The sequence below is a fragment of the Schistocerca cancellata genome, chromosome 2 (assembly GCF_023864275.1).
Source record: "Schistocerca cancellata isolate TAMUIC-IGC-003103 chromosome 2, iqSchCanc2.1, whole genome shotgun sequence".
Taxonomy (NCBI): Eukaryota; Metazoa; Arthropoda; class Insecta; order Orthoptera; family Acrididae; genus Schistocerca; species Schistocerca cancellata.
The window spans coordinates 453,877,985-453,950,073 of record NC_064627.1 but is presented as its reverse complement, the minus strand read 5'-3'; positions in this window follow the sequence as shown (position 1 = coordinate 453,950,073).

The following is a 72,089-nucleotide window of genomic DNA, read 5'->3' as shown; positions in this document are numbered from 1 at the left end:
CGTGCTCTAGAAGGTGTAAGTCAACTACCCTGGCCAGCAAGATCTCCGGATCTGTCCCCCATTGAGCATGTTTGGGACTGGATGAAGCGTCGTCTCACGCGGTCTGCACGTCCAGCACGAACGCTGGTCCAACTGAGGCGCCAGGTGGAAATGGCATGGCAAGCCGTTCCACAGGACTACATCCAGCATCTCTACGATCGTCTCCATGGGAGAATAGCAGCCTGCATTGCTGCGAAAGGTGGAAATACACTGTACTAGTGCCGACATTGTGCATGCTCTGTTGCCTGTGTCTATGTGCCTGTGGGTCTGTCAGTGTGGTCATGTGATGTATCTGACCCCAGGAATGTGTCAATAAAGTTTCCCCTTCCTGGGCCAATGAATTCACGGTGTTCTTATTTCAATTTCCAGGAGTGTACTTTTCTTTTTTACTTCTCAATGACATCTAAACACAGATCTTTAAAAGTATGAGGGTTCTGTGGAACCGGTCATAAATACTAAAACAGCTCTGGAATTCGTCATCTGTACGAGGCCTTTTCGGAAACTTGCGTAAGATCTTGTTCTGTACTACAGACCTCCGATGAAATGATGAAGCTTCCAACTATACCGGTTCTTCAGGAAGTGCCAATACAACTGTTTTATCTCTTTGTTCTCATAAATGAAAAGAAATGGGGGAATATCGAAAAAACTGAAAACAGTTCGTCACTGCGACAGAAAAATCCAACACAACTACAAGGACAGTACTTCTATACTCACAGATCGCAAGCGCTGTGTATCCTAGAACTCAGTGCGTGCCATCAAGATAATGGCTGGGCCATGAAGTCTGCCTTGATAGGTCAGTCGATTAGAATATTGTCCAAGAAAGGCCACAGTGCAACTTCTACTCGATACACGCCACACAGTGAAAATAAAAATTCCTACAACGAAGAATCACTATATTTAAGTCCAGTGTGACAGACTTACACTAATGGGAACAAATATTCGTATGACATAGTTGGCTGGAAAATGTGAGGGGTAGGTTCAGTGGCCTAACTGGTAAGAGATTTCTTCCACCACACATGGTGGTTGTTATCTAAGTGGTGTGTGACAGACTCGTCTGAACTAAAGAGCATCTGTTAAGTGCAGGTGAGTGTAGTGGATAAATGTATAATGTAGCGTCGTTATTGTGATGTATGACGAGCAGGGTGAGTGCCGGCACATGCCTATTCCTCTCGAATAGCACCGAGGGCAGCCCAGCTTAAGGGGGGTAGGACGTCAAACGGGCCGTCTTGGAGCAGGAGAGACACCACAGGACATTTCATTTTCCACTGTCTATACTTTTACGAATAAATTCATAAAAGTTTGTCAGCATGACCAGAACGGATTCGGGATTCACAATCATAGCAGTGGAAGTTCAAAAAATTAAAAAATAATTTTTTTTACATGTGAAAGTTCATCATTTTTTCACTTCTATTGGCTGCGTTTGTTGCAATAGGTACACGTTTCTTCATAAGTAAGAGAGATTCTTCGATGAATTTTGCGCAGCATACAAACCATTCTTACAAGTGTATGAAACTCTAGAAATTATTTAATTTGTGAAAAAATGAATGTGCTGTTACATTTTAAATTTCATGTTTAGAAAAAACTCAGATTTTATAGTTAATTACCTCAATTTTTACGACAGTTCTTAATAGATTTGGAAAATTCTAGAGTTTCATACACGTGTAAGTGTTATTTGTATGCTGTGCAAAATTCATCGAAAAATCTCCCTTACTTATGAAGAAAAGTGTACCTACAGCAACAAATGCAGCCAATGGTAAGTGAACAAAAGGTGAAATACAAATGTAAAAATATAAATTATTTTCTTATATTTTTTAACTTCCACCACTATAAGTGTAAATCCTGAATCCTTTCTGGTCATTCTGACAAAGTTTTATGAATTTTTTTTAAGTATGGACAGTGGAAATTAAAAATTCTTGTGGTGTCTCTCCTGCTCCAAGTCGTCCCGACTGACGTCCTACCCCCGTTAAACTCACTGTTCCCACGGATGGTGTCATATGCCCTCACTGGATAAGACGCTGAGCAGTGGTTTGGAATTTAATCAATAACGTGGGTGAAAAATCTTGTGGTGAAGACCGGTTAAATCATCATCACCTATCGTCCCCTTCCTGGCCAGCTAGTCACAGAGAAAATTTCTTCCATCATCATAATTCGAACCGACTACTTTTGTGTCGAGCCACACAACACCGGAGTGCTGTAGTGACCTCAGCTAAAGGGGCGGATTTCTAAAGCAAAGCTACCGTTAGAGAAGCTTCGTGTCGCTCCGTAAAATATTAATGAACGCACGAGTTGGCACAACAGAGTCACTGTAATCAGTATTTTCGTTTCGAATGCCATACCAGCAAAACATTTTGTTTTGTGACGAACGCGACAACAGTGAATTCCGCCGTCAGCAAACGAAGCAATATTGACGCCAGTAGTGACAAAAAGGACGCTAATAAAACGAATGTGCAGAGTCGGGGTACGTGAACTTCACTTCCTCCGCATTCTGCGCACGTCCCTTCGGCTTCCGCTCTTTTCGGGGAAGTGAATAAACTGCGGAGGTACTTTTGGCAGCGAGAACACTGACGACCGCAGTTCATCTCCGTGTAATACCTGTAGGGAGAGCGCCAGACAGGTTGGCAGGCAACCGAGCAGCAGCAGCAGGTAGGGAGAGAGAGAGAGAGTGAGGCGCGGGGGAGGTGGGGAAGGGGGTCGCCTTTTCGCGCAGGGCTTCCGGGCGGAACGCGGGCCGCTCCGCCGCTCGGTAATCAGGTTGGCCGCCTTGGTCCGGAAATTACCGCAGGTGGAAGTGGAGCGGTGGTGCGCTGCGCGGCGCTGCGGAGGCAATTTTTGCGGCTGTGGCGGAATGCACGCTCGGTCGGTCGCCACTGGGAAGCGGGCGGGGTGAGGCGGGGTGGGGCGCGCCGAGCCTGTTCGCTTCCTGCGCCGCTCCGCTCCCATCCATCCATCTACCCGTCGAACACGCCCACACACTCGTCGAGCCCCGTCGTAGCCTGTTGCTAAACATACCGCGGTGCTTCGCGTGGAAATCACGTCGGCAGGAAACTTTGCTCACGTTGTACTGCTCTAGAGTACCAAAACGGAGGCGACATGCTGTAGGGAAATCTGAAATTTGTTTGTTGGAGTTGTGCTGTTATGAATACTTTGAATTATTTGTTTTGTATTGTTGCCAGTCGTATTTTTAGGGTTCCGTATCTCAGTCAGTCGAAACGGAACCTCTATTGGCGTAAGCTGTCGCCAGCACATCGGTCGGCAAAGATGAAGCGCGAAGATTGATTAATAGGCGGTGGATCAAATGCAGCTACTGTGAGAGAGGCCAGAGACACACGCACAAGCAACACGCCACCGACGCCCCCTCGACAACATGTATTTAGGCCGCCATCGCTGACTGGAGGGCCTCACTCACTCAATCATCCAGTTAGGCGTCTGTCAGTTTACTGGCACAGCAGGTTAAGTTAGTCACAGGCTAGAACAGAACTCAGCGACCAGATTAGTGACTATAGTGGGACTAGTTTATCTCAACCAGAATTGTACATTACATCAGTCTGCAAGGGCACTATTACTGATGAGCCTGTACCACAACACATAGACTCTATTCAAGTTAAGTAAAGTATCCAGTCCACTCTTCAATAAAGAACCATATTAATCCACATTTACATTTGTGTTGTAGATAGAAGATACCAGGCACCCGTGACAATATCCTCTCCCTTGCTTCCTTGCAGTACAAGACTTTATAGAATCCTTATAGGATCACTTTGCCTATCTGTCCGACTCTTAAAAATACCTTTTATCAGGATTGGGTAGAGGTATCAAGCTGAAGTTCGTGTCACAGTCTAAGGTCGACGGTCCAATGGCGCAGATAAAAACGTAAGCTTCAGGTTCAATGTAGTCTAAAGATCGGTCATTCATGCCACACACCTCTCAGGGGGCACCACCTTGAATTAGCACTGTCCGTGCAGTGTGAAGCTGTGGGCTATGCCAACTGTGGGAACCTATGGTCGGTTTTTGGCTGATGGACCAGACTAAGTGTGTCCCACAACGACGTTAATACCACATCCATTCCTTGTCCTCTCCCAACTCCTCAATACCCAACCCAAGTTGTGATGCGATCTGTGCTGAGGGGTGCCTCGCACATGGGAAGATGTGTCATGAATGGAGCCTCAGGGATACTGGGCGACCTCCCTGAGTAATTAGCCTTGCACAGTGTGGGGTTTCCATGGTGCGGACCGATTAGATCCCCAGCTCTCGTGGCACCAAAATGGACACAAAAGGAAAGGGGCAAGTTGAGACCTCAAAGACACAAACATCGGAGCAGGAACCGATGGAAAACATCCCCTCAGCTGAATAGGGGGACAGGCCTCTTCAAGAAGTGGGAATGGTTACTAAGAAGTTCTACCACATTAAGATCAAAGATTTGTCTGGGGCTCAGAGGAGGAAACTTGTTAGAGAACGAAAGCTAAAGGAAGGAAAAGAGTGGCTTGCTAAACAAAAGTGGAGGGAACTAAAAGGGCTTGAGTCCAAGACCTCCGAGAAGAGACTGTCCCAGGGTGAAGGGGGTGTACAAACACCTTCTACATTGTGGGCAGGCAGTAAGAGAACAAAGGAGAAATCTAACACTCCCACTTCTCAGTATAAGAGCATCCAGAAAAAGCTCAGTCAAGAAGTAGCCAATAGTACTGCCGTTTCGGTTTTTAGGATGGGGGTTATGGTGCAAGCCTATCCACTGGTCAAGATCACACTGCAGCAGGAGGATCTCGTGCAAATGGCTCTCTTTGAGAAGATTGGGTTGGGGGTCGCTAGTCCAGGACCAAAATTCAGGAGAGTCTATTGAATCACTGTACTCTTATCCTTGTCTGTGAAGGGGTGGGTACAGTGGACTGGCTTAAGGAAAAGGTATCCCTAATATCACTGTGGGAGGAAGCGAAGCTGTTGGTAAAGACAGTGGTTGAGCTCTCCAAGACTGCATAGATATTAATCTGGGTGCCAAAACCCCTTAAGGATACCTCTCCAGAGGCTCTCACTGAGAAAATAGGGTCTCAAAACCCGAAAGTCTCTACAGAGGATTGGAAGGTAATCAACCGGAAGGTTGTACCAAATGGCCAAACCCTTGTGGTGAAAGTCAGAGAGAAGCCCTTGGAGGCAATGTGGGAGCAGGACCTCAGACTATTCTTTGGGTACTCACAGGTTACCGTCAGGGTAATCAAAGACATCACAAGCGACAATGGCAGCAAGATATACACTGAATGTGCTGCAGATAAATCAGCAACAAAGTAAATCGGCCACTGCTGCCCTGAGTCATCTTCTGGGAAGACAAGAAGTGGACGTGGCCCGATTCATACACCCAGTTTATATAAAGGGGATGTATTGGGACTTGGCGACACTGGAGATAAGCTGGTTTATGCAAGAAATATAAGAAACTCCTGAAAGTGCATTTATGTAAAAAATGGAATCCTCTTCATGCCGATGGCGGACTTGGCTTCTAGGGACTTAATGACCATCAGGATGTAGCAATGTGTGGAATGTAACACTAGGGAGTTTGTAATGGCCTTGGCATACCTTCCTTATGAGGGCAGTGTTCCTCCTTCTGAAGGATTAAGGAGGCTGATGGAAGCCTGTGCACTACAGAGCAACCAAATATTGGTTGGATGAGATGCTAATGCCCACAACGTTGTGGGAGGCAGCACTGACACCAACATTAGAGGTGAGTACCTTCTTGAATTCCTTCTAGCTAATAACTTAGAGGTCCTCAATAGGGGCAAGGAACCTACATTTAGGAATATAAGAAGAGAAGAAATAATTGACGCAATATTTGGTTCCACTTTGACGTGTAGTTACCTCAAACAGTGGCTTTTGGCTTGAGAGCCATCCTCGTCAGACCACATGTATATTACGTTGTTGTTGTTGTGGTCTTCAGTCCTGAGACTGGTTTGATGCAGCTCTCCATGCTACTCTATCTTGCGCAAGCTTCTTCATCTCCCAGTACCTACTGCAACCTACATCCTTCTGAATCTGCTTAGTGTATTCATCTCTTGGTCTCCCTCTACGTTTTTTACCCTCCACGCTGCCCTCCAATACTAAATTGGTGATCCCTTGATGCCTCAGAACATGTCCTACCAACCGATCCCTTCTTCTGGTCAAGTTGTGCCACAAACTTCTCCCCAATCCTATTCAATACTTTCTCATTAGTTATGTGATCTACCCATCTAATCTTCAGCATTCTTCTGTAGCACCACATTTCGAAAGCTTCTATTCTCTTCTTGTCCAAACTATTTATCGTCCATGTTTCACTTCCATACATGGCTACACTCCATACAAATACTTTCAGAAATGACTTCCTGACACTTAAATCTATACTCGATGTTAACAAATTTCTCTTCTTCAGAAACGCTTTCCTTGCCATTGCCAGTCTACATTTTATATCCTCTCTACTTCGCCCATCATCAGTTATTTTGCTCCCCAAATAGCAAAACTCCTTTACTACTTTAAGTGTCTCATTTCCTAATCTAATTCCCTCAGCATCACCCGACTTAGTTCCACTACATTCCATTATCCTCGTTTTGCTCTTGTTGATGTTCATCTTATATCCTCCCTTCATGACACCATCCATTCCGTTCAACTGCTCTTCCAAGTCCTTTGCTGTCTCTGACAGAATTACAAAGTCATCGGCGAACCTCAAAGTATATTACGTACGTGGTTGAAATTAGCAGTAGACAGACCATGTCTTAATAGGAATCCCAGAAAAACGGAGTGGGAGGCGTGTAGGAGGGACCTCGACTCAAGCCTACTGGAAGTCGGTACTTTGATATGTGATCCAGTAGAGTTTGAGGAGGTAGCAGAGGCATTGACTTCTGCCATCATGTCCTCATACCATGGCAATTGCTCAGTCACCAAGAAGTGCATGAATAGGAATGTATCTTGGTGGAACAACAACCTGAAATCACATAGGAAACTGACTCTTTAACCTTGCAAGAAGGAAAGAACAATAGGCAGATATCTGGAGGCCCTTGTCAAACACAGTCTTGCAAATAAGTAAGCAAAGGTGGCGTCCTGGAAGGTATTCTGTGAGGAGGTAAAGGGTACAGCTGTTCAGGCCAGACTTCATCAAATCCTCACTACGATACCAACTAATCCAGGAGGAACTTTAAGGAAAGAGGATGGGGAGTATACAAGTACAGCACATTAAACGCTGGAACCACTTCTCAAGACTCATTTTCCTCAATGTACTCTGACAGATAACATAGACCAGGACGATCCCTGTGAGATATCGGTTTTCAGGTATTCGAAGGGAGAACTGGGAATCTGTCAGAGAATGTTTTGACCACAGTAAAATTCAATGCGTGGTGAGAACATTCCAACCTTTCAAGTCACCTGGCTCAGATGGAATTTTTCCAGCGCTCATGCAACAAGCAGGAGTGAACTTAATAATATTCCTATGCAGGTTATTTTGACTTAGCCTAGCAGCAGGAATCATTCCTATCGTCTGGACGGCAGTGAAAGTTGTCTTCATTCCAAAGCCTGGGAGAATTGATCACACCAAGTCCAAGGATATGAGAACAGTCAGCCTGTCCTCCTTTCTTCTTAAGACGTTAGTAAAACTGGTCTACGTGCATGTTTGATGGAGAAGACGTTAACTAGGGTCCCTCTACACATAAACCAACATGCACACCAACCAGAAAAATCGTAAGAAACAGCACTCCACCAACTTGTTGGGAAGGTGGAGAAAACATTACACTTTCAGGAAATAGCCCTTTGCATCTTCTTGGACATCGAAGGGTAGTTTAGCAACACAACCTTCTAATCCATGTTAAGGTAGCAGAGGTGCATGGCTTGGAGGACACCATTTGTAGGTGGATTAGAGCCATGCTTAGTGGTAGAAAGGTAGATGCCACCATGATGCAAGTAAAAATGGTAATCAGTACCACCAGAGGCTGTCCACAAGGAGGGGTCCTGTCCCTCTACTGTGGAAGCTTGTGGTGAATCAACTCATCCTATGTAGAATTAAACTCTAGACAGTACTTTTGCCAGGGATACGCAGACGATCTTGTCATAGTAATACTTGATAAATTTTCAAGTACAGTCAGAGATATGGCACTAGGAGCATTGAACATTGTGCAGTATTGGTGCAGGAAACAGGATCTCAGCATCAGTCCTAAGAAGACTGTTGTAGTACCAATTACAAGGAAGCTCATCCAACACATATTTTGGAATCTCAAGCTTCTCAATGAAACTCTACCAGCGAAGGGGATAGAGAGATATTTAGGGGTAACCCTGGATGAGAAACTGTTGTGGACCCATCACGTAAGGAGGACCTGTTCCAAGACGAAAAGTACTCTATGAGTACCAGGAGAGTTTGCGGTAAGAACTGGGGCTTAACCCCCAAGAGTATGTACTGGATATACGCCATGGTAGTAAGACCTATGATCACTTATGGCGCTATAGTGTGGTGGAAAAAGGTAGAACAGCAGGTAACTGCTAAAGAGCTTTATAAGGTGCAGAGATTGGCCTGCTTAGCCATTACAGGTGGAATTAGCAGCACACCCACTGCTGGGATAGAAATCATGCTGGACAAGCACCCGTGACACCTGTGGGTAAAGATGGAGGCAGCAGCTGAAGCACACAGGTTAAAGACTGGCAAAACCTGGACTCACTGGGGTATCCAGGATCTCACACTAAAATACACAAAGAGGTACACATAAGTATGGTAGGGGAAATACCAGCAGACAATATAATAACTCCCAGCTGCTTCAACAAGTCTTTCAATGTAGAAATTGGAAGAACAAATTTCGACACTGTACAGTGGACATAGTCTGGTTCACTGACGGTTCGAAAACAGACCAAGGTGTTGGGGCCAGGGCACATGGAGTGCAGCCAAGCCTGGAGAGTGCAATCTCTCTAGGGAAGATGGCCACTGTGTTTCAAGCAGAAATATCTGCTATCAGGGTGTGCGTGGAGGAGATTTTCTGGAGGTACTACAGAGGTCGTAGCATTTTCATTCATTCAGACAGCCAAGCAGCCCCGGAAACACTGGCAGCCTCTGCAACAAGATCAAAGATTGTGGCAGAATGCCCCAGAGTCCTTGTGGAGGTAGGGAAAAGCAATAGGGTAAATCAACTGTGGGTTCCTGATCACTCAGGGATTACAGGTAATGACCAAGCCGATAGGTTGGCCAGGCTTGGGGCAATGGCCATTTATTGGACCGGAACCTGTCCTGACAATCACCAAGGCGATGATCAAAATAAAACTACGAGACTGGACAAGGAGACAGCATGCAGAATATTTGGATATGATCCAAAAGTAAAACCATGGCAAGGTATTAATGCCGAATCCATGTTCCAAGAGAAGTCTCTCAAACCTCGGCTTGAACAGGAGAGAAATGTAACTCATGCTTGTACTATTGAAAGGCCATGGGGATTTCAAAAAACACCTACATATACTGGGGATAATAGAAGAAGACCCCAAATGTGGGATGTGTGGTGTGTGCGCGGAAACCGCATCACATTTGATCTTCTGATGCGAGGCACTGGAGATTGAAAGAAACGGAATACACGGATCAATCAGACCTGAAGAAATTGTGTCCAGCAAAGCACTGGTAAAGGATTTCCTTGCACTGCTCAAGGGCATTGGTTGGCTTTACTAGAGACACAGGGAACGACACAGCACAATAAACTCTGTTTCGGTGCGGGCAGCAGCGGGCTTCACCAGTATCGTTTTTGCTTCCCTGATAAAATCAAATCAAATCAATGCCACACATTTTGACACTGGAAAACTCACTCATCAAAACTTATATGTTACTTCTCGTAGACCTAGAAACATGATAATTGTCAAGTCCTTAAAACTACAACCAAAGGAAAAAAATCCTAACGTTGTGAATTTGCAATTACACACCTGGAAATTGAAATAAGAACACCGTGAATTCATTGTCCCAGGAAGGGGAAACTTTATTGACACATTCCTGGGGTCAGATACATCACATGATCACACTGACAGAACCACAGGCACATAGACACAGGCAACAGAGCATGCGCAATGTCGGCACTAGTACAGTGTATATCCACCTTTCGCAGCAATGCAGGCTGCTATTCTCCCAAGGAGACGATCGTAGAGATGCTGGATGTAGTCCTGTGGAACGGCTTGCCATGCCATTTCCACCTGGCGCCTCAGTTGGACCAGCGTTCGTGCTGGACGTGCAGACCGCGTGAGACGACGCTTCATCCAGTCCCAAACATGCTCAATGGGGGACAGATCCGGAGATCTTGCTGGCCAGGGTAGTTGACTTACACCTTCTAGAGCACGTTGGGTGGTACGGGATACATGCGGACGTGCATTGTCCTGTTGGAACAGCAAGTTCCCTTGCCGGTCTAGGAATGGTAGAACGATGGGTTCGATGACGGTTTGGATGTACCGTGCACTATTCAGTGTCCCCTCGACGATCACCAGTGGTGTACGGCCAGTGTAGGAGATCGCTCCCCACACCATGATGCCGGGTGTTGGCCCTGTGTGCCTCGGTCGTATGCAGTCCTGATTGTGGCGCTCACCTGCACGGCGCCAAACACGCATACGACCATCATTGGCACCAAGCCAGAAGCGACTCTCATCGCTGAAGACGACACGTCTCCATTCGTCCCTCCATTCACGCCTGTCGCCACACCACTGGAGGCGGGCTGCACGATGTTGGGGCGTGAGCGGAAGACGGCCTAACGGTGTGCGGGACCGTAGCCCAGCTTCATGGAGACGGTTGCGAATGGTCCTCGCCGATACCCCAGCAGCAACAGTGTCCCTAATTTGCTGGGAAGTGGCGGCGCGGTCCCCTACGGCACTGCGTAGTATCCTACGGTCTTGGCGTGCATCCGTGCGTCGCTGCGGTCCGGTCCCAGGTCGACGGGCACGTGCACCTTCCGCCGACCACTGGCGACAACATCGATGTACTGTGGAGACCTCACGCCCCACGTGTTGAGCAATTCGGCGGTACGTCCACCCGGCCTCCCGCATGCCCACTATACGCCCTCGCTCAAAGTCCGTCAACTGCACATACGGTTCACGTCCACGCTGTCGCAGCATGCTACCAGTGTTGAAGACTGCGATGGAGCTCCGTAAGTCGTGTGAAGTTAGCACCCTTTTTTTCAGAAATATATATTTTTTTCAGAGTTCTTGATAGATATGAAATAGTTCTACAGTTCTTTGTACAAAATTTCAATAGTTCTGCAGAATTTAGCGAAGAAAACAACAATACTCGAAAAAATTTTCGTACCCAAATCATTCTTTGTCAATTTCCGCAAAATGTAAATAAGCACGACAGTTCTGAGCACAGTTCTGAATAGAGCTCCAAGAGTTCTATCGAAAATCCTAGTAACATTTTTTTGTGCAGCTAATAGTTTACGAGATAATTGCAATTTAAGGAGAAAATTCTTTCACTTACTGTGAAGTTGGCACCCTTTTTTTCAGAAATTTATATTTTTTTCAGAGTTCTTGACAGATATGCCATAGTTCTAGAGTTCTTTGTACAAAATTTCAATAGTTCTGTAGAATTTAGCGAAGAAAACAACAATATTCGAAAACATTTTCGTATCGAAAACATTCATTGTCAATTTTCGCAAAAATTAAACTCGTACAACAGTTCTGAGGACGGTTCTGAACAGAACCCCAAGAGCTCTATCGAAAATCCCAATAACATTTTTCTATGGCTATAATAGTTTATGAGATAAATTGATTTAATGTGGGACACACTTTCTCTACAGAAAATATAAATATATTCGTACAACAGTTCTGATGACAGTTCTGGACACCACGTGAAGAGTTCTATCGAAAATCCTGGTAGTATTTTTTTGTGCAGGTAATAGTTTAAGAGGAAATTGCAACATAATTAAGAACTCTATAAGAGCTCCCACTGTGAAGCTGGCACCCTTTTTTACAGAAATATATATTTTTTTCAGAGTTCTTGATAGATAATCCATAGTTCTAGAGTTCTTTGTACAAAATTTCAATAGTTCTGCAGAATTTAGCGAAGAAAACAACAGTACTCCTAAAAATTGTGGTATCGAAACGATTTTTTGTCGATTTTTGCAAAAAGTAAATTCGTACAACAGTTCTGAGGACAGTTCTCAACAGAGCCCCAATAGTTCTATCGAAAATACAAATAACATTTTTTTGTGCAGCTAATAGTTTGCGAGATAATTGCAATTTAAGGAGAAAGTCTTTTCACTTACTGTGAAGTTGGCACCCTTTTTTTCAGAAATGTACATTTTTTTCAGAGTTCTTGATAAATATGCCATAGTTCTAGAGTTCTTTGTACAAAATTTCAATAGTTCTGCAGAATTTAGCGAAGAAAACAACAATACTCGAAAAAATTTTCGTATAGCAAACATTATTTGTTAATTTTCGCGATAAGTAAATTCGTACAACAGTTCTGAGGACAGTTCTGAACAGAACCCCAATAGGTCTACCGAATATCCTAATAACAGTTTTTTGTGCAGCTAATAGGTTACGAGATAATTGCAATTTAAGGAGGAAACCTCTTCACTTACTGTGAATTTGGCACCCTTTTTTTCAGAAATGTACATTTTTTTCAGAGTTCTTGATAAATATGCCATAGTTCTAGAGTTCTTTGTACAAAATTTCAATAGTTCTGCAGAATTTAGCGAAGAAAACAACAATACTCGAAAAAATTTTCGTATAGCAAACATTATTTGTTAATTTTCGCGATAAGTAAATTCGTACAACAGTTCTGAGGACAGTTCTGAACAGAACCCCAATAGGTCTACCGAATATCCTAATAACAGTTTTTTGTGCAGCTAATAGGTTACGAGATAATTGCAATTTAAGGAGGAAACCTCTTCACTTACTGTGAATTTGGCACCCTTTTTTTCAGAAATGTACATTTTTTTCAGAGTTCTTGATAGAAATGCCATAGTTCTAGAGTTCTTTGTACAAAATTTGAGTAGTCCTGCAGAATTTTGCGAAGAAAACAACAAAATTCGAATAAATTTTCGTATCGAAAACATTCTTTGTCAATTTTCGAAAAAAATAAATTCGTACAACAGTTCTGAACAGAACACCAAGAGCTCTATCGAAATTCCTAATAACATCTCTTTGTGGCGGTGATAGTTTATACGGTAACTGTTTTGATGGAAGACCTACTGTATCCACAGAAAAAAATTAAATCTTGCAACAGTTTTGATGAACAGTTCTGGATAACACCCCAAGACTTCTATCGATAATCATAATAACATTTTTTGTGGTTATAATAGTTTGTAAGGTAATTGATTAATTGTGGGGCTCACTTACTCTAAAAAAAATTATGTCTATTCGTATGTTCTGATGACAGCTCTGGATAGCAATGTAAGAGTTCTATCGAAAATACTGGTAACATATTCTGTGCAAGTGTATTGATTACATAGTGTATTGTTTAGTGTATCCTGAAGAAGAGTTGTTGACGGACCTGTACATCACAGCCTGTAGTTTTTACTGGTACTTTGAAATTTAATAATGCAAGACTGTCAATAGATTCAGGAATGAAACTTTTATCAAAGAATTGGTATATTGTGAGCTCCAGGTGAAAAAAATTGTAAATCTGTGCAGTGAATATTGATGTTTTCTTACATACTGAATTACACGTAAATGTTATTTTAGGTTCACTGTACTTAACGCTATTCCAAATAAAAGATAAAAAACATATTTTATTCTTTGAATTATTACATTGTTGAAACAGCAAACCAGTAATATTTACGTTTCATGTTTTGATTATTTAAAAAAAATGTATTTTAAGAGTAAATTTTTTCTCCTAATGATTTAAGAACATAATATGAGATACTGCAGCTTAAAATACTTAATCCATTGTTGAATAATGTGATTCAGTGTGTATGCAAGCACTATATTATTATTCATCCATAGCTTTGTTTATGTAGCTTTAATAGTGGATGAGATACCGGTAACAGTATCTCGGTATGCAAACACGTTGATTACAGAAAACTGAAACTAAAGATTTGTATCTTTTGTATCTTTGTATCTGCTTATCACTAGGCCGCTAATTTAGTCTAGTACTGAGTGATAAAGGAGCTCAGAGTGTTTAAATGACATTGTTTCTCAAGTATTGTACATTAATATAGCGGTGTATTGGTGTCCATCAAGTAAGTTGCATAGTAACCACGCCAACCGCACTCCACCAGAGCTCATTGTACCTCTGGTGCGCTTCTCGACAGGTGTGACACCACCTGGTTAGTGGCGTGTGTGAATGTATCTGCCCTCTCAGCCATCTGTTTTGCACTGACGAGCCTTCTCTCTTTGAATCATCTAAGCGTGCACATTCCACGCTTCCACCTACAGTTACTACAATCAGTCTTAAGAAGGTGTACCGGTATTTGTACAGTGCTGAACATTTAGACTTTTTGTATTTAGTAGAATATATATCCGGATTTTCGGTTATCCGGATTACTTCCGGTCCCACATAGTCCGGATAAAAGAGCTTCTTGTGTACCGCACTGCACAAAGTAACATTGTTAATGTCTCACATAATTTCAAAATAAAGGTGAGAATTTACGATCCGTCCTCATAGCTGTACTTCTAGCAGTACCTCATCTCCTGCTTTCCCAATTTCGCAGAAGTTGTCCTACGAAAATTGCAGAAGTAGCACTCCTGGTAGAAAGGATACTGTGACGATGTTCCTTCGTCACAGCCTGGGGTTAGAGACCCGGCCCAGTACACAGTTTTTATCTGCCAGTAAGTTTTACATTGGCGCACACCCACTGCAGAGTGAACACACAATCTATTTCATAATCTATTGGCACCATAAAAATGTTATTAGGATTTTTAAAAGAACTCTTTCGGTGCTATCCAGAAAGGGTTGTGCCAATTTATTGTAATGTAGACCAAGTGGATCTCTCGTAAATGATATTATCTCATTAATTGTTATCCCCACAAAAAATGTTATTACAGTTTTCGGTAGAACTCTTAGGGTCCTATTAAGAAATGCCATCAGACCTTTTTTACGAATTTATTACTTTTACATGACAAAAGTGAGTCTCACATTAATTATCTCATATAATGTCATCGTCACGAAAAATGTTGTTATAGTTTTTGGTAGAACTCTGTAGGTGATATTTACAACTGTCATCAGAACTATTCTACGAATTTTGTTTTCATAGAGAAAGTATGAGATTAAAACAATTATCGTATAAACTATTATCGCCACAAAATTGTTTTTATCAGTTTCAATACAACTCTTCTGGTGCTATCGAGAAATGCCAATAGAACTGTTATACAAATTTATTTTTTCCAAACTGACAAATAACTTTTTACTATACCAAAATTTTGCCCAGTTATTGCTTTCTACCCGAAATTCTGCAGAACTATTCGTGTTTTGAGCAGGGAAATCTAGAACTATTGCATACATATAAAGAACTATTAAAAAATGTATATTTCTTGTAAAAGGGGTGCCAACTTCACGGGAAATGCTCATAAGCATTCCTTATTAAATGCAGTTACTACGTAAACAATACACTTGCACAGAATATGTTACCAGTATTTTCGATAGAACTCTTACATTGCTATCCAGAGCTGTCATCAAAACATACGAATAGACATAATTTTTTTTAGAGTAAGTGAGCCCCACAATTAATCAATTATCTTACAAACTATTATAACCACAAAAAATGTTATTATGATTATCGATAGATGTCTTGGGGTGTTATCCAGAACTGTTCATCAAAACTGTTGCAAGATTTAATTTTTTTCTGTGGATACAGTAGGTCTTCCATCAAAACAGTTACCGTATAAACTATCACCGCCACAAAGAGATGTTATTAGGATTTTAGATAGAGCTCTTGGTGTTCTGTTCAGAACTGTTGTACGAATTCATTTTTTTCGAAAATTGACAAAGAATGTTTTCGATACGAAAATTTATTCGAATTTTGTTGTTTTCTTCGCAAAATTCTGCAGGACTATTCAAATTTTGTACAAAGAACTCTAGAACTATGGCATTTCTATCAAGAACTCTGAAAAAAATGTACATTTCTGAAAAAAAGGGTGCCAACTTCACAGTAAGTGAAAAGACTTTCTCCTTAAATTGCAATTATCTCGCAAACTATTAGCTGCACAAAAAAATGTTATTGGTATTATCGATAGAACTATTGGGGCTCTGTTGAGAACTGTCCTCAGAACTGTTGTACGAATTTACTTTTTGCAAAAATCGACAAAAAATCGTTTCGATACCACAATTTTTAGGAGTACTGTTGTTTTCTTCGCCAAATTCTGCAGAACTATTGAAATTTTGTACAAAGAACTCTAGAACTATGGCTTATCTATCAAGAACTCTGAAAAAAATATATATTTCTGTAAAAAAGGGTGCCAGCTTCACAGTGGGAGCTCTTATAGAGTTCTTAATTATGTTGCAATTTCCTCTTATACTATTACCTGCACAAAAAAATACTACCAGGATTTTCGATAGAACTCTTCACGTGGTGTCCAGAACTGTCATCAGAACTGTTGTACGAATATATTTATATTTTCTGTAGAGAAAGTGTGTCCCACATTAAATCAATTTATCTCACAAACTATTATAGCCATAGAAAAATGTTATTGGCATTTTCGATAGAGCTCTTGGGGTTCTGTTCAGAACCGTCTTCAGAACTGTTGTACGAGTTTAATTTTTGCGAAAATTGACAATGAATGTTTTCGATACGAAAATGTTTTCGAATATTGTTGTTTTCTCCGCTAAATTCTACAGAACTATTGAAATTTTGTACAAAGAACTCTAGAACTATGGCATATCTGTCAAGAACTCTGAAAAAAATATAAATTTCTGGAAAAAAGGGTGCCAACTTCACAGTAAGTGAAAAGATTTTCTCCTTACATTGCAATTATGTCGTAAACTATTAGCTGCACAAAAAAAAGTTACTGGGATTTTCGATAGAACTCTTGGAGCTCTATTCAGAATTGTGCTCAGAACTGTCGTACTTATTTACATTTTGCGGAAATTGACAAAAAATGATTTCGAAGCGAAAATTTTTTCGAGTATCGTTGTTTTCTTCGCTAAATTCTGCAGAACTATTGAAATTTTGTACAAAGAACTCTAGAACTATTTCATATCTATCAAGAACTCTGAAAAAAATATACATTTCTGAAAAAAAGGGTGCCAACTTCACAGTAAGTGAAAAGATTTTCTCCTTAAATTGCAATTATCTCGTAAACTATTAGCTGCACAAAAAAATGTTACTGGGATTTTCGATAGAACTCTTGGAGCTCTATTCAGAACTGTGCTCAGAACTGTCGTACTTATTTACATTTTGCGGAAATTGACAAAGAATGTTTTCGATACGAAAATTTTTTCGAATATTGTTGTTTTCTTCGCTAAATTCTGCAGAACTATTGAAATTTTGTACAATGAACTCTAGAACTATTTCATATCTGTCAAGAACTCTGAAAAAAATATACATTTCTGAAAAAAAGGGTGCTAACTTCACACGACTAGCTCCGTATGCCACGGCAAACTGGCTGACACTGACGGCGGCGGTGCACAAATGCTGCGCAGCTAGCGCCATTCGACGGCCAACACCGCGGTTCCTGGTGTGTCCGCTGTGCCGTGCGTGTGATCATTGCTTGTACAGCCCTCTCGCAGTGTCCGGAGCAAGTATGGTGGGTCTGACACACCGGTGTCAATGTGTTCTTTTTTCCATTTCCAGGAGTGTATATCACACGAAAATAATTTTTTTTCGTCTGTTATCTGGCAGTCTATTCGTCCGTCTGTTAAGCCCCCTTTTTCTCCGAAACGTGCAGACGTATCAAATAGAAACTGATGTCACATATTAAGAAGATCTACAGTCTATTGGTGATGAAATGAATGTAACATTCTAAGACAATGCAACCAAAAGATACGGCCACTCATGTCACATACTTTGTTACTTGAAAATACACTCATCAAAACGTGTAGAGTACGTCCCATTGATGTTGAATCATGAAATTTGGCAAGAAGTAAGGTTTCACAGTGCAAGGAAAAAAGTCAGAATATTCTTAATTTATAATTACATCACATGAAAAGAAAGTATTTCTCTTGTCATTTTTTACCTGATTTAAAACTTCAAATTAAAACATTCTCGACAGTGTTGTCAAAAATTGTCGAGATTTCGATTACTGGAATGGATGAATTGTCCATATACATAATTAAGTTTTTATAGATCGCTCAGTGTGCGATCCCTACTCGCACATGACCAATTTTTTACCGCCTGTTGAATCAGTACGTTTGTACTCTTAACAATTACATTTTAATCATCATCATGGGCTTTTTAACTGCATGTAAATGAAAACAAAATTATTGAAGCTATCTAAAATTAAGTATTTGTTAGTTGACAAACTACGACTAACGTATTTTAACAATGAGCACTAACAGTCTCGACCGCAAAAAACTTTTATTTTGATGCAACCGATTTTGGTCAGTTTTTGACCATCTTAAGACGTCATACTGAAATATGAACGTAGAATGGATTTATAGGGATGTCTGAAAACAGTAGTAGCATAAAGTACATCATCTACAACAAATATGATGTGAAGAAATTACACCCGTGAATGTAGACGGTGGCGGTGAATGGAGCGACTGTTATAACTCCACTATCGCCAACTATTAAGGAGAGCAATGCAACTGTTGCTTAAATACGCGATGCTACGCCCACTGCACACCGAATTACGACAGCGACAGGTAGTCAGGCAAACAATAAGTGAAATAGTTATTATAATGAGATACATACAGAATGGCTGTACGAAAGATAATAATAGATGAAGAAATAGATGCATTACATAATATGAATAACTGCTATAAGCAGCATTTCCATTTCTGATATGAAAGAGATAACGAATCATCATCGGTTGTGGGAACACAGATAGCAATCAGTGGGGATTTATCGCAAACTTTTAGATTTTACGGCAGCAAAGATGTTCTTTAAACGACGCTAATAGTTCCCATGGAGACGGCGTGATCATATCGATATGCGCCATCCAGCAGAAGAGGTACTGAGAACTCGACTGCCGCTGGATGTGAAATACTTACTGGCATGCAGGCCGACATGTACAGATGCGTGCCAGGTATTGCATATTGCTCCCAGATCGTAGCGCCACTGAAGACACTGTTTGAGCAGCACCGTTATTTACCATCGAAACGGCGTGGAGGTGTCGATGTGCGCATTTCCACAGATGACGATTGCAAACTTGCGAAAACGACTAGTTTTTATAAAATACTGGCTTACAAGTAAAATAAGCAATGTATTTTCACGCACTCAATACTTGTGAGAAGACTGCATGTGGGTGAAGGGGAGCTAGCGGCGCCCACCCTGTTGTTGTTGGAAACTATGATCAAGCAAAAGACTGTGACACAAAATTATGACACTGTACCCTTCGATAGCATTTACAACTTTCATTAAGTAGTAATTAGATTACTCCTTAACTTGAATCATAAAATTTAAGTATGTTCCCACCTGCTAAGTGAGCAAGAGGAATTACAAGGGGAAGTCATAGAGGTCTAATTATCAGTACAACAAAAGTAACTTACTTAATTAATTTTTGTTTGTCTGCAGTCTTGAGGGCGCTCGAGCAAAATAATTTGCCCTGCACAGAAAGACTTTCGCATCCTCAGCGCTCGGTGCATCCAATCCTCGGTTCTGAAGGGACAGTTGCTTCGTTTCGCTGTCGCCTGCTGATCCGCATGCTTCGTCTGTTATGGACAAAACATTCCTTCTCAGCCCGGATACACTGTGAGAATGGAGCCGTGTTCACACCGACTGCACTGCAACCTTTCTGAAACGGTTTTAAAAAAGGTATCTGGTAAAAACAAACTCATTCCCTCGCATCACAAAGTCTCATTCGGTAGCTTTCTGATGAACTGCCTATCATTTCTTTAATGGTCAGAATTACTGTAGTATTCCCATATTTTTGTATGAAATCTAGTGATCGCTAAAATTTTGAATTTGGCGGATTTTAGATCCTATATCGCTGCATACAAAATATAGAAAACACATTGAATTTTTCTTTAAATTTGAGAAAAGATTTATATCTACCTTGCAACTCGAGAAAATGGGTTGTATATTGTGCAGTCACTGCCGATCACGCGCACTAGGGAAAGAGTGAAAGTGAAATGTTCATAATGCCCTTCATATCTCATAACTAGCTCGAGATACCGAAACGATATTTTGGCAAATGATACAACACAAAGCGAAGAGTTTTCGGCCACTAATTAATGCTTCAAACTTTTTTATCTTCTGATATATATTAGTAACTACTGATTTTGAAGGTCATCGATAGATGTTGAGCCGGCTGGAGTGGCCGAGCGGTTCTAGGCGCTACAGTCTGGAACCGCGCGACCACTACGGTCGCAGGTTCGAATCCTGCCTCGGGCATGCATGTGTGTGATGTCCTTAGGTGAATTAGGTTTAAGTAGTTTCTAAGTTCTAGGGGACTGATGACCTCAGAAGTTAAGTCCCATAGTGCTCAGAGCCATTTGAACCATTTGATAGATGTTGAAATGGGGTTGAGTATGGGATTGTAGTAACATAAGTGAAGGAACCACAAATTTATTTTTATGTAGAGCATGAGCTTTTCGTAAGCTATTGACCTGAATTCTCCTCAGTTATTTGTTTAATAACACACTGCTTCAGGATTCTGTCACAAATGCAACTGCATTAGCTTGCTAGTGAGGTGAAATAGTGTAAACTCCACTGTGTTTTTGCAAAGGAAGAAAATTTTGATATGGTGTAATAGCAATGGAAACAATATCGGTGACTGTGCTGCTAAAGCAGAGTTGCTAAACACAGTCTTCCAAAATTCCGTCAACAAAGAAGGCGAAGTAAATATTCCAAAATTCGAATCAGGAACAGCTGCCAACAATAGTAACTTAGAAGCAGATATCCTCGTAGAAGTGAAGCAACTTAAATTACTTAATAAAAGCAAGTCCTCCGGTATACCAATCAGTTTCCTTTCAGAGTATGCTGACACAATAGCTCTGTACTTAACAATCATATACAATCACTCACTCGAAGAAAGATCTGTGCAAAAGACTGGAAACTTTCACGGGTCGCACCAATATTTAAGAAATTGAATAGCAGTAATCCACTAAATTACAGGCCCATGTCATTAATGTCGATATGCAGCAGGATGTTAGTACATACGTTGTGGCCGAACATTATGAATTACTTCGAAGAGAACGGTCTAGTGACATGAAAGTCAACACAGATTTAGAGCCGCGCGGGATTAACCGAGCGGTCTGCCGCGCAGCAGTCATGGACTGTGCGGCTGGTCCCGGCGGAGGTTCCAGTCCTCCCTCTGGCATGGGTGTGTGTGTTTGTCCTTAGGATAATTTAGGTAAAGTAGTGTGTTGGCTTATGAACTGATGACCTTAGCAGTTAAGTCCCATAAGATTTCACACACACACACACACCACACACACACACACACAGATTTAGAAAACATCTTCTTTAATCATACGAAGTTTTGAGTGCAACTGACAAGCGATTTCAAATTGATTCCCCATTTCTAGATTTCCAGAAGGCATTTGTCACTGTACCTCAGTAGTGGCTTGCAATCAGATTGCTTGCTTATGGAATATCGTCTCAGTTATGCAAGTGGATCCGTGATTTCCTGTCAGAGAGATCACAGTTCATAGTAACTGTCGGAAAGTCATAGAGTAAAACAGAAGTGAAAGGTAGTGTTATGGGCCCTCTGCGTACCCTATGTATATAAACGATTTAGGAGACAATCTGAGCAGCCGTCTTAGATTGTTTGCAGATGATGTTGTCGTTTATCGTCTAGTAAAGTCATCTGAAGATCAAATCAAATTGCAAAACGATTTAGAAAAGATATCTGTATCGTGCGAAAATTGGTAACGGACCGTAAGTAATGAAAAGTGTAAGGTCATCCACATGAGTGCTAAAAGGAATCTGTTAAACGTTGTTAACACGATAAATCAATCAAATATACAGGGTGCAAATTCAACCAAACACATAGGAATTACAATTACGAACAACTTAATTTGGAAGTAACACACAAAAAATGTTGTAGGGAAGGCTGACCAAAGGCTGCGTTTTATTGGCAGAACACTTAGAAAATGTAACCGATCTATTAAAGAGAATGTCTACACTACGTTTGTCTGTCCTCTTTTTGAATGCTATTGTACCGTCTGGGATCCTTACCAAATAGGGTTAACAGTGTACGTCGAAAAAGTTCAAATAAGAGCAGCACGTTTTGTATTATCGACAGATAGGGAAGTGTCACGGACATGATACAGGATTTGGGATGGACATCATTAAAACAAATGTGTTTCTCGCTGCGGCGGGATCTTCTCACCAAATTTCAATTGCAAACTTCCTCCTCCGAATGCAAAAATATTTTATCGACGCCGACCTACTTATGGAGAAACGATCATCACAATAAAATACGGAAAACCAGACCACGCACAGAAATATATAGGTGTTCGTTTATTTAGCGCTCTGTTCGAGAATCGAATAAAAGGGATTTATTGTGAAGGTGGTTAGATAAACCCTCTGCTGGGCACTGAAGTGTGATTTTCAGAGTATACATGTAGATGTAGATGAGGAAGGAAAGAAGGTTTAGAAGTGAGTCGAAAATAAATCTCTGCTTCTGTTGCAATTTTTGCGCAGTCCTGTAACCCATTGTGCTTTAATAATAAACGGGTAATTTTTTAGAATTATTACTAGTCTTGGCATGACCTGATAAAACAATCGTTTATAGACTCGCTAACAGTAGCCTTGACGCACGGGGAGCTGGGCGTTTGTGTAAAGGCTTATGATATAGAACAACGCTCCTTTACTACAATTTGCCGTCGTCAAGGAGCCCCCACCAAGACTATTGTAACATTTCCTACCATCCTGTCAGCGCAGCTAGGGGCCAAGTATTACTGTACGCACTGTACACACTGAAATCCCTGAGCTACAGTACTATAACTCGCTGCTAGGGCAGTTACAAGTAAATGGCAAGGCCCATCTCCCGTTAATCAATGGGCTACACCATTTTCACAGGCGCATCTAGTGGCGTGCTGTGATACTGCGACGCGAGTATTTCACTGTGTTGCAGACATTTACCTGCAGACAAACTGAAAATTATTTACTTTTATTTTTTTATAATTGACAGAACTTAATGACTACCTTTCGTACTAACATGATCACTAGGGAAAAACACAAAAACTATTTGCCAACGGAGATTACGTGACTGTCTTGTGACATAATAAATTCAACTGTATAAAAAATTCTGGCAACTAACGGTGGACATAAAAATGATTCTAGCGTTCAGTAACTAACTCCTCTCTCTCTCTCTCTCTCTCTCTCTCTCTTGTCACAACAATGTTAAATGCTTAGAGATGGCATCACAAAGTTGAAGCAGACACAGAGCCCATAGCTGTATGAAAATTATGGCGACTGTGCGCTAACAAATTGTAAGACAGCATCTCTGGATACATTAGCAGTGAAAATCATGACGGTATATTCCGAGGATTATTTTTACTTATTTAATACAGCGGAAAGTAAGAACAGGTTGTGAGTAAGTATTCTGCTCACACCATCATGTACTGTAAGTGGACTTACGCTGCTAACAACAAAAACAGCTAACTAGCATGTAATTAGCTGGTTCACGCTAGCTGTCTCATTTCTGGGGTGAGACAGATTCTGTGAAAACGTTTGCCGCGTTGTGCAAGTGAAATATGTTTGACGACCTCAGAAGAATAGCCATAAGCTGTAGGAATGAGGGCTAATATACAGTAAGAACGAAAGTCAAGAGATCACGTGAGTGCATCAAAATAAGTGCAACCGGTAGGCTGTTTTTCTTCTTAATTAGAAGCCACAAGAGTGGAAGACCAAGGACGAAGTGTTCATATTAAAAAAAGGTGTAAGGCCGGCATGCAGTCTTTCTCCCCTACTTTGACTAGTAATCTAAGAACGTCCTGGTTCAAAGCTTCGAGCATTTTGAATAAAAAGACTTCCCGCATAAGAAGTCACCCTCATTCTGCCAAAGGCCTTGTCAAAGGCCTTGTCAAAGAGGGTGGAGGAGTGGACAGAGATTTAGGGCAATCTCTTGGAGGTCGGAAACTGCCCCTAAATGGCGGAAGAATCAGCAATGATCAACTACATGAGAACGCAGAAGACACACAATGTGTATCCAAAGGACGCGTGGCCTGTAACTGAAAAAGTGTTATAATGATATCACTACTGGCAAATGATTCTCCATTCGGATCTCCATGAGAGAACTTCCAATGAGACCATGAGAAAAAGACTGAACAACCAACAAAGGGTAACGCTTTACTAGACGGGGAGTGGAAAGGCAGAAGTTTGAACGTGGTAGGGAAACAAGAAAATCTGTAAAGGAAAATGCTAAGCTACAGTCTAAACAGAGTGTGGGCCAGTGAAGTGAAATGGGAGGAAGACATTTCTGGTCAGACGATTAGACGGTAACGTCAACAGCGCAGAAAATGGTAAAACGGAAGTAGGATTCGTTATGAACAGAAAAGTAGGGCACGGAGTGAGGTTCTGTAAGCAGCTCATGGATAATGTTCTGCTCATCCGAATCAACAGTAAACCAACACCGACAACAATATTTCAGGTATTCATGCCAACGTCGCAAGCAGAAGATGAAGAAACAGAGAAGTATATGAGGATATTGAAAGAATAATTAAGTACTTAAAGCGAGATGAAAATCTAATAGTCTTGAATGCGGCTGTGGGGGAAGCAGCAGAAGAAAGAGTTACGGTAGAATGTGGGTTTGGTAGTAGAGATGAGATGGGAGAAAGGCTAATTAAGTTCTGAAATAAATTTCGCATGGTAGTAGCGAATAATCTGTTCAAGAATCACAAGAGGAGGAGATATACTTGGAAAAGGCCGAGACGTACAGGAAGATTCCAATTAGGCTACATCATGGTCAGGCAGAGATTCTGAAATCATATATTGGATTTTAAGGCGTACCCAGGAGCAGATATAGATTCAGATCAGGATTTAGTATCGATGAAGAGTAGGCCGAAGTTTAATGGATTAGTCAGAAAGAATCACTGTGCAGAGAAATGGGATGCGGAAATACTAAGGAATGAATTGAACACTTGGAGTTCACTGAGGCTATATATACTTCGAGAACGAATGTCTCAGTGGACAGTTCAGTTGAAGCGGGATGGACGTCTCTGAAAAGATCATTCACAGAAGTTGAAAAGAAAAACGTAGGTACAAGAAAGGTAACTGCGAAGAAATCATGGGTAGCAGAAGAAATGCTTCAGCTGATCGACTAAAAAAGGAAGTAATAAAATGTACAGGAAACAGAAATACAAGTCACTTAAGAAGAAATTCCTAGGAAGTGCAGAGAAGCTAACGCGAAATAGCTACGTGAAAAACGTTAAAAAAAAACAAAAAAGAAACTAGTATCAGAAAGACTGACTCAGTATACAGAAAATTCGGAACATTCTTCGCTGAAATTGAAAGGAAGGACGGTAACATTACGAGTGCAATGGAAATTCCACTGTTAAATGCAGAGGGGAGAGCAGATAGGCGTAAACAGTACATCGAAGCCCACCGTGAGGGGGACGACTTGTCTGATGACGTGACAGAAGTAGAAACAGGAGACGACAGAGAAGAAATACGGAATCCTATATTAGAGTCAGAATTTAAAAGGGGTTTTGTTGACTTTAGAATCAATGACATAGAAGGGACAGATACACTCCTGGAAATGGAAAAAAGAACACATTGACACCGGTGTGTCAGACCCACCATACTTGCTCCGGACACTGCGAGAGGGCTGTACAAGCAATGATCACACGCACGGCACAGCGGACACACCAGGAACCGCGGTGTTGGCCGTCGAATGGCGCTAGCTGCGCAGCATTTGTGCACCGCCGCCGTCAGTGTCAGCCAGTTTGCCGTGGCATACGGAGCTCCATCGCAGTCTTTAACACTGGTAGCATGCCGCGACAGAGTGGACGTGAACCGTATGTGCAGTTGACGGACTTTGAGCGAGGGCGTATAGTGGGCATGCGGGAGGCCGGGTGGACGTACCGCCGAATTGCTCAACACGTGGGGCGTGAGGTCTCCACAGTACATCGATGTTGTCGCCAGTGGTCGGCGGAAGGTGCACGTGCCCGTCGACCTGGGACCGGACCGCAGCGACGTACGGATGCACGCCAAGACCGTAGGATCTTACGCAGTGCCGTAGGGGACCGCACCGCCACTTCCCAGCAAATTAGCGACACTGTTGCTCCTGGGGTATCGGCGAGGACCATTCGCAACCGTCTCCATGAAGCTGGGCTACGGTCCCGCACACCGTTAGGCCGTCTTCCGCTCACGCCCCAACATCGTGCAGCCCGCCTCCAGTGGTGTCGCGACAGGCGTGAATGGAGGGACGAATGGAGACGTGTCGTCTTCAGCGATGAGAGTCGCTTCTGCCTTGGTGCCAATGATGGTCGTATGCGTGTTTGGCGCCGTGCAGGTGGGCACCACAATCAGGACTGCATACGACCGAGGCACACAGGGCCAACACCCGGCATCGTGGTGTGGGGAGCGATCTCCTACACTGGCCGTACACCACTGGTGATCGTCGAGGGGACACTGAATAGTGCACGGTACATCCAAACCGTCATCGAACCCATCGTTCTACCATTCCTAGACCGGCAAGGGAACTTGCTGTTCCAACAGGACAATGCACGTCCGCATGTATCCCGTGCCACCCAACGTGCTCTAGAAGGTGTAAGTCAACTACCCTGGCCAGCAAGATCTCCGGATCTGTCCCCCATTGAACATGTTTGGGACTGGATGAAGCGTCGTCTCACGCGGTCTGCACGTCCAGCACGAACGCTGGTCCAACTGAGGCGCCAAGTGGAAATGGCATGGCAAGCCGTTCCACAGGACTACATCCAGCATCTCTACGATCGTCTCCATGGGAGAATAGCAGCCTGCATTGCTGCGAAAGGTGGATATACACTGTACTAGTGCCGACATTGTGCATGCTCTGTTGCCTGTGTCTATGTGCCTGTGGTTCTGTCAGTGTGATCATGTGATGTATCTGACCCCAGGAATGTGTCAATAAAGTTTCCCCTTCCTGGGACAATGAATTCACGGTGTTCTTATTTCAATTTCCAGGAGTGTACATTCAATCAGAATTTCTAAAGTGATTGGTGTAGGTGGAAGCAGAACAACTATTCACGTTAGTATGTAGAATCTATTAGACTGGCGATCCAGACAATTCCTAAGATAACAGGAAGCGGCAAGTGGGAGAATTATCGTATTAGTACCTCATGCACCCAGTTGTCTCACGAAAATGGAAAAGAAAATTGAGGGTCCGTTACACGACGATGAATTTGGCTTTAGGGAAGGTAAAGGTGCCACAAAGGCAGTTCTGTTGAGGTTGATAATGGAAACCAGATTGAAGAAAATTAAAACACTTTGACACGATTTGTCGACCTTGGATAAGCGTTCGATAGTGCAAAATCTTGCAAGATGTTAGAAATTCTGAGAAAAATGGGGGGATAGGGAAAGACGGGTAATATACATTCTACATCTACATCTACATCTACATCCATACTCCGCAAACCACCTGACGGTGTGTGGCGGAGGGTACTTGAGTACCTCTATCGGTTCTCCCTTCTATTCCAGTCTCGTATTGTTCGTGGAAAGAAGGATTGTCGGTATGCCTTTGTGTGGGCTCTAATCTCTCTGATTTTATCCTCATGGTCTCTTCGCGAGATATACGTAGGAGGGAGCAATATACTGCTCGACTCTTCGGTGAATGTATGTTCTCGAAACTTTGACAAAAGCCCGTACCGAGCTACTGAGCGTCTCTCCTGCAGAGTCTTCCACTGGAGTTTATCTATCATCTCCGTAACGCTTTCGCGATTACTAAATGATCCTGTAACGAAGCGCGCTGCTCTCCGTTGGATCTTCTCTATATCTTCTATCAACCCTATCTGGTACGGATCACACACTGCTGAGCAGTATTCAAGCAGTGGGTGAACAAGCGTACTGTAACCTACTTCCTTTGTTTTCGGATTGCATTTCCTTAGGATTCTTCCAATGAATCTCAGTCTGGCATCTGCTTTACCGACGATCAACATTATATGATCATTCCATTTTAAATCACTCCTAATGCGTACTCCCAGATAATTTATGGTATTAACTGCTTCCAGTTGCTGATCTGCTATTTTGTAGCTTAATGATAAAGGATCTATCTTTCTGTGTATTCGCAGCACATTACACTTGTCTACATTGAGATTCAATTGCCATTCCCTGCACCATGCGTCAATTTGCTGCAGATCCTCCTGCATTTCAGTACAATTTTCCATTGTTACAACCTCTCGATACACCACAGCATCATCTGCAAAAAGCCTCAGTGAACTTCCGATGTCATCCACCAGGTCATTTATGTACATTGTGAATAGCAACGGTCCTATGACACTCCCCTGCGGCACACCTGATATCACTCTTACTTCGGAAGACTTCTCTCCATTGAGAATGACATGCTGCGTCCTGTTATCTAGGAACTCCTCAATCCAATCACACAATTGGTCTGATAGTCCATATGCTCTTACTTTGTTCATTAAACGACTGTGGGGAACTGTATCGAACGCCTTGCGGAAGTCAAGAAACACGGCATCTACCTGTCAACCCGTGTCTATGGCCCTCTGAGTCTCGTGGACGAATAGCGTGAGCTGGGTTTCACATGACCGTCTTTTTCGAAACGCATGCTGATTCCTACAGAGTAGATTTCTAGTCTCCAGAAAAGTCATTATACTCGAACACAATACGTGTTCCAAAATTCTACAACTGATCGACGTTAGAGATATAGGTCTATAGTTCTGCACATCTGTTCGACGTCCCTTCTTGAAAACGGGGATGACCTGTGCCATTTTCCAATCCTTTGGAACGCTACGCTCTTCTAGAGACCTACGGTACACCGCTGCAAGAAGGGGGGCAAGTTCCTTCGCGTACTCTATGTAAAATTGAACTGGTATCCCATCAGGTCCAGAGGCCTTTCCTCTTTTGAGCGATTTTAATTGTTTCTCTATCCCTCTGTCGTCTATTCAACAGCCATGAGGAAACCATAAGAGTGTAAGATCAAGAACGAAGTACTCGGATTAAGAAGAATGTAAGACATGCATGCAGTCTTTCAACCCTACTGTACAATCTACATATCGATGACGCAATGACGGAAATAAAAGAACTGTTCAAGAGTGGGATTAAAATTTAGAGCGTAAGAATATAGAACTTCGATTCGCTGATGACGTTGATATCTTCAGTGAAAGTGAAGAACACTTACAGGATGTATTGAACAGAATGAACAGTCTGATGAGTACAGAATATGGATTTAGAGTAAATCAAAGAAATACGAAAATAATGAGAAGTATCATAAATGAAAACAGCGACAAATTTAACATCAGAAATTAGGATCAAGAAATAATCAAAGTTAAGGAATTCTGCTACCTAGGCAGCAAAATAACCCATGATGGACAGAACAAGAAGGACATAAAAAGTAGACTAGCAGTAGTAAAGATGGCAATTAGACAGGAGAAGCCTACTGGTGTCGAATATAGGTCTTAATTTGAGGATGTACTTTTGGAATAAAGCTTTATACAAGACTGAAGGAAATTAAAACACTTTTACACGATCTGTCGTCCTAGAATAAGCCAGCTGGCTGTCAGTGAAACATGGAATGTGGGAAACGCAGAACAGAAGAGAATCGGGTCATTTTAGATGTGGTGTTAAAAATCTGATGGAGTGTCAAGAAATAAGGAGGGTCTTCGCATAATCAGCGAGAGAAGGAATATATGGAAAATACTGACAAGAAGAAGTAACAGGACGATTGGACACCTGTGAAGACATCAGGGAATAAATTCCATAGCACTAGAGGGTAAAAGCTGTAGAGGAAGACGTAGATTGGTATGCATCCAGCAAATAATTGAGGACGTAGGGTGCCATTCTGAGACGGAAAGGTTGGTACAGAACAGGGATTCGAATTCGTCTTCGGTACGAACCTTTTTCCTGCAAGTGCGTTCCAACATGACATGCCTCAGTGAGTTACTTTTTCGTGAACTACGACCCATGTGGTCGCAGCGTCGCGACAAATTCTCTGACGTCACATGCACGTGTGAGGTCTGGTGGACTTTTATGCAGATGACGCGATAATGGTTGCGACAAAGAGAATTTCCATTACGGGTTAGTAACAAAAGGGTTGATTTCACATTTAATAAAGTCCGTAGTTTTCGTCGGGAGTTGAAGAAAATAGCTGGCTGCAAGCGGTTGGGACCGGTTCTGACGTCGTTTAGATGTCAAAAGTATTTTGGTTCCATCGAAGCAATCGTCTAATCTGCCCGTTCGTTCATCAACAAATCACACAACTGAAATCGGTAAGTGAAAGAAGTTTATACGTGAATATGAATTGTTTAAGTGGCTTGTGGATGGCATCTCAGATATCGGACGTGAATTCACTAACTGTAGTTTTTGGAGCACTGAACAACATTTCCAGCTGCTGAGACTAAATAGTATTAATTAAGAAGCACTTAAAAGTTTTGTCTTTGCAGCTACAGTCTTTCTCATATCAGTATCTGATTTAAAAATCAGTTCTAAAATGCGTAGCAGAAGATAGCTAAATTGCTCATGAAATAGCGTAGAAAATTCTCGAAATGATTGGAGTAAATATTACTGAATTCCACGTCACCTGGATTACATGGTCCTGATACACAGCATCTGACAGAAAAAGTGAGGCACCTGGAAGACGTGGTTACATATCAACGTAACTTCGTAGACGTACAAATCATCAGCGAGAATGTAAACGATTAGCGTTGCAATTCTCTGTGCCAGGTAGACCGGTCACAGAATGTATTGGCGTTGTTCGTGTTTAGCGTCATTATCACGCCTCGTAGGGCGAGTAAGTGGCGTGAACGGCTTCACATACTGAGTGACCACCACGTTTTCGTGTGAGATTGTGTTGTCAGCACCTGACAGAATTTGGATGGGGCTGCATTGTGGATGTCCATCTGGCCAACTGGTTGAATCCTGCAAATCCAAATTTGTGGAGTGTCGGAATGTGATAGTGACACGGTTTCTGACTGCTTGGGAACGTGAAGGCAGGTAGACTGGTCGTCAAGTTTCTGATCGACCACGTCTCATCACCACAAAGGAAGATCGCCGCATTGTGCTCCTAGCACATTGCAGTCCATTCACAAATGCGTCTACCATCCGAGAACAAGTAAAGGACTTCCTGCAGTATTCTGTGTCATCCTGAACTAGAGAATTACCATCTCATGCGTAGGCTGCTGTTAACACTACAAGACAAACGGCTACGTTTGGAATGGTGTAGTGACCGGGAGGCATCAGCTGCTAACGAAAGGCGTCGCATTCTTGTCAGCGATGATTTGCGTTTCTGCACTACCCAGATGACTATCAACGAGGAATGTGGCGGCAACGTCTGGAGGGGTCCAGTTCTTCCAGTGTTTAGAAAAGGCACAGCAGTGTTACCCCTAGTGTCATGGTGCGATGGGCCACAGGGGGTGACTTCGGGTCACAGTTGGTGACAATTGAGGGAACTCCAACAACACAAGGGTTAGTCAAGCATATCCTGCACCCTTATATGTTGTCTCCTATGTGACAATATCGTGCCGCTATTCTTCAACAGGACACACATGGCAAGTGTCTCTATGAACGGTTTGCGTTATATTGAGATACTCACGTGACCCGCAAGATCCCCAGATCTTTCTCATGAAGAATCTGTCCTGGACGATCTCGAATGTCATCTCCATCGTACTACCAATAACCATCTTATGAAGCACCAGGGTCAGACTGCCTTAGAAGAGGATACAACTACTTTACGACACCCTTCCCAACCGATTCAATGAATGCATCCAAATATGGCTCTAATCCGTTATCTCTCGAAAAGCGTGAAATATTCTCTCAGCTGGTGACGTTTCATTTCTTTTTCTCCTCTCCTGCTGAGTTCTTCCATTATCTGTCAGACAGTCTACTTACAGTCCAGTTTCTAACCATTCATCATCCTTTCTCATATTCGTCTTTTGGTTCCACCACCCAACTTATTCTCTGCGCTAATAAGCAGAAAATGTTGAGCTCACAGCGTTCTATGAGGAGCTCTTTCATCGCCGGCTTTCCACAGTAAACTGAGTCACGCCTTCATGATGAGGATCACACTCACAAATGCACGAGAGCTGGTATGAAAGCGTGACATGCTATCGTATGCAGGCCTCGTGGAAACGTAGCTTGACCCCAGAAGTCACTGTTGTCTGTAGCCATCCAGGCTGTTCAATACAGACCCGTCTACTCTGTGCTCAGCTGACAAAGCATGACAGCCCGCAGGTGTTGTGTGTGTGTTTGTGTGTGAGTGTGTGTGCGAACGTTTGTTTGTGTGCACGGCCTTGGTGCGCGGCGACCCCAGGGCTGCCAGCATGCGGGCAGCCGTGGCAGTTCATAAGTCACGCCTTTTGTAAACACCGTCCGGGGAGCCATCGATCATTTCCGTCCGATCGAACGTCATATCAGAACAACATTTTCGTAAAATTATTAAAAAATACATCCCGGAGGCGTTATTGACCAGATGTCTTGTCCTAAATGTCTGGAATGCCAATAACGTATATCCTTCGTCAAAGCTCCGGCCCTACTGTCATACACAAATTGAATGGCGATGAGTGTCTGGCAAAGCTTGTGACAATTAGACGATTGCTATGCTGGTGTATTCTGTGGCAACTAGGTCATTGGCATGCTGGTGCATTAAGTCATTTTATGTGAGAGTCACTTGTTTGTGAGGTTACCTCTGGTGGCCGTTTCCACTATAAGCCAGGGAAACTGCCCGAGTGCCCACAGTGATGAGGGACCTCTAGCGCCCGAAGGAAAGAAACTAAAGAGAAATCGCGAAACAAATAATTTGGAGAAACTAGAAAAATCGAATAGTCAAGATAAGTCTTCCCCTACATTAAAATATCGAAGCTGGTTTTAGATATTATTCTAACGTAAAAATAAGCGGATGGTTTAGTCAACTGTAGATAGGAGGCAGTGCTGTGTTCAGTGAGTCTATGTACGCGAAAACGAAAGTAGATGAAACTTGCCAGGTTAAAGATCTCAGAAATATTATGTGTAATTCAATTTGAAATATTTTAAATTAATTGATACGTTCAGTGAAGTTATTAATTGCACATAATATAGGCAGCTAAGATTGGTAGTGACAGGAAACAAGTAGATATCAGTCTGAAGTTAAACACTATCTTTCGACTTCTGTTGACTCAGTTACTCCCGTCAGCCACTGCTGCGAGGGTCTTTTGAAAGTGAACGACTAATACTTGTTGTATTAGGTCAGATCAAGGGTGCCCATACGATTTGTAGGATGGCCTAAACCTGGGGTTGTGGAGAATTTTTAATATTTTGGTAACGAATAGCGACATGGAAGTAACCGTAAGAAAGTTCCAATTCCGACTCAGTTAAAAACATTCGCAATATCGACCTTTAAACCACTTTCACCTAGACCTAAGATGAATGGGGAAGTGTAGAGGGAAGGACTGACCCTCGGATCAGGGAGTACAATAAAGCGTAATAAGTCACGTACAAACGACACTCAGTGGTACAAATAAGTTATCACCGAAATGAAATGCATTGTTATAAACAAAGGCATTTATATGACTCTGTAAGCTTTTCCGGCGTAATAAGTCTTGAAAGTCAGTTAGGGCTTGCCGTCGGATATTAAAATCAACTCGATTCAATATTTCAGCGATCCAGGTGTTCGCCATTTTCAGAAGAATGCTGCTCCTGCTGCTGAGTCCCGCTCTCAGCGGGTCAATAAAATGTGGAGTCAATATAATGTGGACCCGTCGTACTGAGATTGAGCATACGCACTGCCCTGGCACAAGGACGAATGCTGAACCACTTAATGGTACCTAAGACGAAACAAACGTTTCAAATCGCGTCTTATTCTGTTTGTAAAGGTAAATTAGTTTTCTGACAAAAATAGTTAATATCTGCAATTCACCTTTAATCGTTAGAAATTCTTACAAAAATGTATTAAAATGCATTACGTTATGTGCTTGGAAAACGTGTGTTTCAAGACTCCACAGTGATACAATCAGTTTGTCAAACAATATCTGCACGAGCGAAAACAAAAGAGGTCACTTAATACGGAAACTTCCTAGGAAAAAGTACGATTTGCAGTGTTCCTACTTTCCTGTAATTATGAGATTTCTGTAATTCAAGCTTCTCCAACACAAATTGCAGTAGAAAGCCGGCCGGGGTGTCCGAGAGGTTTTAGGCGCTACAGTCTGGAACTACGGGACCGCTACGGTCGTAGGTTCGAATCCCGCCTCGGGCATGGATGTGTGTGATGTCCTTAGATTAGTTAGGTTTAAGTAGTTCTATGTTCTAGGGGACTGATGACCTCAGCAGTTAAGTCCCACAGTGCTCAGAGCCATTTGAACAATTTTTTACAGTAGAAAATCTTGATAAACAGTCTGAATGACTGGTTAGTGAAACCAAATTAGCTTGAATACAACTGCAATGTCAATATTTTCCATGTGCTTTAAATATAAACGCCTGTGAAAATTTATGTTATGTGCCCACAGAAAGGAGGTCCAGTGAAGTAGGGGACACAACCCGTCGGCTTTGCCCAATGACGTCAGAATTGGCCAGATAGCATTTATTACACGGATGAAAGAGCTGACAAGACTGTTCAGAAATACGAGAGACGAAAAATATAGTTGATAGATACAAGGAAAGTAGTATTTTCACGTTAATGATATCGCGTGTTCGTATCGTATTATTTCTGTGGAAAATGAAGGGGAAAAATGGATGGAAATATTGGTAGCATAGAATACCTCACGTCACATATATATGGGTTGTACCTCGAACTTCATTCAAACTGTATTGGTTAACTGCAGTACGCTGTAGAAATTTAGAAGTTTAGCGTACGTTAATTTCTTCGTTTTCGTTAGCGTTAAGATCCTGTTGTTTAGTTGAACTATATAGGTCAACTGAAGCAAGGGATACAAATTTTACATGTGTTGTTTCTTTCGACTCCGCTACCACTAATAGTCTGTTCTTACGTAGATAGTAGTACTACCGATGGCAGAAGGAGCTACGTATATAATATTTGTGTCCCATACTTCCTATGGCCTATATATATGTGCACTGCTAACGAAAACGTAGAAACGGACGTACGTTACATTAGCAACCGGTACCTCAGTTGAACTACGCAAAGAGGCAATAAGACTAACCATATACAATTTGTATCCCGTACTTCACTATGAGGTACAGTTTTTTTTTCGCCTTCGATACTAATCGTATCCACTGAAAGTTATAGTTATGATCACACCAACGACAATAGTATCCCATTCTTTAGCTGAGCTATATTGCTATACACAACATTTGTATCCTGCTCTCCAGTTGATATATGTAGGTAAATCTCATCAATGATACATATGTCGTTCTTTTCGAATAGGTAGTGTCAGTGTAAAGGTCAACTGAAGGACGGGATACAAACTTTAGTTGTGTCGGGCGTTTCGCCTTTAATATTGCTAGTACAGATTCGAAAAAAGTCGTACTGATACTAGTGCTGGGAAACGAAAGAAGAACGACAGCTGCGAAATTTCTTTTACGTACTGGAGTACACGAAAACATTCATAATGGTGTAATACAACGCACGAAGAATATTTTGAGCAATATGTAGCGATCTCTTTTAAAATCACATTCAGTTATTTTAATGTACAATGACAGCGCTTATCCGGAACACAGAACTGTTTATTATCTATGGCAGAAAGTGAAGACATTATTATCTATGAGAAATGTATGACGTCATTGGTCAAAGCCGACGGGTTGTATCCTCTGCTTCACTAGACCCGAGAAAGGTATAAACGATCTGATGCCTATGTTCTGGATTCCAAGGATTGGCAGAACTTGTTTGTTAATGGCTTACCTCCTCACTTGTATCGTTGCTCCGCCCGCCACAGAATTTCACAGTTTCTTTATGATATTGCTGGCTGGAGACGGACACATTGCTGTTTCATGTTGGTCGCCAGTCGTCTCGTCTCAAACTGTTGCTTAGCAACGGCCTGGGCCGCTGCAGCGACACCTCTATTGTTGAGGCCTGCGTCACGTCGTGATATGTCGCTTACTCTAAGAGAATATGCAGAAAATAATCACTGTGCAGTTGCGGAAACTATCCAGCGATAATAGTAGTGGCTTAACTAGGTTGAGACGACCAGAGCAATGTTACCAAGAGCAAAGTAGCACTGGTATTTAAAAAATTGTCCAGGTGCGGGTAGGACTCGCCGACTGAGGGCTCCTAACAAATTTAATTATGTATGTAGACAGATCATCCATTCCGAGAAATCTCGACCATTTCTGCCTGTTAACGACACTGATACCGCCAAGATATCGGTCCAAGATATACCAAGCCTTTCGAGAATGTTTAAACTTCGATAATGTATACTATGTGATCAAAAGTATCCGGACACTCCAAGAAACATACTTTTTTTCATATTAGATTCATTGTGCTGCCACCTACTGCCAGGTACTCCATATCATCGACCTCAGTAGTCATTAGACATCGTGAGAGAGCAGAACTGGGCGCTCCGCCGAACTCATGGACTTCGAACGTGCTCAGATGACTGGGTGTCACTTGTGTCATACATCTGTATGCGGGATTTCCACACTTCTAAACATCCCTAGGTCCACTGTCTCCGATATGATAGTGAAGTGGAAACGTAAAGGGACGCGTGCAGCACAAAAGCATACGGGCCGACCTCGTCTGTTGACCGACAGAGACCGCCGACATTTGAAAAGGGTCGTAATGTGTAATAGGCAGACATCCATCCAGACCATCATACACGAATTCCAGTCTGCATCAGGATCCACTGCAAGTACTATGACAGTTAGGCGGGAGGTGAGCAAAACCTGGATTTCGTGGTCGAGCGGCTGCTCGTAAGCCACACATCACGACGGTAAATGCCAAACGACGCCTCGCTTGGTGTAAGGAGCGTAAACATTGGACGACTGATCAGTGGAAAAACGTTGTGTGGAGTCATGAATCACGGCACACAATGTGGCGATCCGATGCCAGGGTGTGCGTATGGCTAATACCAGGTGAACGTCATCTGCCAGCGTGTGTAGTTCCCATAGTAAATTTCGGATGTGGTGGCGTTATGGAGTGTTCGTGTTTTTCATGGAGGGGGCTTGCACCCCTTGTTGTTTTGCGTGGCACTATCATAGCACAGGCCTACATTGATGCTTTATACGCCTTCTTGCTTTCCACTGTTGAAGAGCAATTCGGGGATGGCGATTGCATCTTTCAACACGATCGAGCACCTGTTATAATGCACGGCCTGTGGCGGAGTGGTTACACGACAATAACATCCCTGTAGTGGAGTGCCTGCACAGAGCCCTGACCTGAATCCTATGGAACACCTATCGGATGTCTTGGAACGCCGACTTCGCGCCAGGCTTCACCGAGCGACGTCGACACCTCTCCTCAGTGCAGCACTCTGTGACGAATGGGCTGCCATTTCCCAAGAAACCTTCCAGCACCTGACTGAACGAATGCCTGTGAGAGTGGAAGCTGTCATCAAGGCTAAGTATGGGCCAACACCATATTGAATTCCAGCATTGCCGATGGAGGACGCCACTAAATTGTAAGTCATTTGCAAGTTGTATGTGGAACGTATATATATGAGTATGCGCAGAAATCGCACCTGCATTTCTGATGACGGATAAATTTTGGTCACTTAGTGTAAATGTGACATAAAATCATGCAGGCAACCATTACTATAACAATCAGTAGCTCCTCATTCAGGCTGGTTGTGTCTCAATGATAAAAATCAGACTTCAGGCAAGGAATGACTGTATTACTCACATGATTCCTTTCGGAATTTTGCATCATGAGATCATCACGTAGATATGGCGTTTCAAGTTGTATGTGGAACGTCATATCTATGAGTGTGCGCAGACATCACTCCTGCATTTCTGATGACGGATATATTCAGAAACGCGTATTTTGAGTGGTATAGTCATTTCTTGCCTGATGTTTGACTTTTACCATTGCGACCCAGTCAGCTTGAATGCAGAATGATTGACTCTTTTAATTTCAAGTTTGACGTTGGATAACAAATGACAAAAATCTTTTTCGTGTAATATAATTATAAATTTACAGTTCTCGGATTTTTTCGTTAGGTTGTACTGTGAAACCTTGCTTCTTCCCAAATTTCGTGATTTAAGGTCATCGGAAAGTACCCTATAGGTTTTGATGACTGAGTTCGTGAGTATCAAAGAATGTGACCTGAAGGGTCGTATCTTATGACTGCATTGTCTTCGAAACTACAATGTTTCACACCACCAAGGACCAATAGACTTCAATACGAGACATAAACGTCAACTTGATACGTCTACTCGTTCCTGAGCAAAAGTGTTTTTGAGCAGTCGGACAGACGAGTAGATAGACGGACAAAAAAGTGACCTTATAATGGTTCCGCTATTATCGACTGAGGTACGGAACCCTAAAAATAGCAGAATAGTAGCAAATCAATAAAAACTAAAATACAAGGTAAAGTGGATCAGTTAAGAGAAGTCTTTTGATATCTTTACTTAATGAATGGTTATTTATAACTAATTCTGACGTAAAGATATGCGAATTATCTCCTCATTTACGCAGCTCGAAGATCAGCGTGCATTAGGGCTCGAACATCATTTAACTGAATGTATAGAACTGAAGGAGCCGGATTTGAAAAGTGTTTCGCCAAAGCAGTGAAGAGGCATCAGTCAAGAGTGGCATACAGAATAATATACAGACGAGAATCCAGTGACATATTAAATGTATTTCTTTAAGGCGCCATGGAGACAAAGAGATTCATGAAAAAATAACCCTGTATTTCGATACAGTTGGGAATACCTACAAATTTTTTGATCACAGCACGTTACGGTGTTTGGATAAAAAAACTAGCTTCGTGAGGACTTCCAAGATAACACTAAATCCGACGCGTTGCACTAACAGATAAGAAACCATCTACCCATTTAGAACGAGAGTTGACGTTATTAAGGCTCTAATAAATATAATCCGTAAGAATAAGAAATGTAATGAACGAAGTCTCAAAACATAAACTTACCCTTTTTTAGAGTCAATATAAGCGACTATTAGTATGTAATACAGCGCCAAAGGCCTTGCAGTCAGATTGTGGGCGTTGCACCTGCATATGACTTCTTAGGTACGGCACTGTCAGAAACTAACGTGGAAGATTAGGGTTTACGTCCTGTCGACTATGAGGTCATTACAGACGGGGCGTAAACTCTGATAGGTGAAGAGAATAGGTAAGGCCGCAGTCGTATATTTTTCAAAGGAACCACCCCGGCCTCTGTCGTGAGCAGTTTGAGAGGGGGGGGGGGGAGGATGGAGGGGAAGGAATTACGGTAAACCTCAGCCTGAATGACATGAAATGACTGGAATTCGAATCGCCGTCCTCCCGAATGGGCGTCCAGTGTGCTGCTCGGTCGATCACAGAAATAGCTAATATCAAAGAATCATGCGACAGAATACTTGATGAATCTTTCAACACCTGTGAGGTACTGGTCATTAAACTGTCGAACAAACGAATTAAAGCAGTGAAGAAGCACTTTGAAGAGCTTTGGGTGGACGAGAGACTGACAGAGCACGTAAACATGGCTTAAAGTAACGTTTTTTCCATCAAACATTGAAACATTCATTCGCAACTAAATGCTTTGTTTTAATTAATAAAATATATCATAGGTGCATACGTTGCTATATAATCTTTTTTCGTATCTACAAACTTTGACGAAGATCTCAAAAACGAAACTTCTAAATTTTTCAATGATATTTAGCCATGGCATTTCTCTTCTGTTTCCAGCATAGCTAATGTTCATAAGAGGTTTATTTATAGCCATCCCGCTGTATCTATGTTGCAGAAGTTAAGAGTTCTTTTTTCAACCTAAAAATTTAAAAAAAATATTTATTTGCTAAAGTGAGTCATTGGGTTTGGAAATACTATCAACAGGAGAAAGGTGGCGTGAATGGTCGAAGACTTGATGAAAAATCTTAGCTGACAGAAATTGAAGCAATACGCCGTACATCTCTCAATAACTTGCCTGAAAAACTCCAATATGTAGCTTTCACAGTGAAAATCATAAATTTTCTTCAGCATCATACGTGTCTATTCCGTACATATAACTCAGATAAGGTTATGGAAGTAACAGCTCGCACAGAGGCGCATAAACATTCACTCTTGCCTCTTTCCTAACCGCGAACGTAGGAGTAATAAAATTCAGTGAATGGTTCAATAAAAAGTATCCTCTGTCACGCAGTTCGCAACGATTCGCAGAGTATAGTTGAAGATGTGGCAGTGTAAGTTACCTAGAAAATTAAAGAGTTCGTCCGTTTTACACATACAAGAACGGAGAAAATCTCAGTTAAGTAAGGCAAGAATATATCACTGACAAGGGAACCTCCCCATCGCACCCCCCTCAGATTTAGTTATAAGTTGGCACAGTGGATAGGCCTTGAAAAACTGAACACAGATCAATCGAGAAAACAGGAAGAAGTTGTGTGGAACTATGAAAAAATAAACAAAATATACAAACTGAGTAGTCCATGGGCAAGATAGGCAATATCAAGGGCAGTGTAAGCTCAGGAGCGCCGTGGTCCCGTGGTTAGCCTGAGCAGCTGCGGAATGAGAGGTCTTTCGTTCAAATCTTCCCTCGACTGAAAATTTTACTTTCTTTATTTTCGCTAAGTTATGATCTGTCAGTTCGTTCATTGACGTCTCTGTTCACTGTAATAAGTCTAGTGTCTGTGTTTTGTGACCGCACCGCAAAACCGTGCGATTAGTTGACGAACGGACGTGCGTCTCCAATGGGAACCGAAAAAATTTGATCGCAAGGTCATAGGTCAACCGATTCCTCCACAGGAAAACACGTCTGATATATTCTATACGACACTGGTGACAGCATGTGCGTCACATGACAGGAATATGTTGTCGACCCACCTAACTAGTACACTTGGCGAATGGGTAAAAAGATTCTTCTACCTTGCCCGATTTAGGTTTTCTTGTGGATGTGATAATCACTCCCAAAAAAGTGATGAAAACATAAGAGTTTGTCACATAAACTGAAAATAAAAAGTTAAACTTTTCACTCGAGGGAAGATTTGAACGAAAGACCTCTCATTCCGGAGCTGCTCACGCTAACCACGGGACCACGGAGCTCCTGAGCTCATCTGTCCTTGATATTGCCTATCTAACACGTGGACTACTCAGTTTGTATATTTTGCTTATTTTTTCATAGTTCCACATAACTTCTTCCTGTTTTCTCGATCGATCTGTGTTCAGTTTTTCAAGGCCTATCCACTGTGCCAACTTATAACTAAATCTGAGGGGCGTGCAATGGGGAGGTTCCCTTGTGAGAAAATATCTTTACTAGCAGTTTACAATTTTACATAGATATTGAAACTTATCTCCTTCCTTAAAATTATGTATTTATTCTTGTTTTAAGTTGCAGTACGGTATTAGATATTATTTCACTTTTCGTGATATTATTCTGTTTTTTTAGCTATCAAGTTTCCTTGTGTTTTGTACTGAACGTAAGAAGATTGTCTTGCTACTTACGCAGAGATTCTTGTAAAAATAGTTTCGTTTTGTATTTAGGCCTAATTAACATTTACCCTAGGTTGTGTGCATTATTTGCTATTTTTAATGATAAAAAACTAAACTGAACTCAGCTCGAACAGGCCATGAAGGCTCAGCTGTACCGACCGACCTCCATGTCGTTTTCAGCCTACAGGCGTCACTAGATGCGGATATGGCGCTCATGTGGTCAGCACACCGCTCTCCCGGCCGTATATCAGCTTACAGACCGGAGCCGCTACTTCTCAATCAAGTAGCTGTAGACAGACGAATTCCATTTCCATCTCCAAGGGTATGTCTATACACAACACAGAATTGCAAAATACGGGCGACGAAAAATCCTCTCGCTCATCTATCGGTACCGCTTCATTCTGCAAAGCTAACTCCGTGGCGCGGGCTGACGGCATCGTTTATCCTACGACCGTATTTTTTTTCGAGGATATGGGTCCTCCAGGTCTTTCAGCACCAACGTTAGTCCAACCATTCAACAGCGAGGATGAGTAGGTAGGATCATTTTCACGCAAGATGGAGCTCCTCCGCATATTGCACAACCAATGAGGCAGCTGCTGCAGAGGTAGTTTCGTATTGCTAGCAAGCAATCGTGCTTCGGCGTCCGAGTGGTTCAGTGACAGCGGTGATCTCTCAGCGCGATAATAACGCGCGCAGGATTTCTCTCTGGATTGAAATCAGAATGGCATAACTACACTGACATGCCATCCTTGTTAGATCGAAAAGTTACGTTCAAACCCCGATGCTGAAAGTTGAATCGCAATATCCTTTCTTTAATCCTTTCTTTTTTCTTTTGTATGGAATAATATTTTATATGATTTTTGCTTAATTAGAACATGACAAATAATTTAATGCTACAGTCAGTGTATTATCCAACTTTATCACAAGTTTAACTTTCTTCATGACTTGTATTAGCTATGAACAGCCTTCTTATCATCCACATAAATGCAGACACAACACTTGACACAATTTATATAACATTTTTGTTTATACTTCAGACTATTTCTCGTTTTGACATCTGTGACGCTTTAAAGGAATGTTAGAGTCAGATGCCCAAACGTACTTACAGATGTTACATATATGAAGGGTATTCTTCGATATTATGTCAACCTTTATGTGATCTAATTTTCAGAGATATTCGACACTCCCATGCTCGGCAAACATAGCAGACATTCAGAATTAAATATTTAAGAAGATATACTTTACGTTATTCCCCATATTTTTTTTAAAGTTAGCACATTCCGCCATTTCGAACATACTCCCATCCGTCAATGATTAATCCTTAGTGACGAAGTTGCTATCTATAGGGCAACATGTACTGTGTTTCTTTAAAATGCATTTGCTAAGTTTTTCCATTGTAGCCGGCAGGTGTGGCCGTGCGGTTCTAAGCGCGTCAGTTTGGAACCGCGTGACCGCTACGGTCGCAGTTTCGAATCCTGCCTCGGGCATGGATGTGTGTGATGTCCTTAGGCTAGTTAGGTTTAAGTAGTTCTAAGTTCTAGGGGACTGATGACCTCAGTAGTTAAGTCCCATAGTGCTCAGAGCCATTTGAACCATTTTTTTCCTTCCGTTGTTATAGCGCTGCCGGACGTTATTACGATAGCTACGTCATAAAAATAAAGCAATGTATGTACAGTTTGAATACGGGACATGGTTAATCTATATAGATAAAAATGTAAATGTTCGATTATTCAAAATTTCAAAATCGTGTACATTCAAAGGTTCGTGACCAACTGGTTCAATCCATCAATGTCAGGTTTGATGGCTGGCCTTTCTTTGTGCCCAAATTTGTTTCATCCATTCCGTTTTTTAATTTCACTCTGACCAACTTTGCAATCAAATATCTTTTGCCTGAATTTATTTGTAAAGTCTGCCTGAGTTATATCGGCTGCTTTAAGATCCTCCTTAATCGCTGCAGTCCATTTCATTGGCTCAGTTTTGGCCATACTTCTGTTTTCGTAGAAGTCTACTATTTGTTTTGTCAACCTAGTGGCTGACTTTCTTTTAATGTGCCCATAAAATTTCAGTCGTCGTTTTCGCGTGTCACAATGTAGGGCTGTGTATTCTTCTATTTCCTTATTACTTTTCAGCCTATAAATTTCTCCATCAGCAATTTTGGGTCCTAATATTTTCCTAATAATCTTTTTTTCTTTCTTTTGAATTTCTTCAGTATGTCTCTTCCTATTTAAAATTAATATTTTTGCTCCATGAAGACATTCAGGTTTGATTAACGTGTTGTAATGTCTAAGTTTCCTGAATTTAGAAAGTGATTTTTATTATAAATATGGAGTTGCTATCTTTTGACAGCGAAATTCATTTGCAGCTTTTTCCAGACCATTTTCTTGTGTGATTTCCCCCAAGTATTTAAACTGAGAAACCGTTTTCATTTTTCCATATTTTATGTTCATAACCTTTGGTGCTTGTTTGGTGCATATCATGTATTCCGTTTCTTGAATGATATTTGTAGTCCTACCTTTTCGGACACTTCTTTAGGAATTTCAATTTGTTTTTGAGCTGTGGTAACATCCCTGGTTAAAATTGCCACATCATCTGAAAAGGCGAGGCAATCTACTCTAATATCACTTCTGCCTAACTTGATTGGTTGGTCCATATTTTGAATTGACTATTTCTCTTGCCATTCTGTAGTTCTTTTTTCCAAAACACAGTTAAACAGTGATGGAGAGAGTCCATCTCCCCGTCTAAGACCAGTCTTTATTTAAAATGGTTCGCCTCCTACTTTCCAAACTTTACAGAAGCTCTCCTGCGAACCTTGCAGAACTAGCACTCCTGAAAGAAAGGATCCTTTCTTTCAGGAGTGCTAGTTCTGCAAGGTTCGCAGGAGAGCTTCTGTAAAGTTTTGAAGGTAGGAGACGAGATACTGGCAGAAGTAAAGCTGTGAATACCGGGCGTGAGTCGTGCTTCGGTAGCTCAGATGGTAGAGCACTTGCCCGCGAAAGGCAAAGGTCCCGAGTTCGAGTCTCGGTCGGGCACACAGTTTTAATCTGCCAGGAAGTTTCAATAAGCATTCCGTTGCAGAACTATTAAAATCAGTTGGCCCTAACACTACAGAAGAAGATCACTCAACTAATAGGACATGACTGGCCAACTGAGAAAATACCTGAGGACTGGAAAACTGCGATAATTCATCCATTCGATAGAAAAGGGAATAGAAACGACGTTAATAATTAGCGAGGAGTCTCTCTCCTCTCTGCCACATACAAAATTCTCTCGCAATGTTAACTTGATAGGGCCCAAGAACAGTTAGAACCTAAAATTGTCCAATACCAAGGAGGCTTTAGACCAAACAGATCGTGTCCGGAACAAATTCTTAAGTTAAAATTAATCCTTAGGCACCAAAGGATTTGTAGTAACGATACCGTACGTACATTTCTGGATTTTAAATAGGCCTACGACTCAGTTGATCTTGAATCCCTTTTCCAAATTTTAAAGGAACGAGCGCTAGATAATAATACTCTAACACTGATCAAACAATCGTTAACCGACACTACGTCTAAAGTTAAATTCATAGGAGAAATTTATAAACCATTTGATGTAAAGACTAGTGTTGGACAGGAAGATGGACTCTTCCCATTACTTTATAACTGTGTTCAGGAAAAGGCAATTACAGAATGTCGAGAGCAAAAGTCACGTCAAAATATAAATAAATCCATCAAGTTAGCTAGAAGTAATATTAGAGTAGATTGCCTAGCCTTTAAAGATGATCTGACAATTTTAACTAGGAATATTACCAAAGCTCAAAAATAAATTGAAATTCTTAGAGAAGTTGCAGAAAAATCAGGACTACAAATATCATTCAAGAAAAAGGAATATATGACTTGCAACAAAGAAGCACTGAAGTTTTTGAACAAGAAAAATGGAAATATAAAAAGGTTTTCTCAGTTTAAATATTTGTGGGAAATCATACAAGAAAACCGCCTGAGAAAAGCCAGATTAACAAAAAATATTTATAACAAAAAATGTTTTCTACATTCTGTAAACTTAAGCATTAAGGCACTGTAATCAAACCTGAATGTCTTTATGGAGCAGAAACTGTAATTTTAAATAGAAAGAGGGATATTGAGGAAATTAAAAAGGAAGAAAAATTATTAGGAAAATATTAGGCCTCAAAATTACTGTTGGGAAAACTTATAGGCTGAGAAGTAGTAAGGAAATACAAGAATACACAGACATAGACGGTGACGTGAGAATACTAAGACTTAAATTGTATGGGCACATTGTAAGAATGGCCCCAGTAGACTGACAAAACAAATAGTAGAATTCTACGAAAACAGAAGTAAGGCGAAAACTGAGCCAATTAAATGGACAGCTGTGAGGAAATTGGAAATTTGTGGTAATGACTATGGGACCAAACTGCTGAGGTCATCCCTCCCTAGGCACTACTTAATCTAACTTTAACTAACTTACGCACACACCCATGCCCGAGGAAGGACTCGAACCTCCGACGGGGACAGCCACGCGAACCGTGACAAGACGCCGTAGATCGCACGGCTACCCCGCGCGGCTTCGCTGTGGGGAACTCAAAGCAGCCAGTATAGCTCAGGCAAGATTGTCAGAGAAAGGGGTGAGGAGGTGACGGACAGAGAGAGAGACAGACAGACAGACAGACAGAGAGGACAGGAGGAAATAGAGACAGAGGGAGTAGGAGAAGATGGACAGAGCTGGGGAGGGAATGATGGACAGGGAAAGGAGGAAGGAAGAGGAGAAGATGGGCAAAGAAAGTGGGAGAGGGAGATGGACCGAGACACGAGAGAGAAGCATGTTTGGACGTATTTCCAGTCCCCATACATGTTAGAAACGTGTTCTTTCTCTTTTGTATTTTTTCTGTTCAAGGAGACTGAGCCACAGCAAAGCATAGGCGGGTACAGCTAGTGTATAATAAAGATATTTAATGGCTTCAATATTCAAGCTGATACAACATCCAGATTTAGGGGAAGTGGTTTCTCCCCATCCGGAGAACGGCGCTGTATAACATGAGACTGAAGTTTCTATTAGTTAAATATGGTAACAATAATCTAAAATTTATCTTCATTACAGTACTGTTTTCAAAATAAAACTTGCGACGACCTCATCTCGTCGGACGCACGTGACGCATAATAACCAGCAGGACGCTGAGGCTATATTGTGCGATAGTAGTTGCTTATCTCGTTGGTGAGCAGACCAGTCAAGCGTGAAGTGTACCTCTTGTTAAGAACGTATATTGTCTTTCGAGCAATCAAATGATTTTGGAAAGTCCATGCACACTGGGACGGGTGAAATTTTGGCATTTAAATAGATTTTTACGCCCATTTGCTAATGTAATTTATTCAGGCCGTAAATTTTTCTTGAATCCTCAGCCGCTATTGACTACACTGCTAAGAAATGAAGAATCTCAGTAATAATTTAACCTATATAAAGTTCTAATCGACACCAAGCTATGGTTTTTAGTGTCAGTAATACTAAAATCTTAATCTTTTACGTCAAGGAAAAGATTCTTTGAAGAAACTACGGCTGTACAATAACGATAGGAACGGGCTAGGCTCCACTGTAGTAAAATTGACATTCTGGACTCAAACCAAGAAGGCGCCATCCTGACAAACTTTTCACGGCTTCAGTATAACACTTCAGTTTGATGCCTTAAACAAGGTCACTACAGATTTGATTCACAATCCTTGAGAAATCTGATTTTCTTTTCCGTCTTCAACGACTTCAGCTCCGATGAAGCAATAAGCAAATTATCTTCCTATAAGCGAAATGTTTGCTTCTGTTCTTGTGTAGTTGTGTGCCCATATCCAAAAACCCAAAAGCAGTGCACTACCAAAACGATGCTGATGTTTCCTTCACTCTATACTAAAAAGCAATTCTGCAGGAAACATTTGAAAACTACCAGCTAAATTACTTTAAAATAACAAGGTTGGCATCAGAAGTGATTCAATCGTTACTCGAAATCTTCTGGAAGATTTTCGTTCACATTTTACGACAATGATCCTGACATTGTTACAAAGAAACTGTAATAGTAACTCTCGTTGACTAAGAATTTGTGTATTACTCCCGATGTGTTTAGCTTAACTACGAATAGTTGATGGGAATGACGGAGAAAATGATGTGAGAAACGTTGAAGAACCGTGAGCCTGTGGCTCTCTTTCCCCCGTTTCTTTAGGTAATGTCGGCATAGAGGCTAATAAGGTTTAGTTGCACTTATTGCATCCTGCCATGATGTTTTCGTAAGAATTACTTGCTGTATTGGAAGCGGTGGGCAAACTGTTTGGCGCACATTGGGGATCTGTTTTCTGCTATGTTCTCCTTCCTGTGATTTCGGGCAAGCCGTTTGTATAATGTTCGATTTATTATCCTATGAACTTTGTTAAGCTGCTCCACATTAATTGTATTTGCTAACTATAGACAATGCACTTAAAGCCAGCTCACTTTATTCGTCCCATCAGTCAAATTATTGGTTAGCTTGTTGCTGTTCAGCTATACCTGCTTTTCCCACACTATAAAACATAAAGCTGTCAAAGAAACATTCCATCCAGGTTAATGATTTTCTCTTATGCCTGTCGCGGGAGCTGCAGACAACGTCTTCCCTGGCTCCATACAGAGTAGGAGTGTTAGCTGCAAGATGCAACAGGAAGATTATATTCCATAGAGTGATAGAAAAACATACGAATTTGCTGTGGGAGAAGTACAAGATGCAGTAATGTAACACACTGAAATTTTTTATAGCAAACAATTCAACAGAGATCTGTAAGATTCCTTGAGAGTTGAAATCATTTGGAGTTAAACAGTTACGAATGAAACAGGAATTGAATTTACTGAATATCAAAATTTACATATAAATAGATGTGTCAGTTAACGAAAGATTAGTCTATTTTTTCACATTTGCATATTATTCACTTGAACAATATAGAAGCAGAAAATACTTCTACTACTTAATACTGACATAAACAGTTAGTGCAGCAACTGCATACCGTTATGGCCGCACCCAGAATGTTGCTCATGTGTGAGGAACCCACAGCAAACAGTAACTGGCTGGAAGTACTGTATTTATGCAAAGGACAGCGCGAATGATCACAGATTTGTTTAATCCGAGAGAGAACTGGCAGACGATTGAAGACAGACGATCACTATCCTGCAAAAACCTACGTACAGAGTTCCAAGACATAACTTTAGGGAGGGGATCTAGGAATATCCTATGAGCCGCTATGAACCGCTCCCATAATGATCGCGAAGACAAGATCATAGTAATTACAGCCCGGACAGACACACTTAAGCAGGCATTCTTCACGCATTCGGTTCGCCTGTTTAATGCGATGAGACCTTCATGGCAGGTAGAGTGGGAACTACTCTTTGCTGTGTGCTTCTCTATAGTTTGAAGAGTACAAACATAAATCTAGGCAGTTGCAAAATTAGCATCAACGTCATTTACTTTGCATTTTTAATCGCCAGTCAAAAAAGAGAAGTGAAATTTGAGGACAGTAATAGAAGTATGTGAGGCCCAGATACCTGTGCGATGGTCCCCTGGCGATATCGCATCGCTTGCCGAAACTAACAAATATTTACTTACGTATTTATTTGATATTAACTGTTCCCGGTCACGAGTACGCTGTGGCTCAGTACGGATAATGAAAAATAAAGAAAAGAGGAAGCACACTTTCTAATACGGATGGGAATTGAATACATATCCTAATCTCCATCTTCCACCTGCCTCTGTGCATCACCTCCTCCCCCTGTCTTTTTCCATCTTCTCCTTCCCCCTAGCCGAGCGGGCTGAGTTGCCTTGTCACGGTCCGTGCGGCTCCCCCCGTCGGAGGTACGAGTCCTCCCTCGGACACGGGTGTGTGTGTTGCCCATAGCGTAAGTTAGATTAAGTAGTGTGTAGGCTTAGGGACCGATGACCTCAGTAGTTTGATCTTATAAGACCTTACCAGAAATTTCTAATTTCCTTCCCACCCCCCACCCCCTCCCGTGTGTCTCCTCCTGTCTCTGTCCTTCCATCTCCTCCTTTCCTCTTTTCTGTGACCATCTCCTCTCACCCCTCTGTCCGTCCCCTATTTCTCTCTCTCTCTGAATTATTTAACTTTCCTATATATATATATATATATATATATATATACACTCCTGGAAATGGAAAAAAGAACACATTGACACCGGTGTGTCAGACCCACCATACTTGCTCCGGACACTGCGAGAGGGCTGTACAAGCAATGATCACACGCACGGCACAGCGGACACACCAGGAACCGCGGTGTTGGCCGTCGAATGGCGCTAGCTGCGCAGCATTTGTGCACCGCCGCCGTCAGTGTCAGCCAGTTTGCCGTGGCATACGGAGCTCCATCGCAGTCTTTAACACTGATAGCATGCCGCGACAGCGTGGACGTGAACCGTATGTGCAGTTGACGGACTTTGTGCGAGGGCGTATAGTGGGCATGCGGGAGGCCGGGTGGACGTACCGCCGAATTGCTCAACACGTGGGGCGTGAGGTCTCCACAGTACATCGATGTTGTCGCCAGTGGTCGGCGGAAGGTGCACGTGCCCGTCGACCTGGGACCGGACCGCAGCGACGCACGGATGCACGCCAAGACCGTAGGATCCTACGCAGTGCCGTAGGGGACCGCACCGCCACTTCCCAGCAAATTAGGGACACTGTTGCTCCTGGGGTATCGGCGAGGACCATTCGCAACCGTCTCCATGAAGCTGGGCTACGGTCCCGCACACCGTTAGGCCGTCTTCCGCTCACGCCCCAACATCGTGCAGCCCGCCTCCAGTGGTGTCGCGACAGGCGTGAATGGAGGGACGAATGGAGACGTGTCGTCTTCAGCGATGAGAGTCGCTTCTGGCTTGGTGCCAATGATGGTCGTATGCGTGTTTGGCGCCGTGCAGGTGAGCGCCACAATCAGGACTGCATACGACCGAGGCACACAGGGCCAACACCCGGCATCATGGAGTGGGGAGCGATCTCCTACACTGGCCGTACACCACTGGTGATCGTCGAGGGGACACTGAATAGTGCACGGTACATCCAAACCGTCATCGAACCCATCGTTCTACCATTCCTAGACCGGCAAGGGAACTTGCTGTTCCAACAGGACAATGCACGTCCGCATGTATCCCGTGCCACCCAACGTGCTCTAGAAGGTGTAAGTCAACTACCCTGGCCAGCAAGATCTCCGGATCTGTCCCCCATTGAGCATGTTTGGGACTGGATGAAGCGTCGTCTCACGCGGTCTGCATGTCCAGCACGAACGCTGGTCCAACTGAGGCGCCAGGTGGAAATGGCATGGCAAGCCGTTCCAAAGGACTACATCCAGCATCTCTACGATCGTCTCCATGGGAGAATTGCAGCCTGCATTGCTGCGAAAGGTGGATATACACTGTACTAGTGCCGACATGGTGCATGCTGTGTTGCCTGTGTCAATGTGCCTGTGGTTCTGTCAGTGTGATCATGTGATGTATCTGACCCCAGGAATGTGTCAATAAAGTTTCCCCTTCCTGGGACAATGAATTCACGGTGTTCTTATTTCAATTTCCAGGAGTGTATATTACTGCAGTAGATATACAAAAACACGTTCGTATACGACTGCAACGTTGTTCAAAGTTTCAAAAAAATCGGTTAAGAATTATCAAAGATTGAAGATTTTTGAACAAACGAACACCTTATTTTTGCAAAATATCTCTTATTTATACCATACAGCGCTCCAGTAGTTCTGTATTAACACGCTCGTATTGGAATCCAACGTTGTGTCAAAGTTAAAAAGTAATCGATGAACAACGTTAGGAGATACACGATTTTGAAGAAACGAACATTTATGTTTCTGTTTATATGGATAATCTGATTAAGGCCTTTCAGGTTGTGTTACTACGTTTATTTTGTTATCGAATTAAGCTATAAATTAAAAATTTCGGGCCAGGTTAATTTTAAGAAAACACCTTTTATGCTGTGGTTACATTCCCGGAGCCAGTTGGCGGTTATGAGCAGCTAGGTAATGGCAAGCTAACAAATCTGGAAAGTTCCATCAGAACCCTGTGGTAAAACACGTAGAAAACAGTGTCTACACTGACAGTCTGCTGTTCCCTTTCTGAGACCGAGTATTTGAACAGGACCCAGCAGGGTCACCCAACTTCACCTTCGTCGGTCTTCTGGAGCAGTCAACACGTAGCCTCCGTGTGCATCCAAGGGAAACCTCTGTCGGCACAAAACGCGCCATCACGGTCCACTGCTGCTCTTCAATGCTAGCACTTTTCTCTCTCGCTCGTCTCATTTCATCGATTGCATTTTGATACCTATTATTATAAATCATGTTTAATTATAAGTTAACCTGGTACTGAACACTAGAGCTCCCTTTCATCCCGATTTCAGTGCTTAATATTCGTTTTCTGTTCCTTTGTAAACCTCGAATGCGAAATATATGGCAATTAAGGAGTCTAACTTGAGCTCTTCCCGTTGTTATGGTTGTGGTTCAAATGGCTCTGAGCACTATGGGACTCAACTGCTGTGGTCATAAGTCCCCTAGAACTTAGAACTACTTAAACCTAACTAACCTAAGGACATCACACACATCCATGCCCGAGGCAGGATTCGAACCTGTGACCGTAGCGGTCGTGCGGTTCCAGACTGTAGCGCATTTAACCGCTCGGCCACTACGGCCGGCGTTATGGTTGTGGTACTGCCCTTCGTGTTCACCTACATTCACATGATCAGCTTCGATTAATCGATGTTCAAAGCGACTGCTTGTTCCATACCCGTAAGCAGGATCACGTGCTTCCGAGGTCACACGCTATGGAATCACCTTCTTGTGGATATGCTGAATGAGCAAGTTGCGTAACACCACAGCCGTATTGTCAGAGTACTGATTATTCAGATGACTAGTTTCAACGCTACATTTGCGTCATCTTCATGTCCTGGCTGTAACACATTCTGTTGAAGATCTAATGAAGCTAGTAGTAGCAGTTGTGGCCAATATCTTGGTATTTTTAGATATAAATTTGCGGGCCCCTACCATAACGTGGTACGGTATGTTTCACTTGTGAAACTCTATTTGTCATGTGAACGTTGGCTAGCGGCTGACAACATAAGTAACGGAAATGGAGCACCACAGCCGTAAATGGAAGGCTAAATTGATGAACAGCAGTAAAAGTTGTTTATCAAATATAGTTGAAAAGACATAGTAGAGGAAGTGAAAGAATTCTTACACTTACGCTCCAAGATCATGCCGGATTGCTGATAAAAGGAACATAGCAGAAGTAGATGCACGCTAAGACAAGAAAGGTTTCTTCATCATGACCTACTAACCCGAAATGCACACTTGGAGCACAGTATGATATGAAATGAAAAGTGGTCCATAGCAAAATCGGAGATGGCGACCGAAAAGTCTCAATTATGATGTTAGGGAATAAAGTTGAGAGTCAATTTTACCGTCACAGAATCATATGACTAGGTACACTTAAAAATTCAATGCCTAGGAGAAGTACTCTGCTGCAAAAAAAATTGTGTAAACGAAGAAAAATGGGTACAACAGGTGTCTCCCGCATAGGATTCAATTTTTCACGTGTATTTCGACATCCAATTGTAATTTAGACACAAAAGGGGACAATTTAAAGCGGTAGATGGAGAAATATAAAACTGTAGATGTAGTTGTCGAGAAATATGCTCTGAATTGTTTTGAACACTGTGTATAAAACACACGCAGAAACAAAGTGTAGAACTTGGTGCAGGATTTAATAAAATCAGTCGACAGACTATTAATTAAAACGTAAAGAAATAAAATATATTATTTGTGTTAATTGTAACTAGACAATGAAACAAGAAAAGCGTTACTGCTGATGGCACTGCAAAAGCATTTATGTCAGTATTTGACGTGTTTATTTATTGAAACATATCTGGTGCTTTCACCATCCTCTCACCGTGTATTACATTTAAACGTTTTACGTTTCAGTCATTCATATAATTGCTGCCAAACTCGACATCACAAGAGTAGCCACTGCGTGAAATTACCGTACAGGCTGGGCGTTATGTGATTTTAAACTTACAAGGCGAGCAGTAATAGTTCCAACATCACTGGTCGACAAATTTCGTCAAGGTTTTTGAGTATCGGACAAAGCCAGTGTCTGGTTTACTCCTGTGTTTCTTAGAAACGTAGGGTGGTGGGGTGATTAAAAACTACTTTCATTGTGATTTGTTTTTATATTTAACAGTTTCTCGTTAGAGCAAGGAGGAAAGTGCTGTTTCGGATGACCGCATGCCCCAGTTTTGAACACAGCACGAGGGCGGGGAAACCGCAAACTGGCGGCCGTGAAGGCCTCGCAAACAAGGCGGCTGTGGTTGCGTCACCTTTAGTACGACCATTGTCGCTGGAGCGGATCGTCACCAACAACCCAGAAAATGTCGCGGCTACCTTTTGCTGCTGGAAGCCTGCGTTTTTCCATGCCTTAAACGAATGAGAAATGTTAAATTTCACTAAAGGCAGGCAGAAGAATCTTTTTAAAATGGTTCATCGTCCGGCACAATCTTGTAATGCATCAAACGGAATTCATAAGCTTCCATCGTTACTGAAGGCCTTCAGGTAGGGTAAGGCGACGGCCGAAAGCGGTAATTTCCATTTGGAATTATGTGCTTGTGCTGCAGCAGGACGCCGCCCCTCGCCCACACCACATCGTTTTCTGTTGCCAGCGGCATAAAGGTGAAAGGGTAAAATACTGGTGCACCAGCGTAGCGTTGTTAAATGAAATTCACAGCTCTCTGTTCTCCATTGTTTGTGGCATACTTGGACGTAGATGATTCCATTTGAACAGAGTTTGGTCTCACAATGGATTCGTGTAAACAAAGTGAAATTGCGTTGTAAAAGGGATTAGTTTAGGGAGAATTTTTATAGCTTCCACCCCAATAAATGCTATGCCAATCAAGACCATTTCTCTTCTGATTTGTTTTTGTCTTTTTTTGTGTAAGATTTCTAGTGATGAAAAATTAACAAAACCTGTCATTATTTTTTTAAACTCAAATACGCCAGTGTTTTCATTCTTACTCCCTCAACTATGCAACGTTTTTATTTTAATTGTGGTGGTACATGGGTACACCAGCAATTCAACGTCCCGTCTTATTAGATTATTAATTTGAGTTCTTAAAGTGACTGCACGCATAGGCAACAAAAGTGCCATGAGTAAATTCACTAATTTCATACATAAAAATTAAGGGTGTAGCTCACGATTTGAAAGTTACTAAAAAAATAATATTTTCCTTTATGTAAAGATAGTAGCATTTACCATCACAAAGACATATATTTATAATTTAAAGCAAACAAATGTATTACAATCTGTGTCTTTCTCCACAGTTTTTTACTCTCTACATCTCTCTCCAGTTCCATGGAGGTTATTCCCTGAAGTCTTAACACATGTCCAGTTATCCTGTCCCTTCTGCTTGTCAGTGTTCTGCGTATTCCTTTCTTCACTGTTACTACTGAGAACCTCTTATTTCTTATCGCAACAGTCCTACCAATTTTAAACTTACACCTATAGCCGACATCTTAAACGCTATGAATCTTTACTTTTCCAATTTTCTCACAGTCCATGAAACACTACCATACAATGTCATGCATGAAACGTACGTTTTCAGAAATTTCTTCCTCATCTTAAAGTGTATTTTATACTAGTATAATTCTCTTAGCCAGGAATGCTCTTTTTTGCCCGTGCTAATCTGCTTAATTGTGTCCACCTTCCTTCGTCCGTTATGTATTACTTTATTTCCAAGCTAACAGAATTTCTTCGTCTTTTTTTTTGGTCCCCAATTTTTATGTTAAGTTTATCGCCAGTCTCATTTCCAACACTCCGGTTCAATCGTAGTCTACGTTCTGTACGCCTTCACCGTTCATTCTAATCAACGCGACCTGTAAATCTTCTACAGATATGCTCAGGCTAGCAGTGTCATCGCGAATCGTATTACTGACGTCCTATCACCTTGAATTTTAATCCCACTCTTGACCCTATCTCTTATTTCCTTCATTGTTTCTTCTACTGTATGTGTAGATTGACCAGTATGGGCAAAAGGGTGCATCCTTTTTAAAACGGAGCACTTAGTTCTCTTTCTCCCATTCTTCCTTCTTGGTTCTTGCACTTCTTGAGTAATATCCGTTTTTCCCTCCATCTTACTGCTATTTTTCTCGAAAATTCTGACGTCTTATACACTTTACACTGTCGAACACTTTTTCGAAGTCGACAAACGCTATGAACGTGTCTTCATTTGTTTTACATCTTACTTCAATTATCAGTCGCAACGTCAGAACTGCTGCTTTGGTCCCTCAAAACTAATCGTCATCTAACGGATCTTCAATTTTGTTTTCCTCCTTCTGTATATTATTCTCATCAGCAGCTTAGATGCATAAGTAGTAAAGCTGACTGTGGGATAGTCTTCAGCTATCCACCCTTCCTGTCTTCGGAACAGTGTGGACTTTTTTTCATGAAAATCTGATGGTATGTTTTCTGACTAATAGATTCTGCACATTCACTTGAATAGTCGTTTAGTTGCGACTTCCCCCATTGATTTCAGAAGTTCCGAAGGAATGTTATCGATCGATTCTGCCTTATTTGATCACAATTCTTCCGAAGCTCTATTAAACTTTGACTGTCATACGGGCTCGTATAATTCTTCTGTATTGACCACCACATCTATTTCAATCAAGCAGGCTAGTCTTCACTCCCATAAAGGCCTTAAGTGTTCTCTTTCCACCTACACACTCCCTCCTCTGTGCTTAACAGTGGAACTCCCATTGCATTCGTAAAGTTTACCCACTTGCTTTTAATATTATAAGAGCTTATTTTGACTTTTCTACTTGTTGAATCAGTTTCTCCGAAGACCATTTCTTTTTTCGACTTCTTCACATTGTTCCTAGAGCCATTTTATCTTGGCTTCCGTGCACTTCCTGTTTATTTCATTCTTAAATGATTTATATTTCTTTATTCCTGAATTTACCCCGACAATTTTGTCCTTTCTTCTTCCATCCATCAATTGAAATATCTTTCCTGTTACAAACGGTTCTTCGCAGTTACCTTCCTTGCACCTATGTTAGTCTGTCCAGCTTCCGTGGTTGCGCTTTTTAGAGGTGTCACCTCTCTTCAATTCAGCTGCCCAATTTGGTGAATGTGTTTCTTTTTAATTTTTCTGAGTTGCACACCAGTTTTTTTGACATTTCCTCCTTCAGCAGAATTTCATCAATGTACATTCCGAGTAATGGCTGTGAGCTACAACATCTTTGTGTCAGTTCATTGTTCAGTGTAGACCCTTCCGACCGACAGTTACGTCTTTTGAGTCTACTTATATTTTTCTTATGAAGATGCTTCAGTACACTGAAATAGATAGCAAAAACCATTTTTTTCCACTGCCGCTCATATGTTTACGATTGATACATTTTATAAGTATTTTTCGAATTAATAATTTTTTTTGAGTCATCAGTCTTCTGTTTGGTTTGATGCGGCTCCCCACTAATTCTTCCAACCTCTTCATCTCAGAGTAGCACTGGCAACCTACGTCCTTAATTATTTGTTGGATGTATGCCAATTTCTGTCTTCCTCTACAGCTTTTACTCTCAACAGCTAATTCTAGTACATGGAAGTTATTCCCCGATGTCTCACAGGTGTCCTAGCGCCCTGTTCTTATCAATGTTTGCCATATATTCCTGTCCTGACCGATTCTGCGGATAACCACCAGATTCCTTACCTTAACACTCCATCTAATTTTCAACGTCCTTCTGTAGCAACACATCTCAAATTCGTCGATTCTCTTCTGTTCCGATTTTCCCATGGTCCATGTTTCACTATCATACAATGCTGAGCTCCAAACGTACATTCTTAGAAATTTCTTCCTCAAATTAAGGCCTGTGTTTGATACTAATACACTTCTCTTCGCCAGGTATGCCCTCTTCGCCCATGCTAATCTTCTTTTTATATCCTCCTTGCTCCGTCCGTCTTGGGTTGTTCTGCCGTTTAGGTATCACACTGTACTCACATTCGAGAGGACGATGGTTTAAATCCGCGTCCGACTATTCTGGTTTAATTTTTCCGTGTTTTCCCTAACTCGCTTCAGGCAAATTGTGGGATGGTTTCTTTGAAAAGGCTCAGACGATTTCCTTCCCCAAACTGATGGCACCGATGACCTCACAGTTTGGTCCCTTCACCTAAATCAACCAAACAACCAGATGGTATACCGCCACACCTGTACATTCTACACACGAACGTGAGTAATCGTTTTGTTGCCACTTCCCCCAGTAACTTTATAATTTCTGATGGAATGTTATACACTCCTGGAAATGGAAAAAAGAACACATTGACACCGGTGTGTCAGACCCACCATACTTGCTCCGGACACTGCGAGAGGGCTGTACAAGCAATGATCACACGCACGGCACAGCGGACACACCAGGAACCGCGGTGTTGGCCGTCGAATGGCGCTAGCTGCGCAGCATTTGTGCACCGCCGCCGTCAGTGTCAGCCAGTTTGCCGTGGCATACGGAGCTCCATCGCAGTCTTTCACACTGGTAGCATGCCGCGACAGCGTGGACGTGAACCGTATGTGCAGTTGACGGACTTTGAGCGAAGGCGTATAGTGGGCATGCGGGAGGCCGGGTGGACGTACCGCCGAATTGCTCAACACGTGGGGCGTGAGGTCTCCACAGTACATCGATGTTGTCGCCAGTGGTCGGCGGAAGGTGCACGTGCCCGTCGACCTGGGACCGGACCGCAGCGACGCACGGATGCACGCCAAGACCGTAGGATCCTACGCAGTGCCGTAGGGGACCGCACCGCCACTTCCCAGCAAATTAGGGACACTGTTGCTCCTGGGGTATCGGCGAGGACCATTCGCAACCGTCTCCATGAAGCTGGGCTACGGTCCCGCACACCGTTAGGCCGTCTTCCGCTCACGCCCCAACATCGTGCAGCCCGCCTCCCAGTGGTGTCGCGACAGGCGTGAATGGAGGGACGAATGGAGACGTGTCGTCTTCAGCGATGAGAGTCGCTTCTGCCTTGGTGCCAATGATGGTCGTATGCGTGTTTGGCGCCGTGCAGGTGAGCGCCACAATCAGGACTGCATACGACCGAGGCACCCGGGCCAACACCCGGCATCGGGAGCGATCTCCTACACTGGCCGTACACCACTGGTGATCGTCGAGGGGACACTGAATAGTGCACGGTACATCCAAACCGTCATCGAACCCATCGCTCTACCATTCCTAGACTGGCAAGGGAACTTGCTGTTCCAACAGAACAATGCACGTCCGCATGTATCCCGTGCCACCCAACGTGCTCTAGAAGGTGTAAGTCAACTACCCTGGCCAGCAAGATCTCCGGATCTGTCCCCCATTGAGCATGTTTGGGACTGGATGAAGCGTCGTCTCACGCGGTCTGCACGTCCAGCACGAACGCTGGTCCAACTGAGGCGCCAGGTGGAAATGACATGGCAAGCCGTTCCACAGGACTACATCCAGCATCTCTACGATCGTCTCCATGGGAGAATAGCAGCCTGCATTGCTGCGAAAGGTGGATATACACTGTACTAGTGCCGACATTGTGCATGCTCTGTTGCCTGTGTCTATGTGCCTGTGGTTCTGTCAGTGTGATCATGTGATGTATCTGACCCCAGGAATGTGTCAATAAAGTTTCCCCTTGCTGGGACAATGAATTCACGGTGTTCTTATTTCAATTTCCAGGAGTGTATATTCCTTCTGCTTTATTTGATCTTAAGCCTTCCAAAGCTCTTTTAAATTTTGATTCTAATACTGTATCTCTTATCTCTTCTATTTCGACTCCTGTTCCTTCTTCCATCACGTCATCAGCAAGTCTTCCCTCACATAGCGGGCTCCAATGTACTCTTTCCACTTGCCTACTCTTTCCTCTGCATTTAACAGTGGAATTCCCATTGCATTCTCGATGTTACCATTCTTGCTTTTCATTTCATCAAATATCGTTTTGACTTTCCCATATACCAGGCCAATGTTTCCGGCAATCATTTCTTTTTCGGTTTCTCCATATTTTTATGCAGCTACTTCACCTTAGCTTCCGTGCACTTCCCATTTATTTCATTACTAAATGACTCGTATAACCCTGAAAGAGTGGTTCGGAGTGGGGGGCGGAGGGGTGGACTGCGGTAGTCGTCGTGGGTCAATGCACGACTCGGGGACGGAGCCACTCTTTCGTTTCTAGGCCCCCGGTTAACATACAATAAAATACAAGTGACTCTTAACGTCTGTATTCCCGAAATTCCCTGAACGCTTTTGTACTTCCTTCTTCCTGCGATCAACTTATGTATTTCTTCTGTGACCCATGATTTCTTCGCATTTACCTCCTGTGTAACTATGCTTTCCTTCCAAACTCTGTGATTGCCCTTTTTAGGGACGAACATTACTCTTCAACTGAACTGAGCTATTCCTTATCGCAATGTCTACCACCTTATATTACTTCAAGCGTATCTCTTCATTTTTTTGTACCTCAGTATCCCACTTCTTTCCACGTTGATTCTTCCTGACTAGTCTCTTAGACTTGAGCTTTCTTTTCAAAACTACTAAATTGTGATCTCCCTCTATATCAGCTTTTGGGTACAATCCATTATCTGCTTTCGGAATCTCTGCCTGCGTATGATGCAATCTAATCGAAATATTCCCCTGTCTACCGGCCTTTCTCAAATATATCCCTCCCTTTTGTGATTGTTGAACAGTATATTCGTTATTACTAGCTGAAATTTATTGCAGAACTCAACTAGCCTTTCTCCTCTCTCATTCTTAGTATCAAGCCCATATTTTACCGTAACCCATTCATCTACTCCTTCCCTTTCAACCGCATTCCAGTCCCATGACTATTAGAAAAATGGTTCAAATGGCTCTGAGCACTATGGGACTTAACATCTGTGGTCATCAATCCCCTAGAACTTAGAACTACTTAAACCTAACTAACCTAAGGACATCACACACATCCATGCCCAAGGCAGGATTCGAACCTGCGACCGTAGCAGTCGCGCGGTTCCGGACTGAGCGCCTAGAACCGCTAGACCACCGCGGCCGGCCATGACCATTAGAATTTCATCTCCCTTTACGTACAGGATTACCAGTTCGACTTCCTCATATACTTTCCCTGTCTCTTCATCTTCGGCTTGCGACGTCGGCGTGCATACCTGAACGATAATTGGTGTGCTACCGATTTTGATGAGAACAATCCTATAACTGAACTGTTCACAGTACGTCACTCTGTGCCCTATCTTCCTATTTATACCGGATCGTACTCCCGTTATACCATCTCCTACTGCTGTTGTCCGCAGCTCGTGGTCGTGCAGTAGCGTTCTCGCTTCCCGCGCCCGGGTTCGATTCCCGCCGGGGTCAGGGATTTTCTCTGCCTCGTAGTGACTTGGTGTTGTGTGATGTCCTTAGGTTAGTTAGGTTTAAGTAGTTCTAAGTTCTAGGGGACTGATGACCATAGATGTTAAGTCCCATAGTGCTCCGAGCCATTTGAACCATCCTGCTGCTGTTGATATTACCCTATACCAGTCTGACCAGAAATCCTGCTGGTCTTTCCATTTCACTTCTCTGCCACACACTATCTAAATCGAGTCTTGGCATTTCCCTTTTCAGGTTTTCTAGCTGCCCGACCACGTTCTAACTTCTGATATTCCACGCCGTGACTCGTAGAACGTTCTCCTTTCGTCGATTAAAATGGTTGAAATGGCTCTGAGCACTATGGGAATTAACTTCTGAGGTCATCAGCCCCTAGAACTTAGAACTACTTAAACCTAACTAAACTAAGGACATCACACACATCCATGCCCGAGGCAGGATTCGAGCCTGCGACCGTAGCAGTCGCGCGGTTCCAGACTGTAGCGCCTAGAACCGCTCGGCCACCCCGGCCGGCTTTCGTTGATTATTCAGTCTTTTTCTCTTGATCAGCTCTCCCTTGGAAGTCCCCTTCCGGAGATCAGATTCGGGACTAGTGGAGTGTATTGAATCATAATATTTTTCTTCCTTTTCTTTTCTTATACAGGGTGAAGAAAAACTGTGTCACGTAATTTTAACCCTGGATAGCTGATGCCAGTAGGAACCAAAATTACTAATGTTGTGTAGGTCGACAAAGCAGAATTTTTAAACTATGGAAACTTGGCGCCACGAGCTCCGATTGGCCACGGTATTGGCCTGTTGCCGGATGCTCTGGACAACATACGTGTGCGTATCACGTTGGGCCAGTGACGGGGTGAGCAAAGTTTTTGTGTGTGAACCGACAACCATAGCTCTCCCCGTCATCCGACGAACAGCAACTGGGCAATCCCATGGCCAATCGGAGTGCGTGGCGCCAAGTTTCCGTAGTTTATAAAAATGGTGCTTTGTCAACCTACACAACATTAGTAATTTTGGTTCCAACTGGCATCAGCTATCCAGGGTTAAAATTTCGCGACACAATTTTCTCCACCCTGTATGTAAGCTATATGTAAACTGAATGAGCTGTTAACCAAAGACACCGCGGAAAGTAAATTTACGAATTGTTTTGTGGCAAGGATAATGTTTGGATACATCGTTAAATATCTGTACGAAACAAAGTAAGAAATACGCTATTCAGTTTATTAATTTATGTATCTTCACCGTTTTGTTTCGGGAAGTGGTAGCGTACGGACTTATCCTTGGATCCGTCGTACCAGTTCTGAAAAAAATGTGTATTTTAACAGTTCATTAAAAGTATTAAAGTTATTAGAAAATGTATATTTATTCGCACGGTTATAAATTAAACTCCTACCTGTTCATCATTTCCCTCGCCGCCGAGATCCTGCATCAAGTGGTTCCGTGCAGACAAGAATAATTAACGCCGTATCTGGAGGAGCGTTCCTGCATCGACATAGTCACACTGAAGACTAAACACAATGAAGTTAATGTGAGGGTAATGACTCGGACTTGATAGGCATCTACTGAACTTGGTATACATATACTAAAAATATTGTGCTTCGTGTGCTTAAGAACTTATAGACAGATAGACAATTTCAATGATTGCGGTGATTATTTGGTATTGCACACTACCGGAAGCAGCAGTACATAATGCCAATTATGTTTATTGACGTTGAATGTAATGATATCCTAGGTCTATTGATATTGGTATCAGTTAAAGTTAACCCAAGATTGTGCAGATTCATAAACTACCTTCAAAAATTTTCTCAACAATTCTTTCCAATCGATTTGTCGGATTACTTAAGCAATTATTAACCCATTTCCATTTCCTCAACCCCATCCAGGAGAAATCATTGTGACACTTTTTCAGTTAGAGATCACATGTCCTGAGGATACACATTCTGTGTCTTTAATGCAGCTTTTTCCATTGCCTTCTACATACTCATGCCGTTCTTCTGCCTTTAGAGGCAGTTTCCGACCTCCAAGAGAGTGTCCTGAACCTCTGTTGTCTCCTCTGCCCTCTTTGACAAGGCCGTTGGCTAAACGACGGTGACTTCTTATGCCGAAAGTCATCGACTGCCATTGCTGGTGTGTTTTATTCAAAACTTAAGCGTTGACGAGATCCGAAATCGGAACCGAGGGCGTTTTGGTTAATGATAAGGCATCAGTAATTAAAACTTCCGGGCTATTCAAAAATACAATTCACTATGGAGTCAGAAAGAAATGGACAGATTAATTTTTTGGACGTCTCAGTGATTAAACGAGCAGATGGGACTCTGGGTCACAAAGTCTACAGAAAAGATACGCATATCGATCGTTATCTTCAGAAGGATTCAAACCATCACCCCAGGCAGAAGAGAGGTATTATCAAGACATTGGTGGACAGGGCCAATAAAATCTGTGAGCCAGCTTATTTGCAAGAGGAACTAAATCACTTGCGAACCGCTTTCCAGAAAAATGGGTACGCTGGAAAGGAGATAGATCGAGCACTCCATCCCAGAAGAAAAATGTCCGAAAACGTGCAACAACAACAACCACCGGTGGGGAAAGTTTTTCTTCCATTCATCCACAATATTACGGACCGTATCGGGAAAGTGCTGGGCAAGTTCAGAGTTGAAACAATCTTCAGACCCACCAAGAAGATTAGTGAATGCTTAAGATCGGCGAAAGATGCACGACACCCTTTAGCTACTCCTGGTGTGTATAAGATTCCTTGTAGTTGTGGGAAGGTTTACATTGGAACCACAAAAAGAAGTATCAATACTCGCCTAACTGAACATAAAAGGAACTGTCGACTGGGACACACGGACAAATCGGCTGTAGCGGAACATGTTTTTGAAACGGGTGACCATGAAATAAAATTTAGTGAGACGAGCGTGCTAGCTAAGACGTCGCATTATTAAGCACGTACGTATAGAGAGGCTGTAGAGGTTTTTAAACACCACAATAATTTTAACAGGAAAGAAGAAGGCTTGAAGTTAGATAAGATATGGCAATCGACTTTGTACCAAAGATGTGACAATCGATTACCTTCGATCGAGAGTAATGACGCCAGCCAGAGATAGTTTTACTGTTGGCAACACGTGACGAGTGGTGGCGCCCTCTACGCGCTCTATATAAACAGGACCTCCACGGCCTAGCAGCCAGTCGTAGACTCACCTCAGATGATTTTGCCCGCAGCTGGCAACGAAACGTCAGGGAGAAGTATTTCCACTATTGGACCACGGCCTCTCAGCCCGAAAGTTTTAATTACTAAAGACGCCGGCCGTGAAAGCCTACACGCAATGATAAGGCATGCTACCCCTAGGCCACCTATGCACTTATATTTTATTGTGTAATATTACACACCTGTCAATTTTGTATATTATTCCTTTTTTAGCTGTTTGCAGTAGAATATATCGTCTATGCCAGCGCTTAATCCACTTCGCTCTTTCGAATCTTCTACCTGTGCTAATATTGTTCTTCTCATAATTCGCCGTTACAAACCATAGAGGGCACAACGCTTCACCACTTACTCCCATACAGTTATTGCAATTTTTAATTTTATTTTTCACACATTGAACTTATAAAAGCTAAATTACTTTTAACAGTGATTTCACCTTTGTTCAAACACCAGTCAAAGACTACCGTAAGAATTCTAGTATCACCGAAGGAGAATTCTTCACCATCCCTATGGATATTCCTCCAGAACCGAATGCCATGTTATTCTTCGTTTATTAAAGTTTTATGCTTACGCCTGATACTTATATTTCATTAACTTGTACTTATTGGTAGCCGTTCATTCCCTGTTAAACGATTCTTATCTTCTATTAACAGCATCCTGTACTACTTTCCCCAATTTCCTAAACCAGCTGGTCTACTGTCTGCTCTTCATTTGTGTTTGTTTTTAGTGTTCTTAATATTTTCCACGCCTATATCGATCCTGAACATAATGAAGGTCTACCTATTTAATAACATTTACTTTCACAATAGATATTTTTTAGGATTCTTCAGATCTGTCTTACTCTCATATTTTATTTTACTAGACACGTTTTTGTCTTGTGCATCTTTTGACGAAAGCATTTTGCGTAAGGTGTTTCGTTTTCGCCTCAGTAGCATTTTACCAGACCTGTAGCATCTTTCGGAGTTTCTAGCTGACCTGTGGAAATCAGTGTGGCGCACCTCAATCGATGGGCTCTAATTTATCGTGCATGGTTAGGTCTTAGTGCACCAATAGCCCGTACGAACTGGAATGCTCCTGACGCTACATGAAAGGGCATAAAAATATGCGTCCCCTAGTAATTTGCCAACTATTTCAGTTTACTAGCCCTGGATATTCTTTCCTATTATATGACTTTGTGCTCAGTGTGGTGAGAAATCGGAACTATAGCGACTATAAATTTCGTAACTTCCGCAGAGCCTATAGCTCTTTCTAAGATCAAACAAACTGTCACTTTCAAGTATATATTTGGTTACACAATAGAGAACGTAACGGATCAATATTAATTTCAAGTCAACAAACACAGCGATAAACGCACTTAAGTAGAGTACAACGACTAGTCGCAAGTCGGTAAGTGCTGTATTATAGTGTTACAGTGTTATAGTACGCTTCTTTGTATACTGATACTGCGCCAATGATTCGCTATCCATCATGAAACAGTATTATTTCAGTTCAATACCGATCAAGCAAATCTGGCATGGGGCATACAAGGCTTCATACATGATGAGACAATACAAAATTCCGTAATGCAAAGTTACTTTTATATCGTACTTTCAGCGATCATAAACGTGGTCTCCTTGAGGGCCGTCCCGTTGTAGCGTCGCTGCGGCGGAACTCGCTACTAACGCGGACTGCTCACTCCACCTGTTAAAATAAAGGTAGCTGAGCTAGAGTAATTACAACATTCTGATATAGTTTTCATCCGTTTAGCACACTGGAAATCTCCCGCACTCGTAGTTTGTCGGCCTTTCAGCAGTCGTTTTATTAAAAACCTGGGAACTAGACTGCATATAGACATATATTACAAATACATCATGACAGTTGATATAGGCGATCCACCACACCAGTGTATTTAAAAGTAATTCGAAGCACAATGCACGAATTTGGACAGCATGGTCCAGTGGAGTAACAGCGATCTAGTGATACAACTCGTTTAGAACAGCAATCTAGTACACAACAATATTTTATCAATAACCGATTTTGACTTCATCTAGAAGTCGTATTCCGAAAGCGAACACTGTTAGAAAAGAATAGTGGAGTTACAGAAGGCTTGGTGAGTATGGCGTCAGAGGAAAGTACAAAGGGCGTTCAAAAAGTTTTGCACAGTCGTCACTAATTTCTTTATTTTTTGCAGGAGGAGAATGAAATTTTTTGTTAACATTCTGACCCTGAAACTGTGGCCTATGGGTCTTGATGGCACGTCGCAGCTTGTCCAATAACAAACAGTAACGGTCCCGGTTAATTGTGGAGCTAGGGTCCAAAAAGTCAATGAAAATGACACCACACTGATCACAGAAGAAGCACGCCATCACCTTTCGGCCTGCTGTTCGTGAATGTCTTGGTTTCTTCTTCCGAGGGGAACCCGGATGACGCCACTCTATGGATTTGGTTTTGCTCTCAGGTTCGGACAAAAACAACCATGTTCCATCCTGGGTAACGACGCAGTCAAAACATTGTTTCCACTCTTCAGTAAAGGTCTTCATGAGACCCTCGTGCACATTCTTCCTCATCGTTTTCATTTCTCTAGTCAATAATCTAGGCACCCAACGTGCACGGATTTTTCTGTAACCCTACTGACTGTACCAGTGATACCACACTACCCAATGACAAACGGGAACCGGCGAAATGCTGCGAATAACGTGGATAATGAGCTAGGGGCACTATACCAGTACTGTGCAGCTAAGTTGAGAATTTGGGTCCGACGGCAGGCATGCTAGACCAGTCCGTGCATTCGCGACGATGTCTGTGTCCGGATGACGTTGTACCTAGTAAACGGGAGACCAGGTTCGAATCCCGGTGTGGCACAAGTTTTAAACTTCCGCCATTGATATAATCAATACCCACTGGCACCTAATGTCACTGTCTTGGTGAATTGTGGCTGCAGAGCCATTGGTTAAATAGTGTGCAAACTTCCCGCAGAAAACGGATTGCGTCAGTACCACAATGTCAAATGTGAGATGCTAGTGTTGTATGGAATTTGCAATAAAGTTATCGTAAACTAAATACCAATATATAAATAGGTAAACAAGTACTGATCATCAGAGAAATAGTCTTTTTCATTCTAAAATAAGTGACGTTGAGAAAAGATGAAGTGCCAATCTAGTGGCACTGCAAAGAGTTAGAAAGATGTCGTTCTTCGTGTTCTCTCAATCTGCAAGCTCACTTAAATACCTAGTTATTTAATATTCGTATTTACTTTGCATAATTTATTTTGTAAATTCCTCATAACATCAATATTGAGGACTTTGTGAAGTGGTTGCCATTCGTTGTGGCCGACGTAATCCGTTTCCGGCGCGAAATTTGGACACTGTTTAACATGTGGTTCTGCAGCCATCGGTGAGCGAGACACAAAAGGAAATAATGACATCAGCTGCCAGTGGGCACTGATTTAAATCAATGAGGAAAGTTGAATATTTCTACCAGACCAGGATTCGAACTCAGTTTCTTGTTTACTAGGCAGATGCGCTGACCACTGTGCCATCCGGACACAGTTGTCATCGCAACTACAGGAACTACCCTTGAAACGTCCCCTTAGAAAAATTATACATGTTTGTGCTTAAACTGATACACAATATTTTTAGCGCAACGCAATCTGACTTTCAAAAATCCCTACAAAAGAATGGCCCTGACTAACATTAACCTATACCTTTCACAAATCACTTACCTCACAAAATCTTCGTTACTCGAACTACTGCAATACAGCGAGTGCCACTACTGCCAGCTAAATAAAAGATTCTAACTACTGAAGGCACTAACTACTGACAGGCATAGTTAGCAAATGGAAGATTTTGATAGAGAACAAACAATGTATTTACCTTAATAGTGTTCAAAAGTCATAATATATATATATCAGGCCATTATATCCAATATTACAAATTTAGTCTCTGTACAGATCATCCGGTCTCAAAATTCTGCCATCTCTCTCCTCACATCCACCACTGCTGGCGGCTCACCTCCAACTGCGCAACGCTACTCGCTGTTAACAGCCAACGGCCCAACAGAACAATAGCGAATTTTATAACAATGCCACCCAGCCACAGACTGCACACAGCACAGCCAGTGATTTTCATACAGTGCGCTACGTGGCGTTACCAATAAGAATACCTAAACAGCCTACTTACATAGTCCCCATGCCCCCCACAAAAAATTTTACAAATTGTTTTGGGCAGTGGCCAATACAGATTTGAAAAAATTTTTCATAATTACAATAACAAAGAAATCAGATGCGCATACTTATTGATACAATGTTGGTCAAAAGCTAAAATTTTCTCATACTCAATAAAGACAGTCCTGATCATTCATCACAATAAAATTGCAGTGTTTTTTTTTTTCAAAGTCTGAGCAGTAAAAGAAAATGCACACGTAAGTAGTGGATTTCCATGCCGTCTTGAAGAAGTAGTGTTGTCCTTCCAATAGAAAGACAGTGCTGACTCTTGACATGCAGAGAGGTAATGGGCCACAACAGAGCAAACCCACAGCAGCGTCAGTCGAAGTTTTGTAGAATATTGGTAGGTAGGTCATCACAGAGCAGACCCACTGTAGGCCTGGTAGAGATTATGGTATTGGTGGGTCACCAGAGGTGCAGACCCACTGCAGTCCTTGTAGAAATAATGGTATTGGTGGGCCATCGAAGGTGCAGACCCACTTCAGTCCTTGTAGAAACGGCCAGCAGCCATCTGTTGCAACTGTGCAGGTGCACAATCACCATCGAAGAGTCTTGCGGATAATATTACAAGTCCATGTACCACCACTTGTGCACTCACAAATTTTTTTTTATATGTCCTTAGAACCAGTAATGCTGTTAACCAGTCCCTTGCTGAATTATTAACACACGTGCAAACACCAACTGTCCTCTTTTTCTTTCACATATTGTGCATATACTATGACCAACAAAAACGTGTGTAGTGAAATGTAACTTACAAGTAAATAATTTGATGAACTGGTGTCAATTACAATTTTATAACATGAGAATGCAATTACAAAGGTACAAAATACATCATTAAAGAACATAACAATACAGATAACATTTGTAGTAATACAGGCTTTACAAAAGAATAGAAATAAACAGATACATCAGTATTTTAAACATAGCTGCACAACAGCAATGGTTCCACGTAATAAAATTATAAACAGCCGACCAGTTGCAATGGATAAAGAAATCTTTACCTAGGTTTCAACAAATTTAAATTTGTCTTCTTCAGAAGGTGGCAATTTTACATTAGTATGGACTGATGTATCATCGTCATTTTTACAAATATCTGCATAGATCCATTTGTCCAAATTAAAATATAGCCCTGAAAATAGGGTTTGTCATGTAAATGTAAATTAGTACATGGATGTTGCAGATCTCACAAGCGAGCTTCTGAAGAAGACAAATTTAAATTTGTTGAAACCTAGGTAAAGATTTCTTTATCCAGTGCAACTGGTCGGCTGTTTATAATTTTATTTTAGATACATCAGTGTTACAGGAATTATGACATAAGTAAATCAATAAAATAATGAGAATAGTTTTCGAAACATTGATTTCACATATGAGGATTGAAACAGAACAGAATTAATAATGTCTAAACATCTTTACAAAGAAAATAACATATTATTAATTCAAATTATATTTGAGGATAACAGTATTCCTCATCATAGTGAATGTAGCTTAGTACTAGAAAAATTCTACAACATAAATATTATTAGCTAAACACATAAAGACAGGAAAAACACAAATACACAAGAGTACACAAACACATAGCAGAATAACACAGGAGAAGAGGACAGGGTTTGTTTTCAGTGTAACATTTGATACTGCAGTCCGACCCAAAACTTCATTCCATAGATCTTTCGTCTTATTTCAACATTTGTTTCCACCAAAAAATCCTACCCAAGCATGCTTTCTGTATTTATATGTTCACATATTTCTTACCCCATTATTTATTTTCCATTATCTTACCTCATCATTTATTTCCAAGAAAATCCTACCTAAACCTGTTGTCTCTAAACCCTACTTTTTTGTTCATATCCTCTTTAAAAATACTTTTTTGGCCAAGCCATTTTCTTATAGCTTCTCAATGCATTTCTTCCAATTCATCACAACTCGTTCTCTTATATATCCTACCCTTTCTTAAGCTAACTTAAATCTACGGAGCTCAGATGCTAAACTAAGGGATGAGGCAATGCAGCAGCACAAAACAATTGACACAAACAGCAATGACAAAAAATGCAAATTGGCAAAGCAAGCAGCAGGAAATCTAAATTAGCAAAGCAGTTGCAATATTACAACTAATATAAGGCACTGTGGAGCAAAAAAGAAAAATAAATCTGTAGTAAAACTGGCTTAACAGAGTAATACAAAGTGACATTCAGTAGCACTATGCATGGCAAACAGCAGCAGCAAATGCTATAACTTATACCTAAACATGGCAAAGCTCAAGCAGAAAAAATATTACACTAAAGACAACAATGCAGATAAGGGAAATGTCTATTCACATCTTAATGTCTATGTAATTAAAGTGGTGCACCACAACTTATTCTACGAAAAATATTACCAAGTAGTTGAAAAGAAAATTATGTATGCAAGTCCTGTGAAGGGAAATGTCTTTTTGTGCTCCTTCGTTTTTTTAAGTAGATCATAAAGTTATTATTTACTGGATCTGTAGGCATAAAATATCTATATTAGTACATCTATAAAATTTTATTTTAATCAATGCTGCAGTGTAGCTAGAAACTAGATATTAAACAAAATGAGCCAACTCTCAACTAGAAAGACAATAGATGTAAAATGTTTATCATCATTTCATTATGCATTTTAGTAATTATCATAAATTAAGAGCTCCACAGTATAATCATATGTTTTCAAGTTTGAGCGTGTCGTATTTGCGATGCTTTCTACAAAGAAATGTCAATAGCGAGGATAATTGCCTCCTTTTTTCTCCACCTGTGCCTCTGAAAGGCACACACTAATGAATTTTTTCCAGGCGACTGTCGCGCAACTGGGTGCCCATGATGCATTATGTGAAGGTCACTTAACTTTCTTACCGAAATATTTACAACACCAGTTTGCACTACAGTGACAGTCTCATATAAAAAATTTCACAGGTCGACAATTTGCATTGCAAATGTGTGGAAACAAAATCCTATGAATATAACAGTGTGCGCAAAATTTTCACCTGCATTGTAATACATTCACGCGTTTACACACATTTCATAACTCTTAAAGTACGATTCTCAGCTTATTGATCATAAACATACCTCAACAGCATAATACACATCGTCATCATAATAATAACATCATAACAGATGAATCACCTATCAGAATCGTCGCAGCTCCTTTCAATAATTTCAAGACCTTCAATAAAGTCATCTACCTCAGATGTACTTCAAATATCATGATCCCTTACCAAATACATCATTCAAAGCCCTCATAGTATCACAATGGTTCCTAAAAAATATGAACAGTTCACAAAGTACAGACAAAATACAATTTCATAAGTGTGAAGTTATCCAACTGTGTAATTATGTAAACATCTGTCACTGATGTAGTAACACAAATGTTTGTCTCTCCCAGTTAAACGATCAGATAGCTGTGTAATTTATGTGTTAGAGAAATATGGTACCGATGTGTAAAGTTGTATAAGCAAATACCATATTAGCTAGGGCTCCTTGTGCTTGCCAAACACATGGTACACAAAGTAGGCGTGTACCCCCTGAGGATTAATGTAATTACACCCTCAGGTGTTACAGATTACAGCAATGGAATGAAATGTACCACAGAAAACCTTTGTATCATTGTAACTCAAAAATCTTTAAAAATAAATGTTTTAAGTACAAAATTAATCACTCAAAT